At 36.5% G+C, this 72089-nt stretch overlaps 2 protein-coding genes across 4 annotated transcripts; one reads left to right on the plus strand and one right to left on the minus strand.

Annotated features, from left to right (window-relative positions):
• Positions 1-29867: 29867 nt before the first annotated feature.
• LOC107761968 (uncharacterized) lies at positions 29868-33776 on the plus strand. Its single transcript, XM_016580263.2, has 2 exons — positions 29868-32999; positions 33204-33776. Exons 1-2 carry the CDS (start codon positions 30143-30145, stop codon positions 33647-33649), a joined length of 3303 nt encoding a protein of 1100 aa, XP_016435749.2. The 5' UTR covers positions 29868-30142; the 3' UTR covers positions 33650-33776.
• Positions 33777-36015: 2239 nt separating this feature from the next.
• Positions 36016-42276, minus strand: LOC107761969 (uncharacterized). Of its 3 annotated transcripts, XM_016580264.2 has the most exons (9): positions 41960-42276; positions 41793-41858; positions 39495-39575; positions 39315-39368; positions 39165-39233; positions 38233-38295; positions 37792-37874; positions 37639-37704; positions 36016-36564 (listed from the first exon to the last, which is right to left on the minus strand). In XM_016580264.2, exons 1-9 carry the CDS (start codon positions 42197-42199, stop codon positions 36522-36524), a joined length of 765 nt encoding a protein of 254 aa, XP_016435750.1. In that variant the 5' UTR covers positions 42200-42276; the 3' UTR covers positions 36016-36521. The 3 variants fall into 3 exon arrangements, with proteins under 3 accessions (XP_016435750.1, XP_016435751.1, XP_016435752.1); XM_016580265.2 differs by lacking the exon at positions 41793-41858 and having other exon boundaries at positions 41960-42275; XM_016580266.2 differs by lacking the exon at positions 39165-39233 and having other exon boundaries at positions 41960-42275.
• Positions 42277-72089: the final 29813 nt, after the last annotated feature.

Raw genomic sequence — 72089 nt, forward strand, 5'->3', positions numbered from 1 at the left:
TTCTTATCATGCGACATTGATTTTGCTTGAAACCTATATCTCGTATTCCTTTGTATCTACTCGTGTATGACATTGCGCACTCGGTATCAGTTGTGCGTCGACGGTTCGTGATGCCGCAGATGAACTACGAGGGAGCTAGAGATGCTCAAACATTGCCTCAACATGTGATTTCGACTGAAGACGCAGACGTATTAAGATATCACCCGGTGAATGATGTGGGAGGGGTGCAATGGGCCTTGGCATCTGGTTTATTTATACGAGCTGTGAAGGTTAACATTGTGGACCATCGGACGTGGTGAACTATGACTTCGCGCCAAGTGGAGGATTCCACTATTAATGAATGGATTGCGAGTCATGTGTTATATCAGTTTAGGCATGAAATGTATATATGTGGTATTTAAAGGTTATCCCAAAATTTACATCTGTTTAAGGCCTGAGATTTTGTAGAGGATAAGGTTGGGACTTGCGGTATGTCCGCCTCCGTAATAATCTTATACTTTAGTACCAAAGGAGTTAGAGAAACAACATTAAATTTTTAGAAAGTCTACTCAGCGTGGATGTTATGATTGTGGATTTTGGGGTGCTTCGGAGGAAATACAGTGGTTGACGAGATTTTGGACCAAGATTTGTCTGTATGGAGCTCTACTTTTGTGATCGTTGTGTATAAATAGGGGTGTTAAGAAATGGGTCATCTCAACAGTGTTGAGTCAGCATAACAAAAGAATAAATTGGCCTTGGGAGAGATAATTATCCACAAGTATCTGTGGCAAGCCTATGAAGAGAGCATACCAGTCAATGCAACACCGCCCACTTGGCTCGGTTCTCAAAAATGCTTTTGAAAGAGTTTGTTTCCCGGACTCTCCGTAATGCATGGCACATAGGGTTTGAACGATTGCGTCAAGTCACCATAACGATGTCATAATATGCCATCGGGTTCAATAAGTTAGCCCGTCATATTCCTACTTTGCTTCCTATAGCCAGAGAGCGAATCCACAGACTCATTAAAGGACTCAATTATGATCGTAAAATTTTTTATGACTCGGGAGCTACAAGCTCATACTTCATTTCCACTAGTGGTAGAAATTGCCAAGATATTAGAACGTGTTCGGGGCGAGGAAAAAGGAAACTAAGGAGGCAAGACGTCTCGAGGTTCTAGGGGATTCAATGGATTCTACTCTGCGAGTATAAATCATTATGGCGGGGGCTCGGGCAGTCGGCGAGCCCAGTTCGCACATCAGATTAATCAAGGTGCTCCAGTAAGTTTTTTTTTTTAATGCACCACCGATATGAGTTTCCTACAATGGTTATTCCAGTTATCTAGCACAGACTCAATATGAGCAGCCAAACCCGCAAAGGGGTTGTTATGAATACGGTGATACTAGGCACATCATGAGAAAATTGTCCCAGACTCGGGAGAGATATATTTCATCAAAGCACTCATGCTACATGTCACATTGCAGTTACCACACCACCCACACGATCAGTTAGGGGTGGAGGACAGGCGGGTAGAAGGCGTCTTAGAGGTGGAGACCCAGCCGTTGTTATATTTGTTTTATGGTATGACTGAGGTAGCTACATCAGATGGTGACATTATAGGTACGACCTCGATTTAATATAAAGGAATAATTTCCTTAACTTGATTCGGTTCTGAGTATCGAAACGAGTCCTCCTATTGTGCTCCACTTATGAGTGAGCTTCGTGATTTTATAATCTACTTATGTGTTTACTCATGTTGGGAGGTTCTATAGAGATACCTATGCCTATTATTCCTTGTCGGTCACTAATAAGAGCTGTGAGGCTAAAGGTGGCTTTCTGTTACCCATTTCGGTAAGTTTTGATGTAATTTTCGGATAATCAATTACAAATTGTGAATTATATGCCCTACCAGTGTGGAGTTCATTGTGTGTTATGATTTGGTTTAACGAAAATTATTTAAAAGGAGAAAATGGAAAGTTTCGATTGGCACAATGTGCATATTACTTGTGATTCAGAACTAAGGACGAGATCCTTGCATTTTTAAAAATAAATAAATAAATTAATATGTTTAAATCGGGCTACGAGCTACGGTATAAGTTATATAAGGACGAGATCCTTGTGATAAAAAATTTTTTGTTTAAATTCTCCCTTGTGAAATTAAATTTGTACTATAGTACTAATAGGGAGTCATGCCTGTTAGGCTTATTTGAAAGTTTTTGTATGAAATTCTCTGTGCATACTTGCCAACTTCGCGTGGTAATTATTAAGTTTTAACCTACGATGTAGGTTTCCGCCCAAGTGGCGTTAAATGTGACTCATTAATTTGGGTAAATAATTATGAGGTCTGGTTACCATCAGTTAAAGATTAGGGCATCTGATGTCCCTAAAATAGTTTTTCGGACTCGGTATGGGCATTACGAATTCCTAGTAATATCATTTGGGCTTACCAACGCCCCAGCAACACTTATGGATTTGATGAATCGGGAATTCAAGTCCTATTGGGATTCTTTTGGTGGTTGTATTCATTGATGGTATCTTGATTTACTCCAGCAGTCAAGAGAAGCATGAGCAGCATCTTCGTAGTGTGCTTCATACTTTGAAGAATAATCAGTTATACGCCAAGTTTTCAAAATGAGTTTTGGTTAGACTCAGTTGCCTTATTGGGGCATGTTGTATCGGCAGAAGGCATAAAGGTGGATCCTAAGAAGATTGAGGCTGTTCAGAATTGGCCTAGACCTACTTCAGTTATAGAGATCCGGAGTTTCCTGGGTTTAGCAGGTTATTATCGTCGGTTCGTGGAAGGGTTTTCATCTATTGCAAGCCCATTGACCAGATTGACCCTGAAAGGTGTCCCATTCAGATGGTTAGACGAGTGTGAGTTGAGCTTTCAGAAGCTCAAGATCGCTTTGACTACGGTGCCAGTGTTAGTGTTACCCACAGGTTTAGGATCATATACAGTATATTGTAACGCATCTCACATTGGGCTTGGTGTAATATTAATGCAAGATGGCAAGGTAATTGCATATGCATCGCGGCAGTTGACAGTTCACGAGAAGAATTTATCTTGTTCATGACTTAGAATTGGCAGCCATTGTTCATGCACTGAAGATTTGGAGGCATTACCTCTACGGTGTCTCGTGTGAGGTATTTACTGATCATCGTAGCCTTCAGTATCTGTTCAAACAAAAGGATCTTAATTTGAGGCAGAGAAGATGGTTGGAGTTATTGAAAGACTATGATATCACCATTTTGTATCACCCCGGAAAGGCCAAGGTGGTAGCCGATGCTTTGAGTAGAAAGGCTGTGAGTATGGGCAGTCTTGCGTATATTCCGGTTGGTGAGAGGCCATTAGCTGCAGATGTTCAAACATTGGCTAATCAGTTTGTGAGGTTAGATGTTTCAGAACCCAGTCGGGTTCTAGCTTACACAGTCGCTCGGTCTTCTTTATATGAGCGCATCAGAGAGAGGCAGTATGATGATCCTCATTTACTTGTCCTTAAGGACACGGTGTGGCACGGTGATGCCAAACGGGTTGCTCTGGGGGAAGATGGAGTTCTGCGAATGCAGGGTCGTATTTGTGTGCCTAATGTGGATGGGCTTCGTGAATTAATTCTTAAAGAGGCACACAGTTCCAGGTATTCTATTCATCCAGGTGCCGCTAAAATGTATCAAGATTTACGGCAACATTATTGGTGGAGGAGAATGAAGAAGGATATAGTTGCATATGTAGCTTGTCTGAATTGTCAGCAAGTTAAGTACGAGCATCAGAGACCTGGTGGTTGCTTCAGAAGTTAGAAATTCTTGAGTGGAAGTGGGAGCATATCACTATGGATTTTGTTGTTGGGATCCCATGGGCTTAGAGAAAATTTGACGCAGTTTGGGTCATTGTGGACAGGTTAACCAAATCAGTACATTTCATTCCAGTGGCAGCTACCTATTCTTCAGAAAGGTTAGCTGAAATTTACATTCGTGAGATTGTCCGCCTACACGGTGTGCCCGTGTCTATTATTTCAGATCAAGGTACGCAGTTTACCTCACATTTCTGGAGGGCTTTTCAGCATGAGATAGGCACGCAGGTCGAGTTGAGCACAGCATTTCATCCACAGATAGACGGACAGTTAGAGCGCACCATTCAGGTATTGGAAGATATGCTTCGCGCTTGTGTTATAGACTTTGGGGGTTCTTGGGATCATTTCTTGCCACTTGTGGAGTTTGCTTATAATAATAGCTACCAGTCGAGTATCCAAATGGCTCCATATGAGGCATTATACGGAAGGCGATGTTGTTCGCCAGTTGGCTGGTTTGAACCGGGAGAGGCTCGGTTATTGGGTACCGATTTGGTACAAGATGCCTTAGATAAGGCCAAGATTATTCAGGATCGACTTCGGACAGCTCAGTCTAGGAAAAAGAGTTATACCGACCGTAAAGTTCGTGATATTGCATTCATGGTTAGAGAAAGAATATTGCTCCGGGTTTCACCTATGAAAGGTGTAATGAGGTTCGGAAAGAAGGGCAAATTGAGCCCTAGGTATATTAGACCCTTTGAAATTCTTGAAAGGGTGGGTGAAGTAGCCTACAGACTTGCATTACCACCTAGTTTATCAGTGGTTCATCCGGTGTTCCATGTGTCTATGCTCCGGAAATATCATGGCGATCTGTCCCATGTGTTAGATTTTAGCTCAGTCCAATTGGATAAAGATTTGACTTACGAGAAGGAGCCGGTGACTATTCTAGCCTGGCAGGTCCAACAGTTGAGGTCTAAGAGTTATCCTTCAGTTCGAGTGCAATTAAGAGGTCAGCGGGTAAAGGCATCTACCTGGGAGTCCGAGTCGGACATGCAGAGTAAATATCCACACCTTTTCTCCAGCTCAGGTACTTTTTCTAACTCCGTTCGAGGATAAAAGTTTGTTTTAGAGGTGAAGAATGTGATGACCCAAAATGTCATCTATAAATTTAATAAGTAATTCTGTGTTCTAAGACCTCGAAAATTACCATGTATCATTCCTCGACTTGCGTGCATAGTCCGTACAATTTTCCGGAAAGTTTTTACATGAAAAAATGGATTAAAATATGAAATAGAGCTTTAAAACTCAACTGAGTTGACTTTGGTCAACATTTTGAGCAAACAGACCTGAATTAGTATTATGACAATTCTGGTAGGTCCGCATCGTGATTTGGGACTTGGGCGTAAGCCCGAAATCGAATTCCGAGGTCCCTAGCCCGAGATATGGAATTTTGATGAAAAATTAAAAGCTTGAAAGTTTAATAATTTTTAAGAAATTACTGATGTTGGATTTATTGACCACGGGTCCGTATTTTGATTTCGGAGCCCGGTATAGGTCCACTATAATATTTATGACTTGTCTGCCGAATTTGGTGAGAATCGGAGTTGATTTGACGTGATTCGAACGTCCGTTTGTAAAAATATAAGTTTTAAAGTTTTCTTAAAAATTTCATTCGTTTTAGGGTTCAATTCGTAGTTCTAGGTGTTATTTTGGCGATTTGATCGCGCGAGCAAGTTCGTATGATGTTTTAGAACTTGTGTGCATGTTTGGTTTGGAGCCCCGAGGATTCGGGTGAGTTTCGGATAGGCTACGGGATGATTTCGAACTTAGAAAATCTGGTTTTTCTGCAACTTCATGCTTCTCGTATTTCCTTTATCGCGTTCGCGAATGTACTCTCGCGAACGCGAAGAGCAAACTGGGCTGGCTGAATTTTCCTTCTTCACGAACACGAATATTGGGTCGCGAACGTGAACCTATGGGAACTTTACCCTTCGCGAACGCGACCAGCTCAACGCGAACGCGAAGCTTTAGAGGCCTGGGGGAGGGGTCAGTTGTCCTTCTACGCGAACGCGAGCACCGGCATGCGAACGCGAAGGCCAGGGGGGAAAAAGCCTTCGCGAACGCGAAGGAGGACTCACGAACGCGAAGGAGGACTCGCGAACGCGAAAGCCACGGGCTGCTATTCATCACGAACGCGACAGGCTCTTCGCGAACGCGAAGAAGGCCTGACGCCTGTGACTTAAAACAGAACCAAAACGAGATTTTTCCCATTTTTCACAAACCCTCAATTATAACTCGGCTTAGGGGAGATTTCAAAGGAGTTTTTCACGATTTCGAACTGGGTAAGTGTTCTTTATCATATAGTAATTGTATTTCATAAATCTAAGTCTATATTCAATGTTTATTTCGGATTTAGATGGAAGAAATTGAAATTTTTGTAAAACTTTCCAAAACGAAAAATTTAGATTTGAAGGTCCATTTTACATCGGATTTTGATAATTTTTTGTATGGTTGGACTCGTCTCGGAATGGGTGTTCGGATTTCGTAAGTTTTTCCAAGATTTGAGACGTGGGTCCCACTTTAAATATTTTAATGAATTTCGGATTTTTATCTGGAAAATTAGTAAATTCATATGGAATTAATTCTTATTATTAGTATTGAACATATCGAATTATTTGTGAATATATTTGAAACTTTTGGAGACAAATTTAAAAGGAAAAGTTGTGGTTGAGTAATTGATTGAAATTTGCAAAGCGAGGTAAGTGTCATGGTTAACCTTGGCGTGAGGGAATAGAACCCTTAAATTATTTGTTATGTGAAATGCATGTGAACGACGTATAGGCGAGGTGACGTATACGTCGTCAAATTAATTGTTGCATAATTTCTTGAAAAATCATAAATTATTTTAAATCATGAATTAATTGTTATAATAATTATTTCTCTCCTATTCTTTGTCAAATATTAATTCTTGAATTCCTGCATTAATTATTTCATGCTATTTGAATTATATGCCTTAATTGTTATTTGACATTTAACATATTAAATATTAAAGTTCATATTTTCTCTCTGATCTCCATAATAATTTGCTATTTGCCTTGTTTGCTTCATAATTAAATCATAATTATTGTATGCTTGTTGTCTTATAATTTTATATTAATTGTTACATTTATTGGGGAAATTTCTTCTATAATAATTGGTAAATGAATATGTTGGAGGATCGGGTTGCACGCCGCAACAGAATTAATTATAATGAATATATTAGAGGATCGGGTTGCACGCCGCAACAGACTTATTAAAAAGTTCATATTGGAGGATCGGGTTACACGCCGCAATAGACTTATTAAAAGTCCATATTGGGGGATCGGGTTGTACGCCGCAACAGACTTATTTAAAAGTCGACATACATATATATATATATATATTGGGGGATCGGGTTGCACGCCGCAACAGATTTGATTAAAATGAATATATTGGAGGAGCGGGTTGCACGCCGCAACAGAACTGAATGTGAATATATTGTGAGAGAGGGTTGCACAACAGAATTGAATGTGAATATATTGTGAGAGCGGGTTGCACGCTGCAACAGAATTGATGGAAATGATATTAGTTATGACTGCTGAGTTTGCTTCAATTATTATAAACAAGTTACCTGATGTATTTCTATTATTGTTGTTGTTACTAATATTGCGTACAGGTAATGTAAGTAACCCGCCTTAGCCTCGTCATTACTTCGTCGAGGTTAGGCTCAGCACTTACCAGTACATGGGGTCGGTTGCACTTATACTACACTCTGCACTTCTTGTGCAGATTTTGGAGTTGGTCCCAGCGGCGTTCCATAGACTTGCTCGGATTTCAGCTACCAGAGGAGACTTGAGGCATAACTGCATGGCGTCCGCAGTTCTGAAGTTCCCGTCTATTTTACTTTAGTTGTGTATTTATTTCTAGACAACTTTATTTTATTCAGACCTTTATTTGTATTTATTCTAGAAGCTCGTGCACTTGTGACACCAATTCTGGGATGGTATTTAGACATCGTTGTTTTTATGGATTATTTACTACATTTCAGACTTTACTTCCGCATTTGTTCTTTGATTATTAATAAATTTAAAAATTATTTTAAAAATAGATAATATTATTCTAATGTTGGCTTGCCTAGCAAGTGAAATGTTAGGCGACATCACGGTCCGAAGGTGAGAATTTCGGGTCGTGACATCCGCCCACCTGGGATGTGGTTGGGTCTGCCGGAAATAAATCGGCCTGAGTCATATTGTCCATGAACCGCAGCATACGACCCATAACATCCTGGAATCCCGGTGCAGAAGTGAAATCCACCGGAGCTGGCTCTGCCATAGCACCTCACCCTATTCCTCAACAATGGGGTTCTCTGCTGGACCCACTGGCGGCATAACTGGAACAGTCCTAGGACGTCCTCGCCCTCTACCACGGGCTGGAGCCCTCCCTCGGCCTCTGCATCGGCTTCTAGCAACTGGGGGAGTAGCTCTTCCCTGGTCTGGAATCTCATTAGGCCGTGTTCTCACCATGTGTGAGAGAATAAAAGAAGGATATTTAGTACTAAATTAATTGCACGATGGAATATGAAGAAAGGAAATTTCCTAACACTCTATAGCCTCTAGAAGATAAGTACAGACGTCTCCGTACCGATCCGCAAGACTCTATTAGGTCTGCTCATAACTTGTGAGACTTACGTGAACGTAGTGCTCTGATACCATGTTGTCACGACCTAATTACACCTATAAATCATGATGGCGCCCAACACTACAGCTAGGCAAGCCAACAAATAAATTAAATATATATCAATTATTTTCAGAATAATTTTCTAAGTAATTTTATTATTTTTCTAGAAATATTAAAGAAAATTGATAAGACACTAATTAACTTAAATCCAAAAAAATAATACAATTCCAAATTCTACCAATGTGTGTGCCAAGACCTGGTATCACAAGTATATGAGCATCTAGTAGATTATACAAAACTCCAAATACTGTCTGAAATAAAAATAGACAGAATAAAATGCAAGAAGAGACATTGGTAGCTGCAGAACGGCTCAGAAAGGCAGCTCACCACTATGCCCTGGGTAACGTGGGTGTAAGACGATAGGTCCCCCACTAGTACTTGCCTCAGGTCCTGCACAAAAAGTACAGCAAGTGTAGTATGAGTACGTAAACAACGTATACCCAGTAAGTATCAAGCCTAATCTTGAAGTGGTAGAGACGAGATGACCGACTTTGACACTCACTATGGGTCAATAATAATAATAATTGAAATAAAACTAGAATATCTAAATCAGCATGATTCACAGAATATAACAATAATTTATTTAACCAGCAGAAATAATTAACATCCTTCAATTGCAATAATTCTCAATATATATTAAATTCCTTCAATTCCAATAAATTTTCAATTTATCAATTAATCTCATTTACATGAATAACAATAATTCCTTAGCAAGCAGGGATAATAATTCTTTAAATTCCAAAGATTTTTAATTTTTTAATTAGCTTCACAAGCTGCAATAAACTATCAAAGTATCGTGTAATTATTATTATTAGGCATGATTTCTGCCGAGGTCGTACGGCCCGATCCAGAGTGTCGTGTACACTGTCGAGGGACGTGCGGCATGATCCATAGATGTATCTATCCTGCCGAGGCATTCGGCCCGCTCCATAAGAAAGGAGGACATTTTCTTATGTACCTCCGGAAAGAGAGTATATTTATTATAAGATAAATTCGGGAGGAAGAACAATTTCTCTTAACAATTAATTAATTTAAACAGAAAATCAAGCATATGAGATTTTCATCCTTTAATATCTTCCCTAACAATTCACAATATATATATATATATATATATATATATATATATATATATATATATATATATATATATAAAATTCATGCTTTTGAGTCCTAAACTATCCGGACTTTAGCATTAATAGTAGCTACGCACGGACTCTCATCACCTCGTGCGTACGTAGCCCCTAAAATTAACAACAATTATTAATTTAATCACCTATGAGGTAATTTCCCCCTCACAAGATTAGACAAAAGACTTACCTCGTCTTGCTCCAATTTAATCCACTAGTAGGCCTTTTCCTCGATTATCCAACTTTGATTGGCTCGAATCTAACCAAAAATAATTCGATACAATCACTAAAATTTATAGGAATCAATTCTATAAGAAAATACTACATTTTCAATAAAAATCTCGATATTAATTAAAAATTCGTCTGTGGGGCCCACGTCTCAGAATCCGGCAAAAGTTATGAAATCCGACAACCCATTCAATTACGAGTCCAACCATACCAGTTTCACTCAAATTCGACTCTGAATCGATACCTAAATCTAAAAATTCTTTTCTATGAGATTTCTAAAAATTTTCCAAATTTCAATCTCAAAACACTAATTAAATGGTGAAAACAATGATATATTTGTATATATAGACCAAATCCGAGTTAGAATCACTTACCCCAATGTCTTTCCTTGAAAATCTGTCAAAAGTCGCTTTTGCTCAAGCTCAAGTTCGTCAAAAATGGCAAATGGGACGAAGTTCCCTCCTTTATAGATCTGCTCAAGCAGCCTTCAGAACTGGGCCTCGATCGTGGCTTTGATCATAGCCCTCGAGCGTGGGCCTCGATCGTGGCTTCAATCATGGCCCTCGAGCCTGGACCTTGGTCATGACCTCGATTATGGCATCGAGGCTGGGCCTCGTTCATGACCTCAATCATGACATTGAGCGAGGGCCTTCGATTGTGACCCTCGATCTTGGGTCTTGACCCTGGCCCTTGAGCCTTGCCTGCGATCATGGCCCTCGAGCTGGGCCTTCGATCATGGCTTCGATCCTAAGCCACGTCCCTGGCTTCAACCCTGGCCGTTGACCATGGGCTCGATATCTGGGCTCGATCACAGCCCAGAATATCCAGCAGAAGAGAAAAAAATTGCAGCAGCTTTTTAAGTCCAACTTTTGATCTGTTAACCATCCGAAACTCACCCGAGGCCCTCGGGACCTCAACCAAATATACCAACAAGTCCTAAAACATTATACGAACTTATTTGAAACCTCAAATCACATGAAACGACGCTAAAAACACAAATTATGCTTCAATTCAAGCTTAATAAAACTTAAAATTTCCAACTTCTATATTCGATGTCGAAACCTATTAAATCAAGTCCGATTGACCTCAAATTTTGTACATAAGTCATAAATGAAATAACGGAGCTATAAAAAATTTCAGAACTGGATTCCGACTCCGATATCAAAAAGTCAACTCCCCGGTCAAACTTTCAAACTTAAATTCCTATTTTAGTCATTTCAAGCCTAAATTAACTACGGACTTCCAAATAAAATTTCGAGCACGCTCCTAAGTCCAAAATCACTATACGGAGCTGTTGAAATCGTCAAAACTCTATTCCGGGATCATTTTCTTAAAATATTGACTGAAGTCAAACTTGCCCTTTTAAAGCCAACTTAAGGAACCAAGTGTTCCGATTTCAACCCAAACACTTTCAAATCCCGAACCAACCATCCCCACAAGTCATAAATCATTAAAAATACATACGGAAAGTTTTATTTTTAGGAAATCGGATTCTAAAAGTTAAAATGACCGGTTGGATCATTACATAACTGTTGGTTGGCCACATTACCAAGATGATACGAATGTGGAAGCAAAAATAATAAGAAAAAAAAAGCGAGAAAGATAGAATTTAGCAAAAAACTAATTAGGAAAATTGAAGAACACTATAAATCAAATACAAATACCCTTCAATTTAAATCCTAATCAACCCTAAACTATAGGATAACCCTTAAGGGGAAGAATCCCCAAAAAAGCCACCTTAAAGGTTTTCAATCAACAATGGAATTCATCCATAACACTCACTCAAGGAGTTCATAAAATCAATATCAAAATAAGCTAAATCTAAAATGAGAACCTTATGGCCTATTTATATTAGGGAGCTAAATATTACAAGTATAGTCGCCAAATGTAATGTAGACTTTAATTGATGGCAAAATTGCACATGTAGCCGTCCCGTTATGAAAGTAGCCTCCAATTAGAATCCAAATTGCTCGATGGCTTCTAGATTATATCACCATTCATATAGTGAATATTTCTTTCACAGAGAATGCCATTGTTATTATGATGGTCAAAATTATTATACGCAAGATCTTTTCTTTGCTCGACTTTTTTCCTTTAATAATTCTCAATAAAGCCTGTCAAATATTTTTTGACATACTCATGTGGCTACACATTACACAATAAAATTTATTCTTTTTAGGGATCTTTATACAAATAGCTTGCTATATTAATTTTTTACTTTTTCTAACCATATACATAAATTATACATTAATTATACATAATTATACACATATAATACATAAATTATGCATATATTATACATTCACCGGTTATTTTTATTTTAAGTGGTAGGGTGGGCGGCTATTTGGGTTAATTCTTCTTCTTTTTATATCTCTCAAACCTCTCTTGGAGGTGAGTGGTGATATTTATCAATCAAGCATGAGCACGTCCTTATTCATAAATTTTTTATTACATGTCGCCACATTCAATTTTAGGAAAGGGTCTGCATTCACGATGCTTATCAAAAGCCGCATTCTCTTCAAGGAATGAACCATAATCATTTGGACGTGTCTCATGACTTACTATATCAATGACAAATATTACCTTCATTTTTTGAAGAATTATTTTGAGAATCTTTATTGTTCTCTTGTTTATATTGATTATCACCATGATGATTATTATTTCGTCCCTTTATCATGCCCGCATAAATTTATACAACTAAAATAATTATTTGGTATTCTTTCAAACTTTTGATCTTTCGTTGCCATATTTACTTCATGGAATGATGCAGATCCAGTGTGAAGAGCTTTATAATTTTTTTTATTAAAAGGAAATTATTTTGCCCCGATCATTATTATACCATCAATATGATGTATCGGAACTCAAATATAATGTCTTATCCTTATAAATGTGTATTGAAGCTAAAATATATTGGGACTTAAAACTCAATATCTTATTCATACATTAGGAATTTAACTCGATGTCTTAAAACCACTTTTAAAATATTGCTACTTACCGAGCAAAGCAAATCTGAGGTATGTAGCATAGAGAATATTTCTCTCTACCATGTCTTCACGAGCTTTTTAAGTAATACCACTTCTTGTGTCATATTTAGCTGAGTGAACTTTGGCTAGATCAAGACCGTCTACTATAAAATTTTAATTTAATATTTCATAATTGACTAAAAAAAAGTTACCACATAAGCATAGTTGATAATCATTTAATAAATATGAAACTAGACTAGTGTCGTACTTTTTGTCAATTATATTTCACATCCTAGATATATGTTAACCTATTTGCAGTATCATTCCATAATTTTGGAAATGAATATAACTACGGATAATAACTTAAAATAAGAAGCAAATTGATTATCTACTGATGAGAGAAGGTTGATTGAAAGTAGTACGTCTGCAGGGATCTGTCATTAACGATTTGACCGGGACACATCCAATTGAAAACGTGAAACAATTAAAAATATATCCTGAATAATTTTCAAAGAAAAAGGCTAATAAGTTTAGCACTCCCATTTAACCAGTGCAATCTGTGTATGCCAAAGTTATATATAATGTATACGATATGATATAAGAAAACCAACTTTTACAGTTGAACTACTATTTGTCTTGTTTAGTTTCTGTAACTTACTATATATTCAAGTTAGTACAAATGTAAAATTCCTTTAATAGGGGAAATAAAAAAGCCGCTAATGTATCTGTCACGACCCAAAATTTCAACTTAAGGATCGTGATCGAATCTAGTCTCTAAAACTAGGTAAGTCGATCACTTACAACAGTAAAACCAATAAATCACGATATTATGAAGCAGAGTTTAATATAAATGCGGAAATAAAGGTAATACAAGTCAACACGGCAATAATCACAACAAATCCCCAAGATTAGGTAGTACATAGTCACGAGTTCTAACTGAATACATAAAAATATCTCAAAATAGAATATTGTTCGGACAGAGAATTGAAAGTATAAATGTAAGGAAAGAACTCCAAGGGACTGCGACGAACAAAGCACCTCTACCTTGAATCCTTGCGATCAAAGAAGCTCACACAACCTGGGTCCCCTATTTCTAACACCTCGATCTGCACAAAAATATATAGAAGTATAGTATGAGTACAACACAGTCGGTACCCAGTAAGTATCAAGACTAACTTCGGTAGAGTAGTGACGAAGTTCAAGTCAAGACACTCACTAGTCAAATATAATTTGTGCTAAATATCATAAACCGGCAATAGGAAGAATACCATAAAGCAATAACTGTAATTTCATCCGAATAAATGATAACAATTTATAACAAGTAAAGGTCCAGTTTCGGCAATAAGCCATCAAATTTTGAGTCAACATACATATGGCACATCGTGCCCACATTATCAATCACCTCCCACATGGCAAAGACCTCGTGCCATAATATAAGTCACACACGCACGACAATGACCTCGTGCCGCAATATGAGTCATGCTCGCACGACAAAGACCTCGTGCCACAATATAAGTCACCCCCGAACGGCAAAGATCTTGTGCCACCACATATATTGTACTCGCGTTAGTTACCAATAATATGTTCAAGAAGAATTTATCAAGAATCAAATAAAGTAAAGCATGATAATAACTTCTTTATTTCAGTCCTTTATATTACCAACAACTCAATAGAATATGAGATAATGACTCCACATAGGTAAATCCATCTTGGCAACCAAATTATCACGTAATAACGGAGACACATATTAGCACCTTGGAAACAACGCAACAAATCACGTAGAATGCATGACACAGACAAGAAGTCACAGACCGTTCCAACATAAAAATAATAACAAGAGTCACTCTGATGTGCCACATATTAAAATCACAAATCATCCTACTGACGCCGTGTGAGTTTTACTTTTTAAAAATATTTTTTTCGAAATAGCTTCACACGCATAAGCCCCCTTATCTCGCCGCGTGTGCATCACAATGAAGTATTTTCCTTTACTTGCACCACGCGCATAAGTACCCCCTTTATCTTGCCGCATGCGCATTAATATACACACCACCCTTATGTTGCCTCATGGGCATTTCAATATCACGTCTCAACCTCGGGGAGCGCGACCGGTGCTTAACAGAGTTACCTCGATCGAGAAGGCTTACACAGTGCCGTCTACCCAACTCACCCACGAATAAAGAGAAGAATACATTTCATTAATTAGACAGTAAGAGGTCATGTGAATAACACCAGTTCATTTTCATTAGTTACATCATTAACAAGTCTCCAAAACAGTATATTGTACAATTATAGTTAAAGTGGAACAGATGATACGATTACAACATTTTTAGTTAAACCTTACCAAAAATATATACAACCCACGCTATGTCTATGGAGCCTCTAATAGAAGCAAAATAATGCTACAACAGTGCCGGCAACAAGGCCCCGACTATACCTCAAAACACTATGTACATGGAATAAGAGATACATGACCCCAAAATGAAGTGGGGCTCACCAAGTCAGCTGAGAAGAGAGTGTGCTGCTATCACTGATCAATACCACCTGCTATGGAACCAACTGCATCCATTAAAGATGCAGCGCCCCCGGTAAAAGGGACGTTAGTACATATGGAATAGTACTAGTATGTAAAACTAAAAACCCTCTCAATAGAACAAGTAACAGTAAATGGAGAAGAAAACATGAAATCAATAAGAGACTCAAACAATATCGAGGTGTCAAGTTAGGGAAAGGTAAATTTCAAGTAAGTTCCAGTATTTTAAGTTGGGAGATCTTTAGTACCGATACACCACCGTATTTTTAGCACGGAGTCCGATCTTAGCCCGACTGGCTAAGTCATCTCACTTCGAGACATTCACTCACAATACCACCATGTGCGCGGCATGACGTCCGATATCAACCCGATTGACTAAGCCGTCTCGCCATAATGCCGTTTGGGTCGACATCACAACACATTTCGCTAGCAATAATCTCATTCCATTTGAGGGGAAATATCTCAATACACCACTCTCATCCCATATAAGGGGAAACAACCTCATCACATTAACACGGGGATTTATCCCTCAATCACTCCTACACCGGCACGTGTAATTTTGGGGTTAGGTTACTTTGACCTACCCTTCCTTGGTGACCAAACGATACTCCCAAAGTATTTATTTTTAAAAGGATTCACAACTCATTTCAACATCTTGTTCCCACCTCTTTGTTTCATTGGCACTAATGGCCCCAAATATAAAGTCATTATTAGTAGGTTGGTCGTATTTCATATTCTATATTTACTGTTTCACTTTCAAACCTCATCACGGATCGTCAATAACAAATATTTCTATTCAAGACTTTAAATCCACATTTGAGCAACTGGCCAAATTAGGCACATGTGATTTCTTACACAATTTGACATGCTAGTTTTCATTAGAATCACGTTTTCAAATCATAACATATTAACACACAATCCATGCTTAATCACCTTCTCAAATAGTAACTGAACATAACAAGAACATTTGGAATACAAATTGAACGCATATATCTTTTGACACAAGGCTTATTCAAAAAAATCAATTTATAATGAGCAACATGGGACTTACAAGGATATTGTAGGGTTCAATTCTAAGAGAAGAGTTTAGCCAACATACCTCGTTTTGAGCTTTCCTTAATTCACTACACAGTTCCGAAATCCTAGCAACTTTGATCTATTTAGAGACACAGCAACATTGAGCACGAATTAGGAAGGAGTTCGTGATTCTAGCTCATTTAAGTATTTTATCAAACACTAGGTGGCCATTATAAGCTCAAGGTCCTCCTATGGTGGGTTCCTCTATTTCACTACCCAAAATCTACCCAATTGAGTTCAATAATCTCTCCAAAACCCTAGATAGTACATGCATGCAAAATGAACAACTACCACATCCAAGAATTGCTTGGCTTATTACCTGTTTTCAATTAAAATCACGAAATTGAGGGCTATGGAGTAGAATCTTACCTCTAGGATGAATACCTAGTGAATTTTCTTATGAATGTTTCAACTTTGAGAAAGAGTTAATGATCAATAAGCTTAGGAACTTCCCCTCTCACTCTATGGTAATCTCTCTAGAAATATTAGATTTTGCTTCAAAAGTGGCCCTTTACTTCAATATATCGAAATAAGGTCGGGTAAAAAATTAGAAAAAAAAGCCCCGATGCAGATCTGCGATCGCATATACGACCGCATAACGCTTCTGCGGTCCGCAAAATGGATCGCATATTGGCCCTCCGGAACTGGGTACTTCTGCCTCACTCTGCAACCGATCTGCGGTCGCATAATGCGCCGCAGAACTTCCCTTCGAAAATTTTTGTGTTGGGTCTGCAATGGGCTATGCGGCCAGCAAAATAATTATGCGGTCGCATAATGGACCGCGTAATGGTCTAAAAATCTGCCTAGATTTCTGCTTCAGTCTGCGGCAGATCTATGGTCCGCAGATCAGTTCTGCGACCGCAGAATGGGCCGCAGAAACGTCCTGCACTTCCAAATATTTTTTTCAACTCTCTATTTCGGCACCACGAAACTCTGATTTTTAAGTAAAAATTTTACAGGGCCTTACACTCAATCACAGCAATTAATCGCACACCACGTGCTCATATGCCACAACACTGCTCAAACAACAATACCAATGCCACAACGGTACATAGACCACGACTCAAAAATAATGTATACAAGAATTACAACAACAACAACAACAACAACAACAACAACAACAACAACAACAACAACAACAACAACAACAACAACAACAACAACAACAACAACAACAACAACAACAACAACAACAACAACAACACAAGAGTACGGGAAGTAAATTAACAATGAAATGTGCTTAATATAACAACAACCTCAATTCAAGACATATTAATATCCTAAGGGTCTAATCCGGTTAATTACCACACATAAGCTCGTGTATATACTCGTCACCTCATATGCACATCTTTTTATATAGTTCAAAATAATGCAATTAGACCAAATCCTAAAGGGTAATTCACCGACACAAAGTTAGGCAAAATACTTACCTCAATTAGGCCAAATCAACACTCAAAAATAGCTTTTCCTTTCAAATTCACCTCCACACGGTTCAAATCTAGACAAAAATGACTAAATAATATAAAAATTCAAGAGAAACTAATTTCGATTAATAAGGTTAAGATCTTTACACAATTCTGCAAAAGTCAACCCTAGGCATGCCTGGGTCAAAACCTAAGTCAAAGAGTAGATATCGACTATTCATAACCCCACGAGTCTATATATGTATTTTGTTTTTAAATACAAGTCCAATTCAACTCTCAAATCTCAAAATTTCATTTTTCAAGACATGGACAAAATTTCCCAAAACTTTTCTTTAATTCTCATGATTTAGATGTTAAATCCCACAAACATTCATGTTATGTAATAAAATGGATCAAAACCACTTACCCAATAGTTTGGTATGAAAATCTCTCCTCAAAATCGCTTTCCACCGAGTCTAGGGCTCAAAAATATTATAAATAAGACTAAGTCCCGAAATTCTAACCTTTTGTTCAGTTACGGATGTCGCAAATACAAACCCCGCAAAAGCGACAAGTGTATCAAAAATGTGATGCCTGCTGAGCACTGTGGGTGTCGCAAATGCGACCCTCTGCCCCCTTGGCAAAAGCGATCATTTTATCGCAAATGCAGTCGCTTCTGCCTAGGTGCCTAATTGCAATTGCGATCCACATTTCGCAAATTCGAAGCTTGCAGCCTCCCAGCCTACCTCACAAATGTGGCGACCTCCTCGCAAATGCGAGGTCCGCAAATGCAAACAGTATCTCGCATTTGCGGGACCTGCAACCTCAGCCCAGCACCAACAACTATAAAACATTACCAAAATAATCTGAAACGCGTCTGAAACTATCCTGAGCCCCCGGGACTCCATATCAAATATCCACACAAGTCTAAAAATATGCTACGAACTCGCTCGCGGACTCGAAATACCAAAATAAGACTCAGAACTACGAATCAGATACCAAAACATATAGAATTACAATGAAACCCAAGAATCACTAAAATCACAACCACGCGTCCGATTCCTACCAAACTAACTCGGAATGACACCGAATTTTGCAGACAAGTTCCAAATGACAAAACGGAGTTATTCCAAGTCCTGAAACTAAAATTTGAACTCAATAGCCATAAAGTCAAACCATGGTCAAAGTTAAGAAATTCTAAACCTTCAAATTGCCAACTATCGGCAAAAAGAGCCAAATCAATCTAGGAACCTTCTAATCCAATTCCGTCATACACCTAAGTCTAAAATTACCATACAAACTAATTAGAACCATCAAAACACTGTTATTCGAGATCGAATATGCAAAAATCAGATTTGGTCAACTATTCTAACTTAAAGCTTCCAAATTGGGAACCATTCTTCCAAATCAAATACCGAACTACTCAAAAACCAAAACCGACCATACACGCAAGTTATAATACATCCTATGAAACTACTCAAGACCTTAAACCACCGAACGAAATGTGAATGCTCAAAACGATCGATTGGATAGTTGCAGTTTCTTACGTGTTGCCCATAATCAAAATAAGCAAACATAAAGAATAAGGTAGTAAAGCACCTAAAGACATGTAGATATAGCAAATTCTTTTGTAACTATGCCATTATAGACAGATTTAAAGAAAGTATACTAATCTCTACTATATTCTCATAGTGCCAATTGGATCCATTTAGATTCATATACTTTCTTTCATTAGCTTTTCTTAAGTAGGACATATTTGGAGATCGATGAAACTCAGTTAATTAAAGTTCGTGCTGATAATGTGTTATAGAATAATATAAAACAAAATAAAATAAGAGAAATTTAGAGAGATATAATTAATAAATTTTTCTTGATAATCTTACAAATGAGTAAAAAGTCTCCGATTTATAAGAAAGTTATTTGGTGACCAAGTAATTAATCTTGGTAGCCAAGTAACCCATCTTGGTGACCAAGTAACCAAGTTTGGTAATCAAGTAACTAGACTAATTCATGACGAACTAGCTTTTCCCCAAGTAATTTTATAATACATGGATATTCACTCTTAATATTATCTACAACAGTAGTTATGTAAACTTCTCTTTTGTTGAGTTTCTTTTTTGGAACTTTGCGCCATGACAATTTGGCTTTACTGTACTACCTTACTGGATCTTCACATCTTTTCTCCCCTTCAGCCCTTTCATTACTAAATGCCCTAACCCATTATGAATTTAAGAAGGGATTGTTTCCTTCCTATATAATATTTGAAACCTATTTATCAAAATTATCCTGATTTTGTATATTACCCGCCCTAAACAGGGATTACTTATAAATTATATACAATCCATTATTAGTGCCTTAAATTAGGGAATTAGTTATATCTTTTTCCTATTTTCTCTCCACTCCTCTTTCAATAAGAATGGCGCGACTCTTTTTGGGTTGAGATTAGCTGCATTATTTAATGCTCCAGTAGGTTTCAAGGTTTCAAGGTTTCAATACACAACTTGATTGATGCCACATGTTTCTATGGAAATTTAACTGTGTGATTATATTTCTTTTCATCTCTTATCTATGACTGGTTTCTTTTTCCAAAAATAATAAATAAAAATAAATAAATAAATACAGAGCCATGCTTATCTAACAAACTGACTGCTCTTCAATTTCTATCTCTAGCTTTTACTAGGTATTTGTTTTGCTTTCTCCAAAGAGCATTTAGTTGAAATAAATCTATTACTTTGATTCACCGCATGGAGAGGGTCGTTGCAACTCCTCTTTCGACTGTATCTTTATTTTTCTTGGGGAATAACTATATCGTTGTGGCAAGGGTCATAGATGGATTATTTAATTTATTACTCCATGACTCACGTGAAGAAAAGAAAGGACACCATTTGGATGAATGCAATAAAAGGTTTATTTTGGTGGGGAAAAGAGATTATTTTTCAGATTATAAAACACAATATTCGACAAGATATTACTTATTTATTTATTTATTTTTTTAATTTATTCTGTCATTTTATTTACCCTATGCATACCAGAGAGACGTCTCTGCAAAGAGCATTTACTTTGTTTTCGATTTCATCACAGCATGGAGAGGTTGTCAATTTCATACGTTAACATACAAATTAAAAATAAATTTCGTACAAATTTAATACAAATTAGAATATCTACAACAACATACATACTAAAAATAAATTTCATACAACTAAGTATATAGTATACAACTTATTTACAACTTATCTACAACTTTCAAACATCATTTCTACCCTGTTAAATACAACTACAACATCATACAACTTAAATACAATTTTCTTACAGATTTTATGCAATATGTCTTTTGTATATATTTTGTATATGATTTGTATATATTTTGTAAGTAGTGTGTTCTTCTTCCTCTCTGAAATTCCAATCAAAACTTCATCTCTTAGTATTGATAACGTAAATATAAATTTTATACAATAATTCATATATTATACAATTATTTTTCAACTTTCATACAACATTCAAATATATATATATATATACAATACAACTTTACTACAATTTCGTAAGTATATTGTATGTCTCCTCCTCCTCTTACTACAATTTCGTAAGTATACTGTATATTGTAAGTATACTGTATGTCTCCTATTCCCAATTGTTTGCAACAACACCCAATCCAAACAAATAATGGTTTTTGAAAACTCAAATTCGAATTCAAAGCTTCAAATCTTTTTAATTTGAACACCAATTGGTATTCAAATCTTTTCAATTTGAACATCAATTGGTATTCAAATCTTTTCAATTTGAACACCAATTGTGCAACATGAATGAGAAAATTGTAAAGTTAAAATGATTGAAATCCATTAAAACTCTATACAACAAGAAAGCATAAAAAGCAGAGAACATCAAATGAAGAAAAATTGGGGTAAAAACAGAGAAGAGGGCAGAGAGACGAAGAGAGAGAGAGAGAGAGAGAGAGAGAGAGAGAGAGAGAGAGAGAGAGAGAGAGAGAGAGAGAGAGAGAGAGAGAGAGAAGGCAAGTATAAAGGGATAAGGATATAACTGATATTCCTTATTCAATTCCTAATATAAAGAGATACGCATTTAAAACTTATTTGTATATAATTGATAAATTGTATATGACCATGTAATTAAATTAAAACTTGAGTATGGAGAGTACTAAGGTTTCAAATAGTGTATAGGAAGGTAAAAATCTCATTCAAGAATGTAAGAAATTCAGTTTTGAAATAGAGCCACTTTAAGCTTCCCTCTGAGATTATTCATGTAAGAGAGCTAGACATTGTTGCACTCTTAAGTGGTACATAGTGTGTTGCATGCATATATGTTGATACAATAATTCAGGTTGAGAAGTGTATACTGTCCTGGGCTACTCCAAGAGAAGTAATTTATGAGGGGGGATCTAGTTCACACGCAATAGCCGAAACGTGAAGCTTGAATGCTAATTTTTTTCTCGGCAGTTTGCTTGTTTGATCATCTGCCAAAGGTCCCTCATGTTACAATTGTCTTCCCAAAACTATCCCCAATTGTCTTTTGAGTATAATTAAGGTGCAATTAAACTTTCCTTTATTTACTAGGGACGAGAGTTTATCAACACGTGCCCGTGCAACTTGTTGAGCAAATGAGGAAATAAAAATGTGAATGAATATATATATATATATAGTATAGAACAAGTGCACTTGAATTGCCAAAAATCACAAAGTGATATAAATATATCTATGTACAATCATATAATTACATAATATGTTAACACGGTCTACAAATTCTTAACTTTTTTTTATATTATAAATAAAGGAAGGGGTCATGTGAATTACAAAGTGAGAACAAAACATACCATATGAATTATAGTTAAAAAAAATATAGAGGTAAATTATACTCTCGCTAATGTTCAGGACACACAATAAGGTTGCCAATCAAGGTGTAAAGCATGTACACTCTTTTAGGGTAGGGTAAGGAAAACCAAAGGAAAAAGTACATGGGACGAATTCATATAAACCGAGTACTTATATTCTCCATTCGCTACTACCAATATGGATGATTTATTCCCATGAGAGTACAAAGCCGTACTTAATGGTTGGTTTACACCAACACAAGAGATAAGTAGCAATTTTCCCGAGTTCATTACTCAAATGATCACTCAACTATCTTAAATTATCTGCTAAAGTTATATTTTTTTTGTTTGTAATAACAATATTACTTAACTATGCTTATAGCACTCAGAAGGTCACTCAACTAGATTTTTCAAATTTTGGATTGCCAAATACCTATTTTACCCTCTAAATTATAAACATTTATCTTCTTTTTATTTATTTTTTAACATTTTAATATTATAATTTTTCCTTTTTAAATTTATATTATGGACTTACTTGTCGAATAAATAAATTTTATTTATAAATTAAAAAAATACTTAAGCATATATAATGCTAGAATAAAAAAAAATAATAAGCATAGTAAAAAAAATTAATTAGAATAATTTATTCATAATAATAATTTTAGTATTAACAACAAAAATTCAAAGTTTTATTTAAACAATTGAGAATGAAAGAAAATAAAGGTAGTAAAATATATATTCCATACATGTAATATAAAAATAATTATTTAAATAAAGGTATTTTTATAATATACATTATATATTCTTGAAAATTATGCTCAATTATATTATTATTCTGTTATTATATGAGTTGAAAACTAATTTTTTATTTTATAAATAAAATATATTTATTCTATAGGTAAGTCCACAATGTAGATTAAAAAGAGAAAAAAATTATAATATTTAAAAAGTTTAAAAAATTTGATAATTTAGAGGGTAAAATAGGTATTTGATAATCAAAAATTTGTAAATCTAGTTGAGTGACCTTATGAGTGTTATAGGAATAGTTAAGTGGCGTTGTTACAAACGAAAGAAAAGTGACTTTTGGCAGATAATTTGGGATAGTGTCACGACCCAAACATCCCTCCGAACCACGTCGTGACAGCACCTAGTCTCTACGACGAGGTAGGCCTAACAATTCACAAAAATACCAATATCGAAAGAAAACAAGTTTGACTTCTAACTACAATAGATACTGAATAAATCAACAGAACGATGTCGCTCGACATGTACATTACCAAACTCTACTTGCACAGCCTTCCCAAAACCCGGAATGTCATGCGTCACAAGATATAGAAGTAAATACCATCTCTATACACCGAAGTCTAGAAAAAAAAACAAATACAGAAAAAGTGTTTGATACGGGGAAGAATAGATTGGGACTCCGAGGTCTGCGGACGCGACAGATATACCTTGAAGTCTCCAACAGCTGCCTCGAACTCACGGATACTGCGGCTGATAACGAGCACCTGAATCTGCACACAAAACATGTGTAGAAGAGTAGCATGAGTGTACCATAATCGGTACTCATTAAGTGTCGAGCCTAACCTCGATCGAGTAGTGACGAGGTCAGGCCGCCCACTTGTATATAATAATAAAAACAGGAGAATAAGCAGTATAATAAGAGACTAAAGTTCAACAAAGAAAAACACAGTGCAATAATATAATTGCACGGAATTAAGCGACAGGGGATCTCCCGAGATAGTGTCTCGTAGTCCCAAAAGTAAATATGCAGGGAGAACTCCCGAGTTACTGCCTCGTAGTCTCAAAGTCAATGTGCAAGAGGATCTCCTGGAATACCGTCCCGTAGTCCCAAAAGTAAATATGCAAAGGGATCTCCCGGGATACCGCCCCGTAGTCCCAAAGTAAATACACAACGCAATCAATTACAACCGACAAGTATAGCAAGAGAATCTAGAGTGTAGACTAAGTACAAGTCGGGAAAGAAGCAGGAATTCAATAGGCATGCTGCAAAGATTTCAATTAAGCAAATAAGGCACGTAGACATGTTATTCTAAGCTAACTGGGTAACTACACATGCTAGTATACCCAATTAAGGTGGAAACAAGGAATTTCTCAGTAAAAATCAGGTTTTTCAACAAATATCCCGAGAACGCACTCGTCACCTTATCTAAGGTAAGTGATTTTAAACTGGTTTCTTTTAATCTTTCACTATATTTTACAAGATTTTAACCTAAAATCTAAGGTTTTCATGGTAGAATTAGGGGTTTTGGGTAGAAACTAGAAATTTTAGAAATTTGGGGATTTAGACCTCAATTTGAGGTCGGATTCCAAAACCAATTATATATTCGGGCTCAGGAGTGAATGGGCAAATGGATTTTGGTCTGAACCTCGGATTTTGACCAAGCGGGCCCGGGGTCAATTTTCGACCTTTTGAAGGAAAATTTAGAAAATCTAAATTTATGCAATGTAATTGATTTCTTTAGCAATATTTGATATTATTAAGTTATTTCTGAATAGATACGAGTGGTTTGGAGGTAAATTCTAGAGGAAAAGATGTGATTAAGAATTAAGTGGCCTTCGGAGCAAGGTAAGTGTTGTGAGGGAATTAGGAACCTTAGATTACTTGCTAAGTGAAATTCATGTGAGCGACGTATATGTGAGGTGACGAGTACTTATGCACTGCCAATTTACCTATTTTCCATGTTTTTCAGTTTTTCTCATATTATCTCATTCCTATGCCTAATTACGATGTGTTATACTAGTGTTGTTCAATTTATCATTCTTACCATGTTTATGGATTTTCTGGTGATAATTGAGTTTTTATTTCAAAGGTGAGATTGATGTTATGGAACCAAATATTGAGGTAAGGTTTGTACTTGTTATTCTATCTTCCTGTTGATATTTATGCATTGCATTATGGTAAGGAAGAGTGTTAATGCACGAAGGGTGTTGCCGTACCATATTGTGAGTGTTAATGCACGAAGGGTGATGCTGTGCCATATTGTGAGTGTTAATGCACGAAGGGTGATGCTGTGCCATATTGTGAGTGTTAATGCACAAAGGGTGATGTCGTGCCATATTGTGAGTGTTAATGCACGAAGGGTGATGTCGTGTCATATTGTGAGTGTTAATGCACGAAGGGTAATGCATAACCATTCTGTTGTAGTTCTTCATCTTGTATTCCCCTCAGTATGTTCCCCTCCCAATATTTCCTGTTTAGTTCTTCATTTCTATTATTTGTATATACACTGTTAAATTGTACAGGTTGATTTGTAGGTGCCTTGCCTTAGCCTCGTCACTACTTCGTCGAGGTTAGGCTCGACACTTACCAGTACATGGAGTCGGTTGTACTGATACTGCACTTTGCACTTTCTGTGCAGATTTTGATACCGGCTCGGGTTGATCGAGATTTTGCTATTGGTCCGTTGTCCAGAGACTCAAGGTAGATCTGTCGGCGTTCACAGACCTTGAAGTCCCCGTCTATCTTTTCTGTTCTACTATTTCTTTCATTTAGACAGTTGTATTTCTTTCAAACTATTACTTGTAGTAAAATCTAGAATTCTCATGAATTATGACTCCAGATCTGGGTGGTAATAATTAATACAGTTTTATAATATTCCGCGCTTAATATATTTTATCTTAGTTAATTATTGTTAATTGGTTAATGATTCTCTAACATTGGCTTGCCTAGCAAGTGAAATGTTAGGAGCCATCACGGTCCCATTGGTAGAAAATTTTGGGTCGTAACAGTTAGGCAATCTACTTACCTCGAACTAAGCTAAATCCGTCGGTAGCAATGCTCTTCCCACAAATATCCGGCTCCGAACGGCCCAAATCCAGCCAGAATCAATTACATACCATAAATATAGCTATAAGAACTAATATAGTCAATGAAATCTAAGCTAAAGCGAGAAATTAGGAAATCACCCCAAAAGGCTTCCCCGGACCCACATCTCGGAATCGGGTAAAAGTTAAAAAATATAAAAACCCATTCACTCACGAGTCCAACCATATAAAAATTACTCAAATCCAACTACGAATCCCATTTCAAAACTCGAAATCTTAGTTGAAAAACTTATTCCAATTTTTCCCAAATTTCAACCCCAAAATTCGAAATTAATGATGAAATTAATGATAGATTAATGGGATACAACTACAATAGATTGTAGAATCATTACCCAATCGATGTCTCTGAAAATTCCCCAAAATCGCGTCCAAATTCGAGCTCCCAAACTCAAGTGTTGATAAAAATGGTCAAACCCTCGTTTTTAAAATGTTAAATACTACCCAGTGATTCCTTAATCACGATCGCGGAAATAGCCTCGCTATCGCGAAGCACAACTTCGCTGCCCCAGAATTTAACCCTACGCGAATGCGAAAAACTCAATGTGAACGCGATTCACTGGCTCTCATACTTACGCGATTGCGAACAACCCCACGCGTTCGCGAAGAACAACACTTGAATTCCACTGCTGCTTTACTTCCTCTTCGCGAACGCGGCCTAGCCCATGCGTTCGCGATGTACAGTCTGACCAACCTACACGATCGCGTTCCCATATTCACGAACACAAAGAACAACTTCAGCAGGACTCTCAGACGCCTTACGTGATTGCGAGACCTCTCTCGCGAACACGATGAAGAAAAAGTCTGCAACAAAACACCGGAAAATTTGCTATCCTGCACAAGTCCAAAATGATCCGTTAATTATCCGAAATCAACCCAAGGCCCCCGGGGCCTCTACCAAATATATCTATCAGTTCTAAAATACCATACGAACTTAGTCGAGCCCTCGAATAACATCAAACAACGCTAAAAACACAAATCACTCTCCGATTCAAACTTAAAGAACTTGAAACTTTCAAATTCGACAACCGATGCCGAAACCTATCAAACTACGTCCGATTGACCCCAAATTTTGCACACAATTCATAATCAACCTTACGGACCTACTTCAACTTCTGGAATCGGAATCCGACCCCGATATCAAAACTTCCACTACCGGTCAAAATCTCCAAAATTTTAATTTTCGCCATTTCAAGCCTAAATAAGCTACAAACCTCCAAAACACAATTCGGACATGCCCCTAAGTCTAAAATCACCTAACGGAGCTAACGAAACTCCATTCCGGAGTCGTCTTCACACAGTTCCGACTACGGTTCAAATCCTAACACTTAAGCTTACGTTTAGGGACTAAGTGTCCCAAAACACTCCAAAATCACGACCAACACCTCCCGGCAAGACACATAAGCAGAAAAAGAGACGAAAAAATAGTAGACGGGGGATTGGGGGCTATAACTCTCAAAACGACCGGTCGGGTCGTTACAGATAGTTGAGTGACCATTTGAGTAATGGACTCCAATTTTGCCGTTTGAACTATTGATTGCATTAATTCCCCTTTTAAAAATGAAAATATCTTTTGAATACTCGTATATTTAAGATCTACACGAAATGTTATTAGAATCAAATGGGAAATAACAAAACAAGTTATAGTATAAAGGACATTTTGCCGTTTACGTGCTCTTACATAGGGAGTTGTTATCCACATTGAATTTGTATATATATAATATACAGGTATTAAAATATAACAAATTCTGGTGCCATAAAATACCGGTAAATCGCAACCAGAAGGTCAATTAGTAATGTAAAAGTTTATAGAGAGATTATTTCTACTTATAAAAATAATTAAGTTATCCCTCCAGAAAATCATGTAAAATTCCTTGCATTGATCTTTTTCCTTACTGTCTTTTGTAGGGAACATTTAAGGTTGCTCGAACAATATGATATCTCATGCTAAATAATAGTATGAAACTATCCCCCAAAAATCTCGGTTAGAGCATCACGATACGTCATAGCGATAGATTTGTTTTCCATCACGCCGGGATGCGAAATGCGAAAAGCGTTGAAAATATTAAATCCAAAGAAATAATTAATCTCAATTATCTATGTAACGGATTGGCTAAAATGGATCTCATAGTTAAAGAATGGTGTAGAAAGGGGAGCAATGAGTACATGTGTTGAAAAAAAGCCATGCCTTGGTTCATATATGGTTTCTTGGTAAGGTTCATGAATGGGAAAAAGAATGGGCTTTTACACTTTGTTGAGGGATGGTTGCCCTAAGATTATCTGTCCCATGGTAGGGACAACTTTATTATAAGAAAAAGAAAAAAGATTTAGTGAGCTTCTTATAATTATTGAATTATATATGGCCTAAAATGCTTTTCTTGAACCAAGGGTCTATCGGAAACAGACTGTCTACCCTCACAAGATAGTAATAAGGTCTGCGTATACTCTACCATCCCCAAACCCCACTTGTGAGATTACACTGAGTTTTTTATTGTTATATACTGCATAAAATGTATATCTTCATGGTGGTGACTTGTCCTTCTCGTTAGTTTTAGTAATTAGACATTTCAACTCAAGATAAAATCTTGATTATTGGATTTTTAATCCCTTAATGAAGGATTGGTTGTGCTAAGCACTTGTCTCACCAAAGTGGGGCCTCAAGGAAAAAGGACACACATAAAAATAAGAGAAAGGATCAAAGGATGAAAGCAAATTATTTCCTTGGGTTTGTGACCTTCGATATTGACAAATACATGTTGCAGTAGTCGGCAAACTTTTATGTTTTCCAATTGAACGTAGATATATTATAACTCTCTCTTCTACGTAATGATTATTGTGACTTCGCCTATATTGAGAGCATGAGATCTCCAATTTTGTTCTCTCGAAATCACATTATTTATCTTTTAAAAAATTTCTCACCTCTTAAAAAGACATTTAATAACCTTAATTATAATAATATTTTTCTAAATTACTCTTTATCTCATCTCACGTAATTAAGGAGTACTCCATTAAATGAAGCAATAACTGTAGATTTAGCAAAGAAAGTAATACATGACTTAACTTTTCTAAAACATCAAATATTTGAAACAAAAGTACTACTCTAAAGACCGGATCGGAGGAAGTAGTCTTGATGTATACAACAAACTAAATTAGCAATAAGAAATTGAAATAAAAGATAAAGTTCCACACTATTAGCTAGGCTTTATCAAGGAGATAATTAGATATTAGAGAAGTGTAGAGGATGAAGAGATAAAGGGTGTAATAGCAAAAAGTAGCCATGTGTGCGTGTGGAGACAAAAACTTATCACATTACATATATATAGACAATAAACAGCAAGAAGGTATATTTGTACAAACAAAATCTTCCAAACCATCACTGCAATAATACCACTCTATCCCAACCCTGTCCTACACTGTCAAGTGTCAATCTTGACAATGAATCTAGTTATTTGGAGGAAAACAATTTCTGAAAATTCCATTTCTTTTACATCTTACAAATTTCTGGAAGAAACTTTGGTGCCTTTCCTACACCAGTAACCATGATAAGGAAATCATTGCAGATAAACTTGAATGACTGCATTTGGCAAGAAGAAGCTGACATAGAAGTACAGTAGAACAGAGTACATGCAGACTCTCATCATCATTATAATCATGTCAACCAAACAAACAATCACCTTATTCTTCTTGTTTCTGAATATATCTTTATTCCCTACTGCCATTTCTGGTTTAAATCAAGAAGGACTTTCTTTAATGTCATGGCTTTCCACTTTTAACTCTTCTTCTTCTTCTTCTTCTGTTACATCCTTCTCTTCATGGAATCCAAGTCATGAAAATCCATGCAAATGGGATTATATACAATGCACCAGAAATGGCTTTGTTTCAGATATCAAGATCATGTCCATTAATCTTCCCACAACGTTTCCAACTCAAGTTCTTTCTTTTCCCTTCCTCAAAGTTCTAATCCTCTCAAATTGTAACCTCACTGGTCAAATTCCAACTTCTATTGGAAACTTGTCATCACCTCTGGGAATTTTAGATCTCAGTTTCAATGCTCTAACAGGAAGTATTCCACCTGAAATAGGAAGATTATCACAACTGAAGCAACTTTCTTTGAGTTCCAATTTCCTTCAAGGTCAGATACCAAAGGAGATAGGAAGTTGCTCAGAATTGCAGCAGCTTGAGCTCTTTGATAACCAGCTTTCCGGAAAGATACCTGAAGAAATCGGTCAGTTAACGACTCTTGAAGTCTTTCGCGCAGGTGGGAACGAGGGAATTCGAGGAGAAATCCCAGTGCAGATATCAAACTGCAAAGAATTAGTCATTTTGGGACTTGCAGATACCGGTGTTTCGGGTCAGATTCCACATAGTATAGGTGAACTCAAGAAGCTGCAGACTCTTGCAGTTTACACAGCAAATCTGACTGGTGTAATCCCTCCACAAATTGGGAACTGCACTGCTTTAAAGGAGTTGTTTATCTATGAGAATCAAATCTCAGGGGAAATTCCCAGTGAACTTGGTCTGCTGAAGAATCTTAAGAAAGTTTTACTTTGGCAGAACAACCTGAAAGGGGAAATTCCAGGAAATCTTGGAAACTGTTCAAGTTTGAAAGTTATTGATTTCTCTTTGAACTATTTATCTGGAGAAATTCCTCCATCTTTCGAATACTTAGGCACATTGGAGGAGCTTCTATTATCAGATAACAGCATTTCTGGTGAAATCCCATACTATATTGGCAACTTTTCCAGCTTGAAGCAACTTGAATTGGACAACAATAATTTTTCAGGTGTGATCCCACCTACCATTAGGAATCTAAAGGAACTAAATCTGTTTTTCGCATGGCAGAATCAACTGCACGGGAGCATACCAACTGAGCTGGCCGATTGTTGGAAACTTCAGTCTTTGGATCTTTCTCACAATTATCTTACAGGATCAATTCCGAAAACTTTATTCAATCTCAGGAACTTAACTAAGCTGCTGCTGATATCAAATGTTCTATCTGGTGGAATTCCACCTGATATTGGAAATTGCACAAGTTTATCCAGATTACGCCTCGGATCAAACAGGCTCGACGGTCAAATTCCTCCAGAAATAGGCCAGCTACCGAGTTTGAGTTTTCTTGAATTGTCGGAAAATCAATTCACTGGATCAATTCCACCTGCTATTGGCAACTGTAGACAGCTAGAAATGGTTGATCTTCATGGAAACAAGCTTCAAGGAACAATTCCTTCCTCTTTTGTGTCTCTCACTGCTCTTAATGTGTTAGATCTTTCCATGAACAGATTATCAGGCAAGATTCCAGAAGATGTAGGGAAACTCACATCACTGAACAAGCTCATACTGAATGGAAACAACGTAGATGGAATTGTTCCCAAATCACTTGGACTTTGTGAGGATTTGCAGCTGTTGGATTTGAGCAGCAACAGACTCACAGGCTTAATCCCTATGGAGATTGGTCACCTGCAAGGACTAGATATTCTATTAAATTTAAGTCGGAATTTTTTGACAGGACCGGTTCCTGAAAGTTTCTCAAATTTTTCCAAGTTAGCCAGCATGGATATCTCTAATAACATGTTGACAGGAAGTCTTAGAGTACTCAGTAACCTTGACAACCTTGTTTCTCTGAATGTTTCTTACAATAACTTTTCTGGGGTTCTTCCTAACACCAAATTCTTTCATGATCTTCCTACCAGTGTTTTTATTGGTAATCAAGAGCTCTGCACGAACAGAGATGCATGTCATTTAAGTGGAAATCATCATGGATTAAAATCCATAAGAAGGATCACCATTGCTATTGTACTCAGCATTTTCATGGCCATGCTAATTTTGACAGCTTGTATTGCCATATTTATCCGAACTCAAGGAGAGATATGCCAGAAAGACGATGAAGAAAATGGTTTGGAGTGGGAATTTATCCCATTCCGAAAGCTTAGCTTCTCTGTAAATGATGTAGTGCCAAGACTTAGTGAATCTAACATTGTTGGAAAGGGTTGCTCCAGTTTTGTTTATCGTGTTGAAACTCCATCAGGACAGGTGATCGCAGTGAAGAAACTACTGCCTAAGAAGGTTGGCGAGGTTCCACAGAGGGATTTTTTTTCTGCAGAAGTTAGAACACTGGGATCAATCAGGCACAAAAACATAGTGAGGCTTTTGGGATGCTGTAATAATGGCAAAACAAGATTGCTCTTGTTTGATTACATTAGTAATGGGAGTTTAGCAGGACTGCTACATGAGAAGAGGGTATTTCTGGATTGGGATGCTAGGTATAATATCATACTAGGAGCAGCTCAGGGTTTAGCTTATCTTCACCATGACTGTATTCCTCCTATAGTCCATCGCGATATCAAGGCCAATAACATTTTGGTTGGTCCACAGTTTGAAGCTTTTCTTGCAGATTTTGGACTTGCAAAGCTCTTAAATACATCATCAGATAATTCAAGAGCTTCCACCATAATAGCTGGTTCCTATGGATATATAGCTCCTGGTAAGTACATTTTCACGCAAAAACATCATTCATCTCTTCAACAGGTCATATATTTAAATATCTCAATATAACAGATTGGTTAATTAGATATATCTTTATGCTGGTACTCTTGAATATTAGCTTTTTTAGACGTATTATGGGTATAAATTGGGTATGAGTACTAAATTAGGAGAGCATTCTAAATATTTTGGTCCTACATTGCAGAATATGGATATAGTCTAAGAGTAACTGAGAAGAGTGATGTCTATAGCTACGGCATTGTGCTTCTTGAGGTCCTAACAGGGATGGAACCAACCGATTCCCGGATACCAGAAGGTGCCCACATTGTTACTTGGATAAATCAGGAGCTAAGAATAAAACATAAGGAATTCACAACAATTCTTGATCAGCAATTACTTTTAAGGTCTGGTACACAAACTCAGGAGATGCTTCAAGTTCTTGGTGTGGCACTACTTTGTGTTAATTCGTGCCCGGATGAAAGACCAACAATGAAGGATGTAGCGGCAATGCTAACGGAAATTAGGCACGAAAATGAAGATTTCGAGAAGCCTAATCATCTAGGAAAAGGATCAGTATCAAATCCTAAAGCAGCAGTGCAATGTCCTAGTTTCTCTGGTTCATCTGAACCTCTCATCAGATCGCCTCCTTAATAACAGTAACTCAGTCTTTGCCTAGTTCTAGCTAGTTCATTCTTTCAAGTAACTAATAAAGATGTATAAATTATTAATGTGCATCAGTATTCATTTAAAAAATAAAAAGAACATTACTTATTGGATCACATTGCTACCTTCTACTCTACAAACTACTTGTGTGTTGGTTTAAATGAAGAAGGATCATTTATTTTCCTTCCAATTTCTGCAACTATAAAAAAGGGTAGCCCGGTGTACGAAGCATCCCGCATTCGTGCAGGGTGTAGGGAATGGCCGCACCCCAATGCGGTGTAATGTAGGCAGTCTATCCTAATGCAAGCATCAAAGGCTGATTCTACGGCTCGAACTATCATAGAAGAAATCTTAAAAAATGGTCCCTGCAATTATTCAATTAAACAAATGAAAGACAAGAGGGCAACATATCCGGTCCTTAGATCTAACAAATATCTTAAGGCTAATTTACCTTTATAATGATTAGTGAAAATAAAGAGAGTAAAAAGTACAACAACAATCTTCCTCTGCGATAAGTAGTCCTTGGAGGATCCTCCTTGAAATGACAAAAACCAATACTAATGCTTGACGATTGATTTAATGAGGCACCAAGTGTGTGGCCTACCATCATTAAAATAGGTGAAAATAATGGTAAATCGGAGTTCAAATCCTAGCAAAGACAAAAAATACTAGGTGATTTTTCCTCGCTTACTAAGCCGAGGGTCTACCGGAAACAACCTCTCTGCCTTCTTGAAGGTAGGGGTAAGGTGTGCATACACACTACACTCCCCAAACCTCACTTGTGAGACTACATTGTGTTTGTTGTTATTATTGTTGTTGGTTTTTCCTCGTTTGCCCAATGATTGGTGGACATAGTTATCCGGTACAGCATGAAATAGCCAAGGTGACAAGCTGGCTTGAACATGATTGTTATAAAAAATAAAAGATTGATTAACTGAGAAGTATAAATATGTGATGATTAAAGATTAGGAAACAGATATCAATGATAGAAGGTACTAAGGAAGCAGCAAGTGCAGTTTCATTTCCAAACTAGGGCCCTGCAGATAAAATTGGTAACTCTGAATCCAATTTGTAGTTTGTGTGGGGGTGATCTGGTTGTGACAAGATCAAGCTTGGTTGGCTGTATGTAAAAAGAAACATGTAATTATGGGGAAACGAAGGGACCATCATTCCCTACCAATTCTTTTAAAGTCATTTTCACAAAAGATGAAGAAGCATTAGCTCACCATGTTCTTGAAAGGTACATTGCTTTTTAGCCATGTGATAGCAAACCTTTTTAGGCCCACAAGTAGGTTTCAAGCTTCAAATTCTGAGGAAACATATACTATTATGTATCAACTTTCTATAGAACCTCTTTGAGAACATTAGGTATTTAATTTACTTATTCCCAGCATAAAGTAGTAAAGCAACATTTTACATTTAGGTTTGTGCTTGATGCATGAAAATGGTGCAATAACAAAGTAAGTAAATTTGGACGATGTTATCCATCTTATCATAGTAAAAATTGGAGGGTATTTGATCCAACAACTTGGCTTTCATTCTCAAGAAAAGTGATCAACCGTACGCCACTTGCTTTCAACCCCCGACTGGCTCATAGAAGGCAAGATAGACACAAGCTACATGTGCACAAAGAAGAAAGGACAAAGGTTGGCAGATATAAGGATCTATAGTGATCACTAAAAAACAAGTGTGTTAGATGTAGAGGAAGTGCAAAGAATGAAGGAAAGCAAAAAAGAATAATTCAAAAATCAGTAACACGAACAACTCTCAAGATAGGGTATCACTATGCATTCCATCCTCATAGGGAAATCTCAAAGTATCACATCACAAAGCTTGGAGCCTGCTGTTTCTTATATTTATTAAATAAGGATTCAATAATAATACCATGATTTGCTATGTATTAATTATATATAGGATAATATCAAATAGGGTGTATAACTAATACTTGTATTAGTTATTAATTATACATTGGTTGAAAAAGTGTACCAAACAAAAGATTAATAATACCAAAGCTAATACATACATTATTTTCCCTAATACATCCTACCAAATGACCCCTTAATGCTTTGTAGTTTCTGTCAAGTTTCAGTGATAGATTGCTAACAATCGGGTGTCCCTTCATATTGTGGTGAAACCTGAAAGTAAGTTGGCCACACACCCGGCTCTCAACACAACAGAAAGAAGAAAGGAAAAGCTAAACAAAAGTAATCAAATCTAGCAGAGCTTGCTTTAGACGAACCCCAGACAAGTGCACGGAGGGATAGACACAGACAAATCAAAAGAACAGAGGATAAAGGTGTGCAAATACAAGGGTCTACCAGAAAATTAGAGCATTACAACCAGAGAAAGTGAAATTTGTGAAGCAATGAAATACATAAAACGATTTACAAAACTCTTGGAGGAACATAACTCCAGATTACAGTAACAAGAGGACCAAAGTTAGTAATTTGCTCATATTTTAGGCAATCAGCTACTAGCATGTGGTAGCATATTACTCAATTTGGTAACAAGTTCTTCTATTTTTGGCTCCTTTACGGAACATATGCCAGAATCCAGCATTACATCTTATAGATCAGTATTTCAACCTTTACCAAAGTAAGGACAGCTTATGCAATGTAAGAAAAAGGGGCTTTGCTAGGAAGTACCGAGGAAACAATATATACATGAGTGTGATCATTGGCATATATTGATCAGTTCTCCTTATTAAATCTTTGAGCTCGAAGCTCAACTCGCAATGCTAGAAGAGGCATGGAAAAAGTAACACAAATGTGCCAGCACTTCAATGCTCATCAGCCGCTGCATGGATAATCTGACGCACTTAAATGTGTTGCTGAAAACTTATAGACAGTGGAGATGGTGCTTACTGCTTTGCCCCTGGATGCCATTTTATGCTGCATCCAATGCTAGTAGCAAGTACAAAAACCGAGATCAGTACATAACCTAAGAGCATAAATCCCAACCTCAACAATTCCCATTAGGCTTTTCAAGGGAAGAAAACCAGAGGCGGCTCAACAACACTTGGGGCCTAAAGCCAAATTTTAATTGGAGGCCCTTCAATAATAATTTTAATACATATTTTTATTTAGGATATATTTTATAACTTTTTGAGATGCAAAATTATTAATTAGTTTTCTATAATCGATTTCTTCTAATAGGCTTGTGACTTGTTCATCTAAAAACACTCCCCTATAGTTTCGAATTTAGTTTTTCTATTGTTTGTGAAAAGTTTATCAAGATCTCCTTTTTTAGATTGTATATTTCAACTCTTCTCCTTTTTTTTTTTTAGAATAGCAAGATTTATATTTTCTAGTTGTCATATTCAAATTCTAATAAATATTTAAAAAATATACCTATGAAGTAAAAATAACAAATATAACAAATTTAAGATAAAAAAAAATACTGAAAAGTTAGAATGAAAGAACTAGATTCAAGAAGTATGAAGACTTAATTCCAAATTTCGTAATGCTGCTTCAAATATTTCTCGCAAGCTTTAAACGTGAGAAAGAACAGAAAATGAGACACAATTTAGTATAAGGAAAGTAATTTTAACTATGTCTTTAAAAAGCAACATAAATTATCGGAAGTTTTGAACAACAAATAGTTCATCTTAGAAAAAGTAAGAAAGAATATAAGACAAAGTATGTAAATTGATGGAAAAGGTGAATTGAAAGATTGTAGCTCTTGCATAAACCAAGAAAGAATATAAAGGTTTAACCCGTCACTTATTCGCACAGCTAAAATGTTGTCTTTTCTTTTATAAGAAAATTTTCATTTTCTTCTAAATAGTACTCAATATTTTCGAAAACATAAATAAAATATAAACCCATTATTATTGAAAATGGGGCCCCAAAATTTGGGGGCCTAAAGCAACAGCTTTAGCTGCTTTATGGTTAAGCCGGCACTGAAGAAAACCACAAATTCTTGTAAAACCAGAAAAAGCAGACAATAAGGGGGCATATAAACGGAAATAAGAGTACCTGGGTTTTTGATTGGATGAAACTGGCTGGCCACTAAGCACGCAATCTATTGCTAGGCTCAAGTCTCTAGGGGATGTGTCATAACAACTATATTAGGAATTTGCAATAGTACACTAGATTCCTGAGAGAAAATTGAAAGACAATGTAACTAACCTTCCTGTGATAGGCACATTGTTACTTGGCCTTGAATCATCAAATTGGCCATGATACACTAGCTCAAAGGGCCTTCTGCCATCCTGTCACAAAATTAAATTCTTCAACTACACAAATAATTCCAAACAATAAAAGAAACATTGCTTTACAACTCTTCTGAGAACACTTATTTAGAGGCTTCGAGAATATGTTAGTAGTATTAACTTGGGATGAAAGAAATGAGTGAAACACTACAATACCCCCAGTAAGAACTGGGATAGAAAGCCATGAACTGTGGTTGAGAGGATTTCAAACAAGGGGGTAAAATACATCCATAAGGGAGATAATGCATATATTTAAGAAAGAAACAAGAGACAGAAAAGTATGTTTAAATTTCAAAACAGGGGTATGGTGTGTCATGCTAACCTTGAAGCTTTCAGATATAACTCGAGTAGTCATTACCTTTTTGAACAGGAAAAATTCTGGTGTACAAACAGCCCCAAAGTCTTTTGCAACTTCTTGTGACTGCAAGAAAAACATCAAGCTGAAGAAGTTCGAACAAGTTCGATGTGAAACAGATTGTAAAATTTTCAAATAAAAAACATAAGAAACAGACAAGCAGTGGATACATGTCAAGTAGTGTTTTGCACACCTCATCTTTGTACAACAGTTAATGAGTATAAAGTATCAGTGCGATTTAGAAGATTTCTTGCCAACTGTGATAACTCCATAATTGTACTTCCACGACTTAGTTTAGACAATTGCAGCCTCAAGGGAGAACAACAAGTCCAAAGAGGTAGAGTCAGAGGCGTAAGCAGCATACGATCACTGGGTCCAACTGAACCCAAATGACCTCCTGTTCTTGTGTCATGGTTGACCTAACTAAACTTCTGGAATGTATAGTTAAAATGGAAGTAATTAAGAGGCTCCAGGTCAGATATATCTCAGCAGCAACTTCATTCATACTTTTTTTAATTTCTCAATCCCCTAAAAGATAATGTAAGTTTCAGTGAAAAGAGTTAAATATTTTTGGGCATTGCCCTAAGCCTCATCAGGGCTCCGCAGCATCGTGGGAAATAGTAAGCTTCCAGACATGCTAATTCTCAGCAACCAATTTGGACAGTGGGGGTAGAACCAGTATAAATAGTAATTAGAGTTGTTGATATTCTCAACAGAACTAAACCAGTCTTGTAGAAAAATATAGTGGAGAAATAAGGGGTAATAGCGGACTGGCCTGGTGACCATGTGAATCTAGCCAAACATTGATATCCAGCAACAAAAATATTTCCATAGAAAATGAAAAAAAGAAATGGGATGATAAATGAAAGTGATATATATACAATACAAGCAATTATATTGAAAACTATCATCAGGAACTCATTAGAGAAGCACACCTCATCATAAAGATAAGGGAAAGGATATTTGAAGAGCTTAGCGTCTTCTACCATGAATTCAGGTCCATCCTGTGAAAGATGGAGAAACTCACAACAATTCCTTAATGGTCTCATAAAACCAAGAGATCATAAGTTATATAGCATCTGAACCTGTGGATGTGTAACTACAGAGTTTGAAGATATTGCTACCACCGCAAGCCCTTTCTGCAGCAAAGATGAACTTCTTGATGTTATTCTGCTCTTTTCAACTACTGAGCTGACAGAAAGCAGAGAGTGCATGTAATACGTGAAGTTAGAAAAGAAGGGAAACCGAATCAGATTACCACCTACCTTCATGTAGAAATTTGAAAGTTTAACAATATCCTTCTTCAAATGTATGACAAATGGACAATGGTTGCAGATGAACATAACCTGCGAAATTACATTATTGGAGTTGAATCACAGTTAAAACAAGTTAATATAGAAGAGGGAAAGGATATTCATGGCTCTTTAATTCTTTTTTCAACCTTCAGCTCGTAATAAAATTCTAATTTTAAGTTAAACCCTTGTGCTGGCAGAAGTATATATTGTATGGCTAACAGATATTTTTATTTAGTTAAGGACTAATGAGAACATGTTTTATGGCCTACAGAATTCAGTTCATTTTACAGGTTGACCACATGAAATTAATGATGACATGGATGAAGGTCAAGAAAACAAGCTCACTCAGATGGACATTATTCGTAAAGCCAATAACTCGAGAACACCTAATAAATACACCACACTAAAGTCAACGGAGTAGCCATCAATAAATGTGCAGCATGTATATCGCACACGAAAACCTGGAGTAAACTCGTTACTGGGTATACTCAATTGCGGACCTACAATGTAGCTATTGGGTACTCAAGCACCCCATTGTCCTTTACCCAAATACTATATTTTTATAACTAATAGTAACATATAAATATATTAGCTGCACATCCAATCTCAAAGTAGCACTTCAAGATTTAAGGCAGTTGAGCACCCCCGACTTAGAAATCCCGAGTCCGCCGCTGGGATACTAGGAGTAAACCTGGATGAAGCTCAAAAAGCTTCTTTTGTATGGAAAGTAAAGAATGGTGGAAAATACTATGTGAAATCATGTTGCGACTACTTATCGATAAAAGGGGCAAGAGAGACTGTAGATTAGCAACAGAAAATGATCTTGAGAATAAATTCCCCAACCAGAGTGGCATGCTATGGATGGACAGAGCTATAAGAGGGATGCTTGACAGGTGACAACTAAAAAATAAGAGATTTATAGGTAGCATGGACTAGTTTTTCCAAGGAAGAAGCAGAATCAGTTAGAGACACTATACTATACTGTAAATACATTTGGCAGACATGGTGGACGTTTTCTAGCCTGCGTGGTATGCATTAGGTAAATAATGGGAAAGAAGCAATCTGTGCCCAATTGGCAGGGCAGAAAAAGCAGAAACAACTCTGGAAGATCATTTCTCTGTGTATATTTGGATAATATGGATGGAAAGAACTAATAGGTGTTTTGAGGGGAAAGCATAAATTCTGTCTATTGATAACTTTTGATGCATTCGAAATTGAAAATTTTTGGAGCAAGTCTTGCTTTTTGACGACACAGATATATCTGTATTTCTTGAACTCATTACATACATATATACATAACGAATCTAAGTATAGCAAATTCTTTTGCACACACACTACCTCCTTTTGCAGTTCAGTGAAAAAGTCATCCTTTATGTATCATAAAGATTCTCTCACTTAGCAAATTAAATTCATAATTCACAATCGAACACATTCTTCCAGAGTCTGTAAACAAATTATAGTAAACAAAATACACTCATTTATGCAAACAATTCTAAACATGAAGAAAATCAAGAAAAGAATTATAATAATACTTTCTGTATCTCAATTTCACTGTCTTGAGTATTTACATTCAATTATGAATTAGAAAATTGAATTATTATTAATCTATTTAGCCTTTTGGATTCAATTTTTATTTTATAACCGAGAAATTCCCTAGTGCTAGAGGCTCGCCCTCTACACTTCTCCACTCAAAATACCATGCTTTTGTGTGCAGTAGGGCGCACCTAACCCACACAACGCTCATACCAATGGATTCAATTATTTAAATGTGTCTCCATGCCAGTTTAACAAACACCTAAAATTATTTTGTCTTTGTTAGGCTTAGTCAGCTCGAAGATACTCTTAACATAGTTGATATTGTCCGCTTTGGGTCAATCCCGCACGTATGCCCTTAAAAGGCATCACACCATTAAGAGATCCTTACACCTTATATGTAGGATTCCTACCTTTTTCAGGTACCAATATGGGACTTTGTTCGCAGCCCCAACACTCTATGACCTGGAAGAATTGAGGTCAAATATCACTTTAGAATTTTTAAATTTATCCGAAAAGTCGAATTAATCCACATAAAGTGGGACAGAAGAAGTAGCTATAGATGACGATCTATCCCCTCATTGTGCATTTAACCGAACCTACTACGCTCCACTCGCACCATGTACATTTCTAGAAAAAATTTGGACTATGTATGTATATAATAGATCACATAATAATAACAGTACAATTTTATCATTTCACGAAAATAATAGTAATAATATTGTTTCCTTTTACCAGCAATGCAGGATATGGCTCAAAATCATCAAGCTTCCAAACTTTTCCAGTGAGCGGCTCCGTAAGCTGATACATTACTCCCATTAAAACAAAAAATCTTTGTTTGCATTATTGCATACGTTAATAAGCAACCAACTGCCAACATTACTTAATAAAAACAAAAGTACCTCAAAATTGGGAGCTCTGAAACCAAGAGAGACGCCTTTGGACTCTGTTCTTGCAGCTCGTATCGCTAGCTTCCTCGCCGGCAGAATTCTCCGGCGTTGCAGAGGATAATAGCCCTGATTCAAGTAGCAGAGCGAGGACAGAGAAGAAGAAGCAGTTATAGCGGCGGTGGATAACGTGCGCGGGAGCGATAGTAAACGTGCGCCGGTTGATGTCACGGTGACCGTTGGAATAACCGCCATGGTTTCCGCTTAATAGAAAATCTCTGCTTCACACAAAACCGCTATCCGGAGGTCAATATGGTTAGTTGAAATTCTTCTGGGCAAAGAGGCTAAATATATTGGGCCACTATTTTTATTGGGCTGACCTTAGTAATAAATGCACAGTAGACGGTTTAAAGTCTGCAATTTAAAATATATCCACACCTTACAATGTATTTAAAGATTAGCATATTCACCCAAACTTTAGGACTAAGAATCCTGAATTTTTGAGATGCTAATTTAAAATTCAGGACTTAGTGTCCTAAATTTTTGAGCTGCTAATTTGAAATTCAGGACACTTAGTCTTGATAGAAATTCAAGACTAAGTGTCCTAAATTTTTGAATTCCTAATTTAAAATTCAGGATACAAGATTCGAAGTTTTGGACACAATTTTCGAACTTTGGGATATCGTATCCTGAAGTTTGAACTTTGAGGTTTAAACTTCAAGACACCGTATCCGAATTGGTTAACTTTTTAATATATTATAAACTGTGGATATATTTTAAACAACATCCTTAAAAATTATTTTCTGGTGTCATTTTCATTGTCATAAAGCATCCATAGTGCTTCAGCTCTTAAATGGGTTTAAGCCCATTCTAAGTTCACGACCTACCTGTCTCTCCATACGATTCTTCTTATTTTTGTTTTTCTAGTCCCAACCATTTGCGTTTGCTTTGAAAGAATAGGCAAAAAGGTTTGAAAAATTAAAAGATATATTTTCTCATACATTAGCTCATAACTCACATGTTAGACTTAAACTAGAAAATTTTCATCTAGACCACGAGGTTTTGAAATGTAGAACTTTATTCACACTTCACTTTACTCTCTCATTCCGACGTGGGATTCACCTAAGATGATATGTATACTTCTTTTTCGAAAGTTTGCCAACCTAGAAGTCTATCTAGTAGTCTTGCTTGACTCACCCTCGTCGGCCCTTCCTCCGTCATGGGCGTCACAGTATTTTTCTCTAACATCATAAGGCATTACTTTATTTGGCTTTTATGAAGAAATGGCGCATTTACGACCTTCCAATAATTAAGGAATTTAATTATTTACTCGTAAAACGGTACAGTTGAATTTGTTTCGGTTTCTAAACAAGTGAATTAATTCGATCCAAAAAGTAACGAAATAATTGATGAAATATAAAATACTTAGCTTTAGAATGTAGATGAAATGGCAGAACTGACGAGCCCGGGAACAGGGTTTTCGGGCACAATAATGATGAGACCAAAAAGCGAGAGAGCGAAATGGTATTAAAATTCTGTATAGAATGTAGTATAAGTTAGCCAGAAAATCCGTGTCCCTTACAATGATCATTGAGCTTATTATTTATAGTTATGAAGAAGGTACTAGGGTCATGCCCTTCTTTAATATCAATTATGATGAGCATTGATGAAGATGTAACGGTGAACATTAATGCCAAATTCTCTGTAACAGGTCGTTGCTCTTTAATGCTATGGAATATCCCTCATTGAATACTACTGGGCGTAGAGTATTCAATGCCTTCACGAATGTTATCTTTTCCGGTGACACACGGGATATCTGCGTCCGGTTTTTAGTCCTCCCGGCTTAGGTTCCGCGTGTTCCCTTCTTGGGTGGCCACGTGCCATAGAGTATTTTACCTAATACAGATAGTCCTACTACTTTTCGGTAACATAACTCTGTGTTACCGGAAAAATGGTAGAAATACTCTTTTGGCGGGAATTACTATAATTCCTTTTGAAGGCCACTGACGGTTGATTAGACGTCTGTCTCTCCACATTTAATGCCCCGAACACGCGTCTTCCCATGATTTAGCATGCCTTTTTTCGGTTATCGAGGTAATCTTAGCCAAGGATTTAGCCGCCAAAACTTTACTTATACGTATCAACTCTCCCCTTATATTCCAACTTCCTTCATCTTATTTCGCCTACCGAGTCTTCGTCTTCTTCAAACAGAAAGAATCTTTTCTCTTTTTCGATGGCTTCCTCTTCAAAACGTACTGGTTTTTCAAAAGGCAAAAATAAAACCGACGACTTTGTCGTTCCAACCGTAGACTCCATCATACCAAAAAGACTCAATACCGCAAAGGATCTTGAGGAGAAATTCTCTTCTTCTACCCCTCATACATGGGTTGTTAGCAGGTACCCTTCTTCCATTCGTCTTTTCAGTATTCCCGTTGTGAAGGAAGATTTTTGTTGCCATGAATTGGATATCACCACTCCCGATCTATCGGAGTGAGTGGCCCTTCCCAAGGAAGGTTTTACATACTTTTACATGTATCCCTTTACATTGGGTGCTTTTTATTTTAGTGGAGAGCTTGATTCCATGATTGTGGAATTTTGCCTCTGCTATCAAGTGTGTTTGGCACAGGTAAGTCCTTTTGTGTGGAGGACGGTTGCCTGGCTTCGACGCTTATGCCAAGAAACTAAAGAAGAGCTAACATTAGCTCACGTGATGAATCTCTACTCCCCCAAGATGTTCCGGGGGGAGGGAGGGTATGATAAATATCTGTAAACGAGGACACCATGCTTTGTTGACTAGCATGGATGATGATAGTGACCGTGAGTGGACGGAATGGTTTGCCGCGGTTGCCACTAGCAGTATCATTCCAACAATGGCTTCATCCTTTCCGGACGCTTGGAACCGTGCTCGTAAGATCTCTAATATTTCTTCATTCATTAAATATTTTTCTATGGCCGTGTTTTTATTCTTCATATGTTTCAGCAACTCGATGGGTCCCGCTAGTGGCGAAAGGCTTATACCGGTGGGTTCAGAAAATTTTGGACGTCACAACGCGCGAAACTCGCTTCTGGAAAGAGATAACCCCGAAATATGGGTGGAAGGCCAAAAATCATGGTAATTTGAACCTACCTCGCTTCCATCTTTCTCTGCTTTGCATATCGATTGAAACCTTCTGACTTATTTATGAAATTAGGTCTACCTGTGGGCTATGTTGTTGTCCCCGAGGAGGAAATTTTGGCTGATCTCGCTGATGCAGTGAGGCTGCTTCAAGAAGCTCTCACTCGAACAGGCATCTCCGGTCCTGTTTCGGGTGCGGCCACATCTTCATGGAGTCCTCGGCCAGAAGATAAGAAACCATAGAGAAGACGTTCCTACGTGGCGGGGAGAAAAATAAGCAGGCGAAGACTGCTGTCCCCGAGCTATCTCCGGTGGCGATGACGCCCGGTACTCCTTCCGGGCTAGTCATAGACACTGTGATGATTGATGATTGATGATGATGAAGAAGCTAGTGATGAGGAGCTTCTCTTCATTGAAGGCGACGATCTTTATTATCTCAACAGGATGCTCAACATGTTGAGATAATCATACCAACCGAGGATGATGTCTCGACACTTTGGGAGAATTTGATTTGGTAGATAATGCCAACTCCCGTCCTCGGGCCCCAACTGTTATGCCCAGTACTGAGAGGCAGAGTACCGGGTCATTGCCGTCTTCGGTTGGCGAGTACCCAACATCCAGTGCTGCTTTTGACATGGTTGTTTCTCATTCTACTACCCCATCAACTTCATCACCACTTTCTCCAATACCAACAAATCCTACATCACTTCCATCTTCTTCCACTTTTCCACTAGCAATATCACCTCCAGCGGCCGCACCTGACAATGAAGAAGGCGTTCATCTTTCACAGTCCCTAGTTTATGGGAATTTGGGGCAAAATTATGCTGCTCCTTCTAAAGATCCTCAGAGGAGGAGGAATGTTACTCTTTAGGTCTCTACCATGTGCAATCTTCTTTCCCGGCCGGTGGAGCTTGCTAACTATCTGAAGCCCTTGGCTTCAGAGAAGGATTGGGAAAAGATTCGGACACTCTCGGGAGAGTGTTTGTTGAACAATGTTATGCATGACACCGCGGCGGTACGTTTCTTTCTTCCTCTGTTATTTCTCCTACTTTTGAATGAATGTATTTTAAGTTTTGCCCCTTCTTGTTTTGCAGGCCAATTTTCTTGCTTCTGAGGGCCTTCAAAGGTTAATTCATGAAAAGGAAGGACTTACTTCTGAACGGGATCAGGTTTTGGGGGAAAGCGACCAAACCATTCTCCGTCTCTCAGAACTGGAAACCAGAGCCACCAAGGACGACATTTTGGAAGCTCATTTGCAGCAAAGCGAGCAAGAAGTGATAACTCTCAACCAAAAAGTAGACTCGTTGGGGGTTAGATTTGATAAAGCCAAGGCTAAATGAGATGAAGTCCAGGACACCATTCTTGTTGCAAGCGAGCGTGAGACTGCTGCTTCTGAAAGGGTAACTAACTTAGAAGCAGCCTTGAATTCCAAAGTCAAAAAGCTTGCTGCCGCGGGGGTGAAACATGCCCAGCTAGAAGAGAAGTACAGGAAAACTATCGAGCATAACATGCTCTTTAGTTCAACTGTCCGCGAGCTTGACGTCATCCTTAAGTCTGTTAGGTCCACCTGGGAAAATCTTTCTGCCAAGATAACCCAACTCAAAGAAGAACTCAAGCACCGAGAGACTTCCCTCGTTGTTGAAAGATCTCACGCCATGTACAGTATGAGGAGAAAAACCTAGGAAGAATCCAAAGATGGTGTCATTGATATTGATGCCAAAATTGCTAAGGCACGCGAGCTTGTGTTAGTCGCTAGGACTGGCCTTCCATTGAGGTCCGATGTATCGGGCCCATCTGGTTCTAGTTTCAAATTTTCGGGAACTGAAGAAGAATCGGAGGGCCACGATGTTGAAGATCAGACTGGGGAAAATCTCGAGGCATCGGTGCAACCGTCTACCATTCCCGGGGATGTGGACACTTCTCTTTCTCCTGGGCCCTGAGGCACTGCAGTTTAGCTTTACTTATCTTTTCTTGTTTTGTATTTCTTTTGGCACGTTCTTGTAAATGAAGACATATTTTTGCTCAAATATTTTGTTTGAGTCTTACTTTTACTTGAATATCCGTGCAAGTTTTTTAACCCTTATATTCTTTTAAGGATTTTGCGCATGTTTTTCTGTTCACATTTTTCTGTATGTGGTCTCGGATGCATTTTCTTTTATGCACTTTGTTTTCGAGAATTATCTCCTTTATGTGAGGGTTTCAGTAAGTGTTTGTGCAAGTTTGCTTTTTGCGTCCTTTTCATATGTGGCTTTGGGTGTATTTTTTCCCGATAGCATTTTTTATAACGGGCATAAATTCTTCCAGAACCAACACTTTAACGTGAGTGTTTTTATAAGAGAGGGCCCTCTTATGTTTACGGTGCTCTTGAAGAGGACGTCTCTTGTTCATTATGGCACTAACATTTGAAGTACTTGTTTAACTTTCAAATGACAAGGTTAGCTCATCGTTCAGACAAGAAACAAGATAAAAGTAAAAGGATTTCATTTTATTCCTTCTATTTTTAGAGATTACATAAGCATTTTGTTATGCAGAAAAGAAATTGTCATGACTTGAGGCTATCTTGTACAACTTATTTCTACGGCGTTGGCTGCGCAGTCCCCAGTCCAAATGATGTATTATGTTCCCGAATTTTCGTTCCCGGTTGACATGGCAGTCATTGTTGCCGGATCCTCATATTATTCCCCCCAGTGTTCGAAGGCGGAGAGTGCGAATTGGAACACTGGAAGTCTTGTACTCTCGAAGGCTCCACCAATGAATTGCTAGGTAATCCTCCACTCGGCACCATACTTTGCTTCCCCTTAAGAATCCATGCTATCGAGCGAAAGAATACCTAACAGTCCTCTAGTCGTTTGTGCTTGTGAACGATCAGGTAACCTCTGTTCGGCAGCAAACTTAACTTCCTGATGGAAATTTGCTATCGAATCAAAGATTATCTAATCGTCCCCGAGTGGAAACTTGTTTGTTTGCCTTATTATCAAAGGTTTTATCACTGTTATCTTCATAGTATGCTTTTTGTCACTGCCTTGTTAAAAACCTTGCCAGAAAAACCTAATTAGGATAAAAACTGAACGAAGGGAAAAAAGAGTGCAGTACATACTTTCCGTTTGACTGTTGTTAGTCCGCAGTAATATCTTTTGAGGTGAGCCACGTTCCAGTTATTGGGCAACTTGTCTTAGTTATCGTTCTACAGCTCGTATGATCATTTCCCAGTGATAGCTAATACCCGGTAAGGGCCTTCCCATGTTGAGCCTAACTTGCCCGCGTTGTGTTTCCGGTTGTTTTGAGTTACCTTCCTCAAGACCAAGTCTCCTACTTTGAAATAACGTAGGTTGGCTCTTCGATTATAATATCGCTCCATTCTCTGCTTCTGAGCTTCCATTCGTACATGCGCCAAGTCCCTACACTCCTAGAGCAGCTCCAAGTTGATTAGCATTGCTTCGTTGTTCGATTCTTCGTCCGCCTGTAAATACCTTAAGGTTGGTTCCCCTACTTCCACCGGTATCAAAGCTTCTATGCCGTACATAAGGGGAAAAGAGGTTTCTCGTGTGCTTGACTTGGCCGTTGTTTGGTAGGCCCATAAAACGCCAGGTAATTCTTTGGGCCAGTTGCCTTTTGCTGCTTCCAACCTTTTCTTGAGATTTTGAATAATCACTTTGTTTGTTGACTCTTCTTGACTATTTGCGCTCGAATGATAAGGTGAAGAGGTGATCCTCTTTATCTTCAAATCATCAAGGAACTTTGTAACTTTTGCGCCGATAAATTACGGCTCGTTGTCGCATGCAATCTCTTTTGGTATTCCAAACCTACAAATTATATTTTTCCATAGGAAGTCCACCACTTCGCGTTCTCCGATCTTCTGATAAGGACCTGTTTCGACCCATTTAGAAATATAGTCAGTCAAAATTAAAAGAAACCTTACCTTTCCAAGAGCCGGTGGCTGCGGTCCGATGATGTTCATCCCCCATTTCATGAACGACCATGGGGACAGAACCGAATGTAGGGATTCTGCCGGTTGATGTACTAGTGGTGCATAGCATTGGCACTTATCACATTTTTGTACGAAATCTTTGTCATCTTGTTCCATACAGGGCCAGTAATATCTTGTCCGAACTAATTTTAGCACCAAAGAATCTGCACCCGAGTGGTTGCCGCATATCCATGCATGGACTTCTCTCGTGCCATAGTTAGCTTCTGATGATCCTAAGCACCGGGCCAGTGGGCCTCGAAAGGATTTTCTGTACAATTGGCCTTTCTTGAAGCTATATCGCACAGCTTTGGCATGTAACGCTCTTGATGGTTTGGGGTCTTCGGGAAACTGTCCATGTTCGAGATAATCGATTATTTTGTTTCTCTAGTCCCAGACCAAACTAGTCGAATTCACCTCATAGTAACCATCTGTGTCCAAGACTAAGTTCATCAGTTGCACTACCATCCCTGATTCCGAACACTGGATTTCTGTTGATGAGCCCAAATTTGCCAATGCATCTGCTTCCGCATTATCTTCTCTCAAGATATGAGTAATTGACCACTCCCGGAATCATGCCAATAAATCCTAAACCCTTACCATGTACTATTGCATACTTTCCTCTCTGGTGTCAAAAATTCTGTAGACCTGATTTACCACCAACTACGAATCATATTTGATTTCGATGACTTCGGAGTCAAGCCCCTGGGCCAATTCGAGCCCTGTAATCAAAGCTTCGTACTCCGCTTCATTATTAGTTAAATGAGTCGTTCTGATAGCTTGCCTTAAGGTTTTCCCCGAAGGCATGGCCAAGACTATACCGAGCCCGGACCTTTTTACGTTTGAAGCTCTATCCGTAAATAATGTCCAAATTCCCGATGTCGATTCTGACACCGTTATTACATCCTTGGTTGCCAGAGGGAATAGTCCGGGACTGAAATCGGCCACGAAGTCAGCCAAGATTTGTGACTTAATTGCAGTCCTCGATTTATACTTTATATCAAACTCGCTCATTTCGATAGCCCATTTGGCCAATCTACCCGAGAGATCGGGTTTATGGAGGATATTCCTCAAAGGTAAAATAGTCACCATAGCTATCGGGTGGCATTGGAAGTAGGGTCTCAGTTTCCGAGCGGCAACTACGAGAGCTAAGGCCAGCTTTTCCAGATGTGGGTAGCGAGTTTTTGCTCCCGTTAAAATTTTGCTAACATAATAAATGGGAGATTGCGTACCTTCATCCTCTCGGACTAAAACTGCACTTACCGTAACTTCTGAAACCGCGAGGTTGACTAGCAATGTTTCACCTTCTTTTGGTTTTGAGAGCAATGAAGGGCTTGACAAATATTTCTTCAACTCCTTCAAGGCTTGCTGACACTCCGGTGTCCATTCGAAATTGTTTTTTCTTTTTGAGTAGTGCGAAGAAGCGATGACATTTTTTCGATGATCGGGAAATGAACCTTCTCAAAGTTGTCAATCTCCATGTGAATCTCTGGACTTATATTACGTTAGACAATTGATCCGAGATGTCCTCTATTTCCTTGATTTTGTCGGGATTTACCTCAATTTTCCTTTGTTAGACTAGGAATCCTAGAAACTTACCTGAACTAACCCCGAAAGCACACTTCTCGGGGTTAAGATTCATATTATACTCCCTCATGATGTCGAATGTTTCTTGCAGATGCTTCAAGTGGTCACCTGCATTCAAATACTTAACGAGCATATCGTCTATATATACTTCCATAGTCTTTCCAATTTATTTTTTGAACATCTTATTCACGAGCCATTGATAAGTAGCTCCGAAGTTTTTTAACCCAAAGGGCATCACATTGTAACAATATGTACCAAAATTCGTTATAAACGAATTCTTTTCCTGGTCTTCTGGGTTCATCTTGATTTGATTGTACCAGAATAAGCATCGAGGAAACTCATTAACTCGTGCCCGGCCGTGGCATCAATCATTTGATCAATATTTGGCAGTGGGAATGAGTCTTTAGGGCATGCCTTATTAAGATCCTTATAATCTACGCACATGCGCAATTTATTATTTTCCTTAGGAACTACTAAATTTAAGTAAACGGGTTACCTCTTCTTTGACGAATTTATTCCTTGCTTCAGCAATAGGGCGCTTCTTTTGCCTTACCGGAGGTATGTTGGGATCCAAGCTTAACTTATGTACGGATACCTCTGTCGGGATTCCTGTCATATCCTCATGTGACCATGAAAAATAATCAACGTTAATTTTAAGAAATTCAATAAAAGCAGACCTAAGCTCCAAGTGCAGTCCTGTTCCCAAATGGAATTTCCTATTTAGGAATTCTTCAAACAACGCAACTTGCTCTAGTTCTTATGTCGTGGACTTCATCGCGTCCGTTTCTTCTGGTACTTGAAAATACCTTGGTACCTAGTATTGTTCCGACTCTTATATCCCCGAACTAAATTCCTCCGGTTCGGGGGCAGGTGCCGGTTTCAGTAATTGCTATGACGCACGTTCCTTTTCTTTGCTATTGGAGACCGAAATTGCATTCATCTCTCTTACTGCCGGTTGATCACCCCTTATCTGTTTGATCCCCTCGGGTGTCGATTTGTGATATGTTGAAGGCACAACTTTCATCTCGTGCAGCCATGGTCTTCCCAAAATGATATTATACCCCATGTCTTCATCTACCACTTCGAAGAGAGTTGTCTTCGTTAATCCCTCAGTGTTCGTAAGCAGCAAAATTTCTCCCCGGGTTGTCACGCCTGCGAGGTTGAACCCAACGAGGAGTTTGGTTGTCGGGATAATGCTTCTGGTGAGTTTAACTTGCTCCAGTACTCTCCATTATATGATGTTAGCTGAACTTCCCGTATCCACTAATACACGTTTAATTTTAAAATATAACACATTTAAAGAAATTACATGTGTGTCATTTTGTGGTAGCAGTAATACGTGTGCTTCTTCGTCCGTAAATGTGATATCATTTTCCCGGAGCCTCTTATTATGAGTTATCGATACTTTGTCTTCTTCGCTGCCGAAAAGGTAACCCCATTAATCTTATTCTCTCCGAAGATCATGTTGATCGTTTGGCGTGGGGATTCTTCTCCTGCTTTCGAGGTTTCTGCATCACCCCTGTTCCGACCATAATTGTTTTTAGCTCGGTCACACAAGAATTCTTTGAGATGACCATTCTTTAACAGTGTTGCCATTTCTTCCCGAAGGTGTCGGCAGTGCCCAGTCCGATGGCCGTTAGTGCTATGGTATTCACACCATAAATTGGGATCCCTCTGGCAGGGATCAAATCTCATAGGTCTCGGGAATCATGCCTCTTTGATATTTCTCATGGCCGATACCAACTCTACCACACTGACGTTGAAGTTATACTCTGATAACTTTGGATAAGAAGAATCTTGCGACCCAGAGATTTCTTTATCCTGCAGTGATCCGTTGTTCTGGTCACGATCAGTCTCTCTATCAACGGTGAACTTGCCTGTTGTCCGGAAGCTCCTACCACGACCTTCTGTCCGCTCGTAGGGCAAAAACCGGCCTCTTGAAGTCGGCCTATCTGTGTCAATATCATCTTTCATGTTTTCTCTGTTCTTCTCCCGTCCTTTTGTCAATGATGGAAAGACAACATGATCGTCTTCGATCCTTATTTTTTGACTCATAACGGTTGTGGACATCCGCCCAAGTCATCGCTTGAAACTCGAGCAGACTTTCCTTCAACTTTCGGGAAGCGTCTGAACTCCTCGTATTTAAATCTTTGGTAAACGCTTCAGCTTCCCATTCATCCGGGACTGCCGTTAATAACATGCTTTCCTTTTGGAACCGGGTAACGAACTCTCATAATAACTCAGATTCTCCCTGCGCGATCCTGAATATGTCGGCCTTTCGGGCTTGTACCTTTCTAGCGCCGGCATGGGCCTTGATGAAAGAATCCGCGAGCATTTCAAAGGAATCTATGGAATGCTCGGGCAATAATGAATACCACGTTAAAGCTTCCCTCGTGAGAGTCTCGCCAAATTTCTTTAGCAACACAAACTCAATTTTGTGAGAAGCCAAATCATTTCCTTTCACCGTTGTTGTGTAGGTGGTAATGCGCTCCTGTGGATCTGAAGTTCCGTCATACTTCGGCACTTCGGGAATATTGAACCGCTTTGGGATTAATTTCGGGGTCGCACTTGGCTTGTACGATAATTGAATATATTTCTTCGAGTTCGGGCCTTTTAATACTGGCGGTGCGCCCGGTATTTGATCCATGCGGGCGTTTACTTCCTTCATGAACCGCAAAATTTCATCCTTGAATGAATCATTCTCGTTGTTGAGGCCGGATCTACTCCCCCCCAGAACCGTCGGAGCCAACTTTGCCCCTAGGAGTGTTATTATCAACTCTCTGTGTCGTCTGGTTCAAAAGAACATCAAGAGGAACTGGATCTCGCTTGATTGCATTATTTGAGGCACCCGATAGCGCCTATTTCAACTCCGTCATAACTTGATCCTGCCGCATGAGATGGCCTAGAATTATTGCATGTTGCTCTTGCAGGACCCTTACTGCATCCGCTACATGCTCCTCATCAGCGTCATCAGGAGTTGTCTCCCGAACCTGTCGAGGGTACCACCTGTCATGCAACAGTGTGTCGTCATTCCCCTCATTGCGAGTGTCACTGATTGAATCCTCGAAATAAGGATATTCCCTTTGAATTTCAAGATTGTGAATGTTGTTAACAGTATTGTCTGCCATTTTTTTGGTGACTTTTTGCTAAGACAAAACGATCAAAGCTTGTTAGTAAAAAAAGCAAGGATCAATTTAATTGCACGACTGTCTAGGCCCCACGGTGAGCGCCAAACTGTTTACCCGTAAAACGGTACAGTTGAATTTGTTCGTGGTTTCTAAACAAGTGAATTAATTCGATCCAAAAAGTAACGAAATAACTGATGAAATATAAAATACTTAGCTTTAGAATGTAGATAAAATGACAGAACTGACGAGTCCGGGAACAGGGTTTTCGGGTAATGGTATTAAAATTCTGTATAGAATGTAGTATAAGTTAGCCAAAAAATTTGTGTCCCTTAATATGATCACTGAGCTTATTATTTATAGCTATGAAGAAGGTACTAGGGTCGTGCACTTCTTTAATGTCAATTATGAGAAACATTAATGAAGACGTAACGGTGAACATAAATGCCAAATTCTCTATAACGGGTCGTTGCTCTTTAATGTTGTGGAATATTCCTCATTGAATGCTACCGGGCATAGAGTATTCAATGCCTTCACGAATGTTATCTTTTCCGGTGACACACGGGATATCTGCGTCCGGTTTTTAGTCCTCCCGACTAGGTTCCGCGTATCCCCTTCTTGGGTGGCCATGTGCCATAACATATTTTATCTAATACATTAAGTATATTTTCCTTGAATGGGATATAAAAGCATAAGTTTTAAGTTTATCCATGGCCATGGAGGGGTATAGCGCGAGAGTTGAAATTCATGCACTTTTAATTAAACCTTTTGAGTTTGAGCCTTAAGAATGGATGAAAAATATTTAGGTAGGGAGTGATTTACACTATTAGTGGACCTACCCAATGTGAATTCAGATTAGTCGGATATTCATAAATTGTTAAATAAAAATAGAAATCTCTTATCCATGAATCTATTAATATCTGTAAATGTCCCACAGTTTATTTTCCTCCTTTAATACTGCCTAGCTACTTTAAAGATCCCTAAGTTGAGCCCTTTACAATATGTAACAACACCACAAGGCAAGAATCTTGCCACAAGATCGTCAAAAACCAAGACTCATAGACAGTAGACTCTTGGTTCCTCGCGAGATCAGACATTCTTGCTGTTTGCTTTTTCAAAAAGAAATTCTTTTTAAGTGGTTTGTGGAAAGCCATTTAGACTAGATTTAAGTTTTCTCAACATATTCTAGTAGTGATCAAACATAAGCATGACGTGCATTATGATGATATATAGAGCTAATTAGTTTTTCTTTGATTAGGTCATAGTAGGTTCTTCGTCTAGGATAAAGTTTTGAATTGGGTTACTATTTATAGATGTACATTTGATAGGCGAAAGGGAGAGCAAGAGATTCTCCAAGTGTTAAAAAACATTAGTTTCTACTGAAACATTAGTAGTAATGCATTGAGGGCGAAATGTCAATTAGAACTAGCTACTTTACTTTATAGGAAACAACAACAACAACCCAGTATAATCCCAATAATGGAGTTTGGGGAGGATAGTGTGTATGCAGACTTTACCCCTACCATGGAGTAGAGAGACTGTTTCCGATATACCCTCGGCTCCCTCCTTCCAAGAACTCTCACTTTGCTCTTGGGGTGACTCGAACTCACAGTCTCTTGATTTAAAGTGGAGGGTGTTCGCCCTAGGAAACCTAAACCTTAATTATAATTAGGATAATTCGATTCATGTTAGTATGAAATCATCTTGATTCTCAAGAATCTTTACTGTTCACACCATGTGCATACTCATATATTCTGTGTTATTTTTTTTCTCACTTCTATTTTAATTTATTGTGCTTAGGAAAGTGAATTAAATTTTAATTTCTAAGTGGTGGAGGAGCAGTGAGGTTAAGATTTTTATAGTGAGCAATAGACGTAGACGTCAAAGAATTACATAAAACGAAAAATTTAAAATGCAATGTAACATTTAAAATGCCCCACTTAATTATAACCAATTAAATAGTGTGGCCAGATGTCCCAACCTTTCTGGATCCCAGTTTATTTTCCCCCGCTATATATTCGTCATTTCAAACAAGTTACATAGTATACAACCAGATTAGCAGCAGAGTTAAGGTGGGACCACAGACAGTTTCAGCAATTCATATTGTATAATTACGCTTTGCGATGCCGTGAGACATACACTGTACGTAGAACGTGAATCTTTCGAAGAAGTTGACAAGAAACTAAGGCCAGTATTATATTTTTACTCCATGAAACATTGGATTTAAATTCAATTATTCAGATCTGAACTAACTAAGTGGATTTAATATCATTAAGATTTATGTTGTGCATTAATTAACAATTTCATGTAAATGTGATATTTTATTACTATATATATCCGTTACCGATATAGATTCTCACATCAACATCCACGAAAGAGCACTACCACTAATCGCCTTTATTATCAGTCATCTTTAGCACCAGCCAACCAGTTTTTACTGCATAACCATAATCATAATAAGAGTATTTATCTCGAATTAGAACTTTTATTAAAAGCAAAAAAGAGAAAAGAAATTCTGGCGAATTCAAGATTTGAAAATAGTGATAGTGGTGTGCACCAATGATACTAATATAAACTTCTGTTTGCATCAAACTATAATAATCTATTATAGTTGAATGACAAACTAAGATGAGAATGTGCATTAATTAAGTATTATTTAGTAATAACTATTTTTGTAAAGACAAATGTAATGTATTTATTAGGCCGGTGAAAACATGTAGAGTAAGTATTTACTCTACTTCAACGTAGACATATTATTGTTATTTCACAAAGTCTTGATAGAGTTGTGCATCCCATCAGTTCTATTGTTCTTTAAGTCGGTTCGGTTTATTTTGGTTTTAGTTTATAAATAAAAAGCTGATCCACGATCTAAAATGAGTTTAGTTCAATTTAATATATATATCGGTCATATCATTCAACTAGAGATCTTATTTGTGAGAAGTTAAAACAATTTGTCCGCGAGAGAAAAGAAAGCATTGAGGTGAGGAAATGAGGAATAGATCTCACTATATGGTTTCTCATCTCTCCATTCAGTCAGTGATAGCCCCGTGCGGATTATATTCAAACACTGTACAAAACAAAATATTATTAATTTCATGTTAATGTGCCTATAAAGAAAAAAAAGTTTTAAGTTTAACTCTCAAGAGAGAAAATAAATGTTCCTAATATTAAAATTTATATGAAGATAATAACATCTTCCTAATAATATACTGGTTAAGGAAAAAATCATCTTAGTTCTCAAATACTTGTAACAATTCTTACAAAACAAAAAGATTCAATTCTACTTCAATCGCGCGTTTTCGTAACTGTCAGCAATTTTCTTAAAGCAACTTGAATTTTATTTTTGCTCTAAAAAGATCGGATCCTGATTCGGTGATGCCAATGGAATAATCCGATACACACTCTGAGTTGCGTTTAAACAAACGTATGAAGCTAACACAAATGATCAAAAATAATAGTAAGTGCACCGGAAAAGATTTAATTCATTAAAAAAAAAAAGATTCAAACTAAGCATGAGCAGAGAGAAATAAAGGAGTTCTTTTTTATTTTTTACAACAACAACCCAGTATAATCTCACTAGTGAGGTCTGGGGAGGGTAGTGTGTACGCAAACCTTACCCTTACCCTGGGGTAGAGAGCCTGTTTCCGATAGACCCTCGGTTCCCTCCCTCCAAGAACTCTCCACCTTGCTCTTGGGGTGACTCGAACTCACAACCTCTTAGTTGGAAGCGGAGGGTGCTTACCACTAGAGCAAATCACTCTTGTCAATTCTCTTTTATTTTTTGATAGTCCAAATTGATTAATACAATTAATCTATATTCATTTTGGCTGAGTACAAAAGTTAAGTTATTTTCTATTCATTAGTTAAAAGTGAAAAAATGACAAATCTTTTTATGTCATTAACATGTTCATGTAGTCCTTTCATCCAGATCTTATTCGGGGAAGTTCGTATCTGTTTGTGGGGCCCACTTGATTACCCATTGATAAGAACAACATAACAACCTCAATAAGTGTATATTATAAGTGAACCAAATACATAAACAAAAGGGACTATTTATGACTAGTGGGAGTATTAATTTATTAAGGTTCCATCAACTGCGGAAGAGCCTTCAGATCATTCTATTACCGACTAGAAAAGCCAAAATAGCCATGATATTACTACAACTTTGTTCCATCCACTTGGTATATATTACACCTGTTTTTTTTATAGTATAGGTAGGGTGAACTTTTCTTTGTTTTTCGTTCTAGGACTAGATTGACTTCGTGCCAGCAAGTTGGGATAAAGCGGTAACATACTACTACAACAACAACACAATATAATTTTATTAGTGGAGTTTGGGGAGAGTAAAGTGTATGTAGATCTTACCCCTACCATGTAGTAGAGAGGCTGTTTCCGATAGACCTTCTGTTCCTCCCTCCAAGAACTCCCCACCTTACTCTTGGGGTGACTCGAACTCACAACTTCTTACAACTAGAGCAACTCACTCTTGTCTAACGCGGTTACATACTTACCCTTGAATTCGAGACCTCTAATTAAGCATAAAAATATCTCAAATTTATTACATACATAGAATAATTGATTTTTTTAAATGGTGACCCCTTTTTCACAATCAGGAAATATTACTTCTTTAATTAATTTTAAAATATGATATATAAATCAGCCAATAGTTCGTGCTTGGGAAAAAAGTGGATCACCTCCTAACCAATCATTGCATTCTTATTCCTTGTCTTACTCCTTTTAACTATCAACAATTCTTTTTGTCGCCATGTTTACGTACTAATTGTCGAATTTTTACTTGCCAAAGCTTCTCTATAGTTTTGCCAACTAATAGCGATAACCACACTTATCAAAGCTTCCATATTGTAGCCAACCGATAAAAATACTTCTTCTAAAATAGAATTGACGTACTTTTGATTTCCAAATTTTCAACATTTAGACATTTTGAGAAGGGGGCGTGTAGAGATTTTTATTTCATTTCATTGATATTTCTTGCAACCCTTTTTTGCACTAATTGCATTAATCTTGCGTATATTACCAACAACAAATTAAAGGGGCTTTCTGTTTGTGTACTGAATATTCTTACTCAACGTCCTTTTTTCTCTTTCTTTTTTTCCACTGATTAAATGGATTCTGCTTATTTGCCAAAATTGGCCGTGTAAATTGGTAGAAAATTTCTGAAAAATAAAACTTAAAATGACATTTTAAAATAGTAGTTTTAATTTGATCAAGTTTATTTAATTAAAATGCTAAAAATAAAAAATATATGAAATTATTACCATTTTCCTGATGATAATGGTTAAGGAAATAACAAATCTCAGCTCTCAAATACGAATAATAATTTTTACATAACAAAGATTCTATTTTATTCACATTGTGGGTTTTCTCATATTTTTGAAGTTTGAGTTCTTCTTCTAGTTTCGCTATAAGGTCAATGGAGATTGAAATTCTTGATGCCAATAGAATGATGCGTATAAACACTCTGAATTATGTTTTAAAAAAACATTTGAAACTAATGATCAATAAAATAACTGTTTGTCTTCAGGAGCACCAAATAAAAAGACTCAACTCATTGAGAAAAAAGGGAGAAGAACTTTCATACTAAGCATGACCAGAAAAATCAAGCAAAGGGAATCTGGATTCTGGAGGGTTTCCCCCTTGATCAACGGTATTCAAATAATTTGGTCCGATTAATTTGAATTCACATTTAATTAATTTATTAAAGGGATTAAAGTGTTTACTATTGAAAGGTTATTTATTCTAAATATTCAGTTTAAATCTGTGTACGAGTAAAATCGGGGGCAATTTTTTCCCCCCATTTTCCAATAAGGAAACGAGAGGGAAGCACGATCCGACGCAATTACAAGCAAGGCCGAAGGATCGCTCGTATCGGAACTCGAAAGGAATGAACGATGCATCCGGGATCGGACACGGCAAAACAACGGACTCGGACCGAGTAAAGTTTCGAGACCACGGGAAAAAGAGAAGTGGTTGGGCATGACAAGTGGGGAGCCGTAATATTTGCCCTCAACCGGATATTACGGTGCAAGTCTCGTCTGATATCAACCGTGGATCGACATTTACCGGAAAAAGAATTTTTTTACCTTATTTAGATTTATACTAGAATTGAAATTCCCCTACTATATAAATGAGAAATATTTTTCATTTTAACACGTTATTGACATGCATATCAAAGCAATAAAAGTTTATTTTTATCTTCTAACTATCATTCAAAGTGTTCTCCAGCTATTCTTTTCTTTAATTGCAACTGAGCCCATATTGAGGGTTCCATCGAGGCCGGTTTTTAATGTTCAATTTAAGACCAGACTTGATCGTCACATTACGATTGGTTTGAGCGTTTATTCTCTCTTTAATTTAATTACTTGTTGTTCTTAGATCATTCGTATTGAATTAAATTATATATTCTTTAAATCGCGTACAAATTTAATTATTACTCATTTTGAAGGGTAAACAAAATCCTTAATTAAAAGTGAAACTATCTGACCACATCCATTGATCGGAGATATGGGAACATCATGTCATTAACATCTGCGAGTAGCCACCTTTTGTCCAGTTCTTATTCGGGGAAGTTTGTATCTGAGTGTGAGATCACTTGTCTTCTCTTTTTTTTTCTTTTCTTTTTTTAAATATTTATTATCCATTAATAACAATGTAATTGTGTAACAACCTCACTAAGTACTCAGCATGTACTATCAGTGTGCCAAAGGCATAAATTTTGTTTCTTTTTGTATTCGTTGTTTAAGTTTTGGTACATTTATTAAAAGTTTATTTAATAGTATTAATTATAAGGAATATTCACCAAATTATTCTTTATCTCTTGTTAATTTTTTTTCCAGAAAATTAGTGGTAAGATTAGTAGGACATTTTAGAAAATTGTATAGATCATTTATTTGAATAAAGTTAAGAATGAAAAAAAAATACTTAAAACCTTCTTGTTTTAATAACAACTATTTTAAACCAAATGTATTTGACAAAATTGAAGACTAACAACTTGGATGGTTGTTACACGTTTCATAATATATCGTATCGTATGGTATTGTATTGTATTGTACTGTATCGTTTGATAAATAAAATGTTTGGATAGATTGTATCGTTTGCCGTTGTTTCATGATATCATGCACCATCAATATGAAAAATAAACTTGCAATATTATAAAGAAAAATTATGATACGGGGTAAAATTATTATATAATAAGGTAGGGTAAATGATAAAATAAAATTATTTAATAATAATAAAGGGTGAGATGAGAGAAAGAGATAAGGTAACGACACAACCACACCAAATCGATCGTTACATAAAGTGACATATTTCGTCGTTACGTAACGACGGATTTAACGATACGATACAATAAAATTGAAGTAACAATCAAAATAAATTTCGTATTTAAAGTAACAATACGATACAATACAATAGGTAACAACCATCCAAATAAGCGATAAAGGTACCCACGGAAATATCGATATCCCATTGTTAGCCATATTGTGTAGCCTTTATATATATATATATATATATATATATATTAGTAGAAGCATATGTGCTCCGTGGTAGTTCACTATTGTTTTCTACCAAATTACTATTAGTGTATTTTAACGCGTGAAATTATACTAAATTTATTGTTATTGTTATTTCAATATTTGTATCATTTGCAAATACTGAAGAAACTAGCAAAAGTCTAATGCAATAAAAAAAACCTGGCTCCTTTAGGTTCTGCTAACGGAGAAAAAAGGGAAACTTCGACTAGATATTATTAGTATATTTTCACGCGTGAAATTATACTAAATTTATTGTTGTTGTTATTTCATTATTTGTATCATTTGCAAATACTGAAAGAAACTAGCAAAAGTCTAATGCAATAAAAAAAAAAACTGACTCCTTTAGGTTCTGCTAACGGAGAGAAAAGGGAAACTTCGACTAGATAAGTGGCTCAGCATATAAAAACTTTGTTTCATCGACTTGCTGTCTGCTGATGACAAGGTGGGTTGCTCTGATGGTAAGCATCATCCACTTCTAACCAAGAGGTTGTGAGTTCGAGTCACCCCAAGAGCAAGGTGGGGAGTTCTTGGAGGGAAGGATGCCGAAGGTCATTTGAAAACAGCCTCTCTATCTCAGGGTAGGGGTATTATACTGGATTGTTGTTGTTGACTTGCTGTCTGCAGTACAACCACGTCTTGTTTGTGTAGATTGGGTGCACATTTGTTACACACATAAAATAATATTAACAATTGTCACCTAATCACCTAGTAATTTTGAATTATAGATAATGAATGCATGTGTATCCACTGTGCGGATCTCTCATTAACAAAAATAAACATAAAAAGAAATGACCAGGCGACTACGAAAAAATGGAAGAATTCCGACCGAAATTTTCCGACTGAAAATCGTAGTCGGAAATTTCTGACGATTTCGGTTGGAAAATCAAAAAAGATAATGTTACATATTTTCTTTATAATATTTCGACCATATTCCGATAATGTTAGTCGCAAAGTTTTGGTACAAAAATCCGGGGATTATTTATTTAAGTGTTTCGTACCCCATGAGGACGGTTAAGTTATTAGTTACTTTCTTCACTTCACAATAAGTGAATTTTTGGTTGTTTTTACATAAATTAAGAAATTCACCTTTTAACATCAATTAGCAATGAAATTGATCATATTAACCTTTACTATCTCTTCACATAAACACTCCTAACACATACTCTAATACTATTTACTCCAAGGGCAGTGTAGGAAAAAAAAATTCATTCTTGAAATCTAGAAAAATCACTTATTTTGGACCACAAAAAAAGGCTAAAAAATCACTTATTATGGACCGAAGGGAGTATTTTTAATTGTTTGAATAAATCTCTACATATATTCAATTTAATGAAGGTTTATTTTACATGTTAAATGTTATGCAAGTTTTTGCCATCCTACCAGGTCACACATTTGGTTGTGGAATCTACGAAGCCATTTTTTCACGAGCCATAGAATTTTCGGAGAGAGATCCATACCAAATCAGAGTGAATATGTGGCATCAATTTAAGGTACGAACAAATAAAATTGCAATAATACATATTTTGTTTATGTAACTTTTGTTTTAATTGCAGACTAAGTGTATATTACAGCCTCAGCATGAAATTCAGATGAATACTAATTTCGAGAAGAGAGCTCAGAAAAGGATTAAAGATAGTAATTTTGTTGCTCGAAAAGATGGCAACAAGTCCAATTGGTTGCGTGAAGATGTCCAACTTTAACTTTTAGAGAAGTAGAATACCGATGAATGGAAGCAGAAGAGTGAGAAGGGAAAGGAAAACAGAGCCTCCAGTAAGGATGGATCTCTGCACACCGGAGGTTCAATTAATTTTGCAGCCCATCGATTGAGATTGGTATTTATTTATAAAACTTTCCTTACTATATTTCTTATATATCATCTAATATGTGGGGATTTTGACTGCTTATATAATATCTTTTTGCTTTTATTTTAGTTGAAAAGTTTTAAATTGTGTTCCCAAAATTAATAAAATTGTTCAAATTGGAGGAATGATGGAAGTTTGGTCTATCAAGATGAAAGTCCGACTCAAAAAAAAGTGTTCCAAAGCACAAGGCAATAAAGGGCGAAAAATCACAAATGTGCGGTCCGCAGAAGAGATTGCGGACCGCATAATTCCACCTGCGGCCGTAAACCAAGAAGCAAAATTTCTTAGAACTTTCAGCGATGTGTAGACCGCACATGAATTGTGCGGCCGCAGAACCATGCTTCTACTAACAAAGATGCAAAGTTGAGAGAATATGCAAGAAACTCAAGTCCATGAACCTTTGTGAATTGCAGACCGCACAACAATTGTGCGGCCGCAGAAGTTTGCCTCGCGGTCGCAGTCCAGAAATGTGCGGCCGCAGAAACCTCTTTCCTGCCAACTGAAGAAATCTGCGGACCGCACATGGAATTGTGCGGCCGCAGAACCTCCCGAGAGGCATTTTTGTCCGCGATTTATGGCCCTGTATAAATAGACGAGTTTCACAAAATTAGGTCAAGTTTAAACGTACAGAGTTGTTGTAACCGTTTCTCTTTGTTATTTTACGAAGTTTTAGCTTATTTAAGTGTTTTAACAATAAACTTAATCATTTTAATCTTTCATTATGAGTTTAATTAGCTTTTCATCTTTATTTTCTTCAAATCCCATTATGAGTAGCTAGTTTTTTACTACGGTTGTAACCTAACCCTAGTATGTAAACCTTATGGGTGATTAATTATCACGACCCCAAATTCCCTCCGTAGGATGTCGTAATGGCACCTAGTCTCTAAGATTAGGTAAACCTATCAATACGGAATAATAATAAATAACTGAAATAAATAAACTACAATTCAAACAATTTCAACTCCCAAAACCCGATAGAAATAAGTCACATTTTTCTAAGAATTTATTTTCAATATCTCTATACATCAAGATCTAAAGTAAAATAAGGAAGCAACATAAAAATGATAGAAGGGGACTCCGGAGTCTGCGGACACTGGCAGATATACCTCAAAATCTCTGTGCGCAGGTAACTCATTAACGTTTAGGCTGGTAAGATGTACCTGGATCTGCACAAAAAGATGTACAGAAGCGTAGTATGAGTACACCACAGCGGTACCCAGTAAGTGCCAAGCCTAACCTCGGTAGAGTAGTGACGAGGTCAGGTGAGGCCCTACTGAAATATAATAATGGCATGAAAAAAAATGTTTAAACAATTTAGTAAGATTAAATGACTATGGAAATGAATCAAACAGTATTGTCACATTTAATGACACCAAATAATTTCAAATAATATTTCGTGGAATCAAAACAGAATTCCTTTCAACTTTATGAAAATCACAACAATTAATCGAAGGCAACTATGACCATAAATCAATATCAACAAGGGCACTATCGAGGTACCACCTCATATTCCCAATTCATAAATAAATTCACAATATCTCATGTCCTTATCTCACCGCGGGAGCCTTCGCAATTTATTTGAAAGAAAATATTTTTTTTCAAAATAGCATCCAGCGTTTTAGCCATCCTTATCACACCACATGACTTCTAGTAGTTCCCCCTACTAGCCACGCGTATCAAGCCACCTTTATCTCACCGCATGCGTTTCAATACCCAGACCTTATACCACCGCAAGCGTATCAATTTCACAATATATCACAATTTGCACCTCAAGTTCCCAAATGTTTCAATTTGCCAAAATAAATCAACGATATTTTCCACAATAAAGAGCTCACGGCTCATGCCAACATAAATCATCAATAATATTTGTTCATGCCAACATAAATCATCAATAATATTTTTTCACAATAAAGAGCCCACGACTCCATCACAATGAGTACAAAAATCTTACAAAAATATGCAGGAATAAATAATTTAGCAAAATAATATTTCAAATCTTTAATATGTTGCTTCAATACCAAATTTAAAATGTCAAATACTTTATATAAATAATATTTAATTTAAAAAAAATCAATTTCAAATAATGCACAGAATAAAAAAAACCAAGTTTCAACCAAACATGTAAAACAATTAGCAGGAAAAGGTCAAGCAAATTTAAAGTATACAAATCAATGATGAAGAATATAATAAGATAAAATAATTTAATAAATGCACAACAATGATCTACACAATTTAAAAATATAATCTTTCACATTTAGCCCGTATACACACTCGTTACCTCATGCACATGACTTTCAACACATTTCAATAATCACATTAATATCAATTTTATGGGAAATTTCCTCCACACAAGGTTAGACAAGTCACTTATCTCGACTTGCTCCAATTTAACCAATTAGTATATTTTTTCCTCGATTTTCAGATTCCGATCGACTCGTATCTAGTCATAATTAATTCGATACAGTCAACAAAAATTATAAAATCAATTCCATAAGAAAATACTATATTTGTTTTCAACAAAATCCGAAATTAACTCAAAAATGGCCTGTGGCGCCCACGTCTCGAAATCTGGCGAAAGGTACTAAATATGAACGCCCATTCAACTACAAGTCTAACCATACCATTTTTACAAAAATCCGATATCAACTTGACCTCCAAATCTCAAATTCTTATTTTGAAACTCTAGGCCCAAATCCTCTAATTTCACCTCAAAACATATAATCTATTCGAAATATTCAATGATAATCCAATATAATTGACTAACAATGATCACATGTGACTTACCTCAAGTTTTCCTTGAATTCTCTCTCAAAATCGCCCCAAAGACCGTGCTTGAAGGTCCAAAAATGGCAAAACTCGGAACCCCCTCTGTTTTTAACATTCTGTCCAGGATTTTCGCATCCGCGGTGATTTCTTCGCACCTGCGGTCTTCGCATCCACGGTGATTTTTTTGCACCCGCGGTGCCTGGACAGCCTATGCATTTTCGCTTCTGCGAATCATTCCTCGCATCCGCAAGCTCGCATCTGCGGCCCTTTTTCGCGCATGTGCGATCACACCAGCAGCCCAACTGCTTTAGCTCCTCCTCCAAATCCAAATTCGATCCGTTAAGCATCCAAAACTCACCCGAGGCTCTTGGGACCCCGTCCGAACATACCAACAAGTTCCATAACATAACACAAACCTACTCGAGACCTCAAATCATATCAAACAACATCAAAACGACGAGTCGCATCTCAGATAAAAATCTATGAACTTTTAAATTCTATATCTTGTGCCGAAATACATCAAATCAATTCAGAATGACTTCAAATTTACACATAAGTCATAAATGACATAACGAAGTTATTCCAATTTACAGAATCAGATTCTGACCTCGATATCAAAAAGTTAACCCCGGTCAAACTTTCCAAAAATTTAACTTTCGGCATTTCAAGTCTAATTCTACTACGGACTTTCAAATAAAATTCCGATCATGCTCCTAAGTCCAAAATCACCATACGGAGCTGTTGGAATCATCAAAATTCTATTCCGGGATCGTTTGTACATAATTCGACATCTGATCACTATTTAAACTTAAACTTTTAATTTTTTATTAAAATTCCATATCTCGGGTTAGGGACCTCGAAATTTGATTCCAGGCATACGCCCAAGTCCCAATTTATAATACGGACCTATCAGAACTGTCAAAATACTGATCCGAGTCCATTTGCTCAAACTGTTGACCAAAGTCAACTCAGTTGAGTTTTAAAGCTCTAATTCACATTTTAATCTATTTTTTTCACCTGAAAACTTTTCGAAAAATTTTACGGACTGCGCACGCAAGTCGAGGAATGATAAATAGTGCTTTTCAAGGTCTTAGAACATATAATTAATTATTAAATTTAAAGATGACATTTTGGGTCATCACATTAATTTTATGATTGGGTGTTGATTATTTACCTTAGCTCATGCTTCAATTTTAGAATTATTGGTTGCAAACATTGATTCATGCCTATTTGAATTAGTCTCTACTTAAGAAAGAGGGACTTAGTTTAGGATAACTTAGCTAACAAGAAATTGTGTTAATTGAGAGATTGATTAACCTAATTAAAGAGTTCAAACTAGAGATAGTAAGAACCCGACTTGAGCTCTTATCTACTTATTAGTTAATATCCATTTGGACTTGAGAAAGTAAAATTGGGTAAAATAACTCTCTGACCCCGAGGTATTGAATAGGTAACGTGGAGTTGAAAGCTATAATATACCCCAATCAACAAAACAAGTATAAACATCTTTATCCAATTAGGCAAACACTTAAGTTATGGTCACAACCCTAGACATTTAATCCAATTGAAAAAACCTCAAAAATATTTATCTATAATTTATTTTCTTTAGCTTACATTCATTAGAGTAACGGTTGAAATAGAAAACAAAACCTTGTCGTGGAAGTGCAATGTTAGATAACCCATTTATTTACTTCAAATATATACTCCTAACACCCCTCATAACTTTCAGTGAATTCGACCCCGACTCATAGTTGGGTAATTATTATTGCATACGACCGTATCATATCTCTTATAGAGGTGTGTTGTGGACTCATCATGATCGAACATATATTAAATCATTTATTTTTAATTTTGGCAGAAAAAGGCACATGGGGGAAATGTGTCTCATGCTCATGTGTTTGAGGAGACACATAAGACGAATAATAAGGATGGTACAAGAGAATGATAGGTTGAACCGCATGCATCAGAGACATGTAAAATTCTAAATTCAATACTACTTCTTTTTTTTGTCAAGAGTAGTTTGTTTATATAATATCTATCATTTTTATTTCAGGAAGGGTATCAACGAAGATCGGAGGAATGACAATAGACTCAACCTGATCCCAATCGCCGTCCGAAGATATGGCCTCAATATAGACACAGGCAGCCGGTGAAGTAAATAAAGGTATAGAATTTTGTAGTAATATTTATTTTAATATTAGTAATATTCGTTTTATCATTAGAATTTTATAGTAATATTAGTTTTATATAATATTTATCATGAAAATAAATAAAGGTAGAGTCTACAGATTTAGAGTACAATCATCCTTCAGTCGTCCAACCACATTATTTAGTGGTGCTTCTGCTTCACCCGAAGAAATTGAGACTATGCGGACACAAATTAATGAATTGTTACAACAATGGAATAATACTCAAGAAACAATAAGTATGATGCGGACATTCATGGAAAAGCATGGAAATCAACGTACAATGGAGGAATCTAACAATGAGGAAACTGAAACTGATGATGAGTAATATTTGGAATGTGTAATATGATTTTTAGACTTGATTGATTTCGACTTGATTTTTAGACTTGGTTCGTTTTAGACTTGGTTGTATGTGAATGTTATTTGCTTAATATATTGTAGACTTGAATGTCATTTTGGTTGAAACTTTTAGACTTTGATGTGGTTTAACATAATTTACACTTGTTAAATGGTTTTGTATTGTTTAAACTAGTTTGATATTTGATGTTTTGGGCTCAATTGATGGAGCAATTGTGATATTAGGTTGAATGATATTGGTTGTTTGATTTGACAGGAGATGTAGATACAACAGAATTCTGCTAAAATTTATCAACTTTTGCGACTGAATTCCGATCACTTTAACTGGAAATTCTCAGATTTGTGACTGAAGTGGTCGAAAATTTTAATTAATTATTAAATTAATTTTATTATTTCCAACTAATTCGGTCGAAAAATCTAAATCTAATTATAATTAATTATTAAGGGTACCGACCAAAACGGTCGAAAAATTAATAATTTAATTAAAATTTATTTTTAAATTTGTGACCGGATTGGTCGCAAATTTACCGACCAAAGCAGTCAAAAGTTTTGATTTTATTCGATCAACTGGACTTTTCCTCTTTGCGATCAAAACGGTTGGAAATTTCTGATCAATTTGATCGTAAATATTTTACGATCATCAATTTTTCGATCACTTAATTTTCGTCGGAAATAATAGATTTCTGACGGATTTAATGGTAAAAAAAATTGACATTTTCTAGCAGTGAGTACTAGTTATTTGTCTAAAGGACTACGGTGGTATTTGTTTTAGATCGAGTTTGCAAGTTGTTTCGCATTTTTGTTAAAACAAATGTGAAAAAAAAAAAAGAGTTTGCAAATTTATCATCCACGACTCTCCTTTCCTCTAATACTGGAGCATTGTCATTTCATTTCTTTAGAATCTTTTTTCCTGCCTACATAACTTTCTCATAATCAAAATGTATTAGTATTTCCTAACAAAGGTTTAAAAATATGAGAATAAATATGTGTTAAGTCAGCTATATTGTTTAAATATGTGAGTAAATATGTTTTAAGTCAGCTATATGTTTAAATATGAGAAAAAAATAGTATGTGTTAAGTCAGCTATATAGTTCGTGTTTGGCATGAAATTAAGCGGTTCGGATCACCTCCCAATCAATCATTGCATGTCTTGTTCCTTGTCTTGCTCCTTCTTTAATGTCTATCATTTTGTCTCCATATTTGTGTACTAAATCCCCAAAGCTTTTCTCTTTTCTTGCCAAAGCTTCCCCGATGTTAAAAATTATCCTGAAAGTCTGATTAATTTAAAAAGTTCTTTTATTAAATATAAAAGAAAAAATATATGTTTAACCAATATTTAAAAAAAAAAAAATTGAGTGCCAAATTTATGAGAAAAACATACTAAAATTCGCTTAAAAATTATCACTATTTAAATAGATTATTGATGCTTATAATATAAAAATAAAATCACAAAAAATATTTTAAAAAAATATTTAATATTTATTTATATACATATGTAAACCCCACCGCCCAAATCTTAGATTCTCGATACGCTTTGCTGTTAATTTGACATGGAAAATAAAACATATTCCCCTTTCGTACGTCCACTAACAAATATTATTAGCAAACATGAGACCTGTTTGCTTGGATTCATGAATCCAAAGAATATCTTTGTTTATTTGGACTATTTTTTTATTTGAAATATTCATAATAATTTCGGTTTAATGTATTGTTTATGTTCTTCGTCACATAAGCCAGGAATCTAACACTAAGTATTTAACACAGCTGTTATTGTTCCCCCTTGCATCTGGGTTGACCTATGCAAAATTAAATCTACTTATCAATAAGCAACAACAATAATTAGGTCCTAATTCTAAAGTAAAGTCTATTTTAATCATTACTTATTTTTTGATAATTAAATTAATGTACTTTAGAAATTGAGTGCATTCTAGTAGAAATAGAGACCATTAAATGTCCTGCAATTTAGGAAGCATATTTCAAAATTTGTGAATTTATGATGTCCTCTAGTGTCTTGGAGAACAATCATAAATTTGTATTCCATTTTTCCAAGACATATGACTCACTTTTTTAAATAGATAAATTCGAATTTGCATATTGGCTTTATTATTGGCATAAGTGGTACTCCTCCTGTCAATTTTAATTGATTTTTCAGCTGTTTACATAAGTACATATTAAGAAATTCACCTTTTAATATTAATTAATAATGAAATTGATCATATGAATATTTACTATCTCTTTAATTTGTTCATTAAAAATATAACAGAGACTCTTTACCCTATGGGCAACTTTAATAAAAAGAAATTAATTTCTTCTTGATATCTAAAAAAATTAAATATTATAAATCACAAAGAAAAAGCCAAAAATTCATTTAAAGTGAACCGAAGGGAGTACTCCAATACGATGGAGTAGTTTTATCGGAGATTCCTTGAACCTCTTTGATTTTGAGTGTTGACCTTATCCACATTGTTGTTAGGAAATGGGAATAATAATTGCCTAGCTTGTTTTTTCAACTATGAGATTTTCTTTTGCCTACTTTAAAAATCTAGAAACAATTTTCATTTAGATTTTGTTGTATACATAAGAATAAATAAATATGATGCTACCCGCAATAATAGAAGCATTGGTAATTATTCAGTTATGAAAATTCCCCATGATAAACCTCATATCAGATCAATGAGGAAAGTAAAGTCTCAATTGCATTATTCATTCCTGGAAGTATATTATGTCGATTTCCTTAATTGTCAAACAATATCTTAATTATTGCTCTTTAAACAATTTAAATAATCGAGTTGTATTTTTTTAATGTAAAGAAAGTTGCATTTATTATAGTCTCTATATCTATATTATATTAAAAGTACGAAAACATTTAGCGAAATGTCGTTTGTCTTTTTTACGTTCTGATTTTTTTGAAACTCTTCTATATTAGAATACTTACAATATATAGAAGACTATTCCACTAATAATAGTATTCTATATTATATTAGTTTTCAAAGCTTTTAAATTAGTAATTACAATTGTTTGGAATATTGAGCATAAATTAATAACAAACTCAAAAATTAACAATTATTCCAAGATAATTTATGAGATCTTTTAACTTCTCTAGATAGTATTAAATTTAGCTGAATATAATCGAGTTTCTTGACTATAATTATGTCTTTTAAAAGGGCATTTTGTAGACTTTATTTATAGTATAAAGTGATTCTTAAATTTTTTAGATTTATAAAGAATTATCATTTCTTTTTTTTTCGTGGATGATTTTTCACCTAATCGATTTTTTACTATTTGAAAAAAACTTGTTATCGAATAAAAATATAATTACAATTAAATACTTAAAATTTGGTATGAGCTAGCTAATTAGTATTATTTAAATACTAATCTCACTTGAAAAATGATACTTCCAAACTAAATACACACTTCCCTTCCCGTTCTAACTTCAGTCATTCTTTGAAATGTATTTTAAGTTGAATTATTTGATTGGTGATTGAGTATTTTCGTGGAGCAGTTTCATTTTTTATTAGTAATATACGACTAACATTTATTATTTTCAAGAACTTATATTTTTATTTTATATCTCAAAGATAAATTTTAAATAATTTTTTTATTGAGTTAAGTACATGTTGCGACCAAACACAC

Source organism: Nicotiana tabacum, chromosome 12 (assembly GCF_000715075.1).
Source record: "Nicotiana tabacum cultivar K326 chromosome 12, ASM71507v2, whole genome shotgun sequence".
In the NCBI taxonomy this organism is placed as follows: Eukaryota; Viridiplantae; Streptophyta; class Magnoliopsida; order Solanales; family Solanaceae; genus Nicotiana; species Nicotiana tabacum.

What these genes read in the sequence shown, in the direction of transcription:
- LOC107761969 (XM_016580264.2), bottom strand. Translation starts at nt 42,199, where the DNA reads ATGGCGGTTATTCCAACGGTCACCGTGACATCAACCGGCGCACGTTTA. An exon ending in CTGTAGTTACACATCCACAG is followed by an intron (nt 39,234 to 39,314) that starts GTTCAGATGCTA and finishes CATCTTTCACAG; the next exon opens with GATGGACCTGAATTCATGGT. An exon ending in AATGTGCCTATCACAGGAAG is followed by an intron (nt 37,705 to 37,791) that starts GTTAGTTACATT and finishes CACATCCCCTAG; the next exon opens with AGACTTGAGCCTAGCAATAG.
- LOC107761968 (XM_016580263.2), top strand. Translation starts at nt 30,143, where the DNA reads ATGCAGACTCTCATCATCATTATAATCATGTCAACCAAACAAACAATC. An exon ending in CTATGGATATATAGCTCCTG is followed by an intron (nt 33,000 to 33,203) that starts GTAAGTACATTT and finishes CCTACATTGCAG; the next exon opens with AATATGGATATAGTCTAAGA.